The following is a 72,089-nucleotide window of genomic DNA, read 5'->3' on the forward strand; positions in this document are numbered from 1 at the left end:
CACAATGCATGATCCCGTGACTAACGCCTTAGTCACATTGAGCTCATTATGATGATGCATTACCGAGTGGGCCCAGAGATACCTCTCCGTCACACGGAGTGACAAATCCCAGTCTCGATCCGTGCCAACCCAACAGACACTTTCGGAGATACCCGTAGTGCACCTTTATAGTCACCCAGTTACGTTGTGACGTTTGGCACACCCAAAGCACTCCTACGGTATCCGGGAGTTGCACGATCTCATGGTCTAAGGAAAAGATACTTGACATTGGAAAAGCTCTAGCAAACGAAACTACACGATCTTTTATGCTATGCTTAGGATTGGGTCTTGTCCATCACATCATTCTCCTAATGATGTGATCCCGTTATCAATGACATCCAATGTCCATAGTCAGGAAATCATGACTATCTGTTGATCAACGAGCTAGTCAACTAGAGGCTTACTAGGGACACTTTGTGGTCTATGTATTCACACATGTATTACGATTTCCGGATAATACAATTATAGAATGAATAATAGACAATTACCATGAACAAAGAAATATAATAATAACCATTTATTATTGCCTCTAGGGCATATTTCCAACAGTCTCCCACTTGCACTAGAGTCAATAATCTAGTTACATTGTGATGAATCGAACACCCATTGCGTCCTGGTGTTGATCATGTTTTGCCCTAGGGAGAGGTTTAGTCAACGGATCTGCTACATTCAGGTCCGTGTGTACTTTACAAATATCTATGTCTCCATTTTGAACACTTTCACGAATGGAGTTGAAGCGACGCTTGATATGCCTGGTCTTCCTGTGAAACCTGGGCTCCTTCGCAAGGGCAATAGCTCCAGTGTTGTCACAGAAGAGAGTCATTGGGCCCGACGCATTGGGAATCACCCCTAGGTCGGTAATGAACTCCTTCATCCAGACTGCTTCCTGTGCTACCTCCGAGGCTGCCATGTACTCCGCTTCACATGTAGATCCCGCCACGACGCTTTGCTTGCAACTGCACCAGCTTACTGCTCCTCCATTCAAAATATACACGTATCCGGTCTGTGACTTCGAGTCATCCATATCTGTGTCGAAGCTAGCGTCGACGTAACCCTTTACGACGAGCTCTTCGTCACCTCCATAAACGAGAAACATATCCTTAGTCCTCTTCAGGTACTTCAGGATATTCTTGACCGCTGTCCCGTGTTCCTTGCCGGGATTACTTTGGTACCTTCCTACCAAACTTACGGCAAGGTTTACATCAGGTCTGGTACACAGCATGGCATACATAATAGACCCTATGGCCGAGGCATAGGGGATGACACTCATCTCTTCTATATCTTCTGCCGTGGTCGGGCATTGAGCCGTGCTCAATTGCACACCTTGCAATACAGGCAAGAACCCCTTCTTGGACTGATCCATACTGAACTTCTTCAATATCTTGTCAGGGTATGTACTCTGTGAAAGACCAATGAGGCGTCTTGATCTATCTCTATAGATCTTGATGCCTAATATATAAGCAGCTTCTCCAAGGTCCTTCATTGAAAAACACTTATTCAAATAGTCCTTTATACTTTCCAAGAATTCTATATCATTTCCCATCAGTAGTATGTCATCCACATATAATATGAGAAATGCTACAGAGCTCCCACTCACTTTCTTGTAAACACAGGCTTCTCCATAAGTCTGTGTAAACCCAAACGGTTTGATCATCTCATCAAAGCGAATGTTCCAACTCCGAGATGCTTGCACCAGCCCATAGATTGAGCGCTGGAGCTTGCACACTTTGTTAGCATTCTTAGGATCGACAAAACCTTCCGACTGCATCATATACAACTCTTCCTTAAGGAAGCCATTAAGGAATGCCGCTTTGACGTCCATCTGCCATATCTCATAATCATAGTATGCGGCAATTGCTAACATGATTCGGACGGACTTCAGCTTCGCTACGGGTGAGAAAGTCTCATCGTAGTCAACCCCTTGAACTTGTCGATAACCCTTAGCGACAAGTCGAGCTTTGTAGATGGTCACATTACCATCCGCATCCGTCTTCTTCTTAAAGATCCATTTGTTTTCTATGGCTCGCCGCTCATCGGGCAAGTCAGTCAAAGTCCATACTTTGTTTTCATACATGGATTCTATCTCAGATTTCATGGCTTCTAGCCATTTGTCGGAATCCGGGCCCGCCATCGCTTCTTCATAGTTCGAAGGTTCACCGTTGTCTAACAACATGATTTCCAGGACAGGGTTGCCGTACCACTCTGGTGCGGAACGTGTCCTTGTGGACCTACGAAGTTCAGTAACTTGATCCGAAGCTTCATGATCATCATCATTAACTTCCTCCCCAGTCGGTGTAGGCACCACAGGAACATTTTCCCGCGCTGCGCTACTTTCTGGTTCGGAAGGGGTGACTATCACCTCATCAAGTTCCACTTTCCTCCCACTCAATTCTTTCGAGAGAAACTCGTTCTCTAGAAAGGACCCGTTCTTGGCAACGAAGATCTTGCCCTGGGATCTGAGGTAGAAGGTATACCCAATAGTTTCCTTAGGGTATCCTATGAAGACGCATTTTTCTGACTTGGGTTCGAGCTTTTCAGGTTGAAGTTTCTTGACATAAGCATCGCATCCCCAAACTTTTAGAAACGACAGCTTAGGTTTCTTCCCAAACCATAATTCATACGGTGTCGTCTCAACGGATTTAGACGGAGCCCTATTTAAAGTGAATGCGGCAGTCTCTAAAGCATAACCCCAAAATGAGAGCGGTAAATCGGTAAGAGACATCATAGATCGCACCATATCCAATAGAGTGCGATTACGACGTTCGGACACACCATTCCTCTGAGGTGTTCCAGGCGGCGTGAGTTGTGAAACTATTCCATATTTCCTTAAGTGTGCACCAAACTCGTGACTTAAATATTCTCCTCCACGATCTGATCGTAAGAACTTTATTTTCCTGTCACGTTGATTCTCAACTTCACTCTGAAATTCCTTGAACTTTTCAAAGGTTTCAGGCTTGTGTTTCATCAGGTAGACATACCCATATCTACTTAAATCATCAGTGAGAGTGAGAACATAACGATATCCTCCGCGAGCCTCAACACTCATTGGACCACATACATCGGTATGTATGATTTCCAATAGGTTGGTTGCTCGCTCCATTGTCCTGGAGAACGGAGTCTTGGTCATCTTACCCATGAGGCATGGTTCGGACGTGTCAAATGATTCGTAATCAAGAGACTCCAAAAGTCCATCTGCATGGAGCTTCTTCATGCGCTTGACACCAATGTGACCAAGGCGGCAGTGCCACAAGTATGTGGGACTATCGTTATCAACTTTGCATCTTTTGGTATTCACACTATGAACATGTGTAACATCACGTTCGAGATTCATCAAAAATAAACCATTGACCAGCGGGGCATGACCATAAAACATATCTCTCAAATAAATAGAACAACCATTATTCTCGGATTTAAATGAGTAGCCATCTCGAATTAAACGAGATCCAGATACAATGTTCATGCTCAAAGCTGGCACTAAATAACAATTATTGAGGTTTAAAACTAATCCCGTGGGTAGATGCAGAGGTAGCGTGCCGACGGCGATCACATCGACCTTGGAACCATTCCCGACGCGCATCGTCACCTCGTCCTTTGCCAGTCTCCGTTTATTCCGTAGTTCCTGCTTTGAGTTACAAATATGAGCAACCGCACCGGTATCAAATACCCAGGAGCTACTACGAGTACTGGTAAGGTACACATCAATTACTTGTATATCACATATACCTTGGGTGTTGCCGGCCTTCTTCTTGTCCGCTAAATATTTGGGGCAGTTCCGCTTCCAGTGACCACTTCCCTTGCAATAAAAGCACTCAGTCCCGGGTTTGGGTCCATTCTTTGACTTCTTCCCAGTAACTGGTTTACCGGGCGCGGCAACTCCCTTGCCGTCCTTCTTGAAGTTCTTCTTACCCTTGCCCTTCTTGAACTTGGTGGTTTTATTCACCATCAACACTTGATGTTCTTTTCTGATCTCCCCTTCCGCTGATTTCAGCATTGAATATACCTCGGGAATGGTCTTTTCCATCCCCTGCATATTGTAGTTCATCACAAAGCTCTTGTAGCTTGGTGGAAGCGACTGGAGGATTCTGTCAATGACCGCGTCATCCGGGAGATTAACTCCCAGCTGAGACAAGCGGTTGTGCAACCCAGACATTCTGAGTATGTGCTCACTAACAGAACTGTTCTCCTCCATTTTACAACTGAAGAACTTGTCGGAGACATCATATCTCTCGACCCGGGCATGAGCTTGAAAAACTAATTTCAGCTCCTCGAACATCTCATATGCTCCATGTTTCTCAAAACGCTTTTGGAGACCCGGTTCTAGGCTGTAAAGCATGCCGCACTGAACGAGGGAGTAATCATCAGCACGTGATTGCCAAGCGTTCATAACGTCTTGGTTCTGTGGGATTGGTGCATCACCTAGCGGTGCTTCTAAGACATAATCTTTCTTGGCTACTATGAGGATGAGCCTCAGGTTCCGGACCCAGTCCGTATAGTTGCTACCATCATCTTTCAGCTTGGTTTTCTCTAGGAACGCGTTGAAATTGAGGACAACGTTGGCCATTTGATCTACAAGACATAGTGTAAAGATTTTAGACTAAGTTCATGATAATTGAGTTCATCTAATCAAATTATTTAATGAACTCCCACTCAGATAGACACCTCTCTAGTCATCTAAGTGAAACATGATCCGAGTTTAACTAGGCCGTGTCCGATCATCACGTGAGACGGACTAGTCAAGATCGGTGAACATCTCCATGTTGATCGTATCTTCTATACGACTCATGCTCGACCTTTCGGTCCTCCGTGTTCCGAGGCCATGTCTGTACATGCTAGGCTCGTCAAGTCAACCTAAGTGTATTGCGTGTGTTCCGAGGCCATGTCTGTACATGCTAGGCTCGTCAACACCCGTTGTATTCGAACGTTAGAATCTATCACACCCGATCATCACGTGGTGCTTCGAAACAACGAACCTTCGCAACGGTGCACAGTTAGGGTGAACACTTTCTTGAAATTATTATAAGGGATCATCCTACTTGCTACCGTCGTTCTAAGCAAATAAGATGCAAAAACATGATAAACATCACATGCAATCAAATAGTGACATGATATGGCCAATATCATCATGCTCCTTTGATCTCCATCTTCGGGGCACCATGATCATCTTTGTCACCGGCATGACACCATGATCTCCATCATCATGATCTCCATCATTGTGTCTTCATGAAGTCGTCACGCCAACGATTACTTCTACTTCTATGGCTAACCCGTTTAGCAACAAAATAAAGTAATTTACATGGCGTTATTCAATGACACGCAGGTCATGCAAAATAATAAAGACAACTCCTATGGCTCCTGCCGGTTGTCATACTCATCGACATGCAAGTCGTGATTCCTATTACAAGAATATGATCAATCTCATACATCACATATATCATTCATCACATCTTCTGGCCATATCACATCACATAGCACTTGCTGCAAAAACAAGTTAGACGTCCTCTAATTGTTGTTGCAAGTTTTTTACGTGGTTTGTAGGTTTCTAGCAAGAACGTTTTCTTACCTACGTATGACCACAACGAGATTTGCCAATTTCTATTTACCCTTCATAAGGACCCTTTTCATCGAATCTGTTCCGACTAAAGTAGGAGAGACAGACACCCGCTAGCCACCTTATGCATCTAGTGCATGTCAGTCGGTGGAACCTGTCTCACGTAAGTGTACGTGTAAGGTCGGTCCGGGCCGCTTCATCCTACAATGCCGCCGAAACAAGAAAAGACTAGTAGCGGCAAGAAGAATTGGCAAACTCAACGCCCACAACTTCTTTGTGTTCTACTCGTGCATAGTAACTACGCATAGACCTGGCTCATGATGCCACTGTTGGGAATCGTAGCATAATTTTAAAATTTTCCTACGCTCACCAAGATGCATCTATGGAGTATACTAGCAACGAGGGGAAAGGAGTGCATCTACATACCCTTGTAGATCGCGAGCGGAAGCGTTCCAATGAACGTGGATGACGGAGTCGTACTCGCCGTGATCCAAATCACCGATGACCGAGTGCCGAACGGACGGCACCTCCGCGTTCAACACACGTACGGTGCAGCGACGTCTCCTCCTTCTTGATCCAGCAAGGGGGGAGGAGAGGTTGATGGAGATCCAACAGCACGACGGCGTGGTGGTGGATGTAGCGGGTCTCCGGCAGGGCTTCGCCGAGCTTCTGCGAGAGAGAGAGAGAGAGGTGTTGCAGGGGAGGAGGGAGGCGCCCAAGGCTGTGTGTTGCTGCCCTCCCTCCCCCCACTATTTATAGGATCCCTGGGGGGGCGCCAGCCCTTGGGAGATCAGATCTCCAAGGGGGGCGGCGGCCAAGTGGGGGGGAAGGGGTGCCTTGCCCCCCAAGGCAAGGGGGAAGCCCCCCTAGGGTTCCCAACCCTAGGCGCATGGGGGGAGGCCCAAGGGGGGCGCCCCAGCCCACTAAGGGCTGGTTCCCTTCCACTTTCAGCCCACGGGGCCCTCCGGGATAGGTGGTCCCACCCGGTGGACCCCCGGGACCCTTCCGGTGGTCCCGGTACAATACCGGTAACCCCCGAAACTTTCCCGGTGGCCGAAACTTGACTTCCTATATATAATTCTTCACCTCCGGACCATTCCGGAACCTCTCGTGACGTCCGGGATCTCATCCGGGACTCCTAACAACTTTCGGGTTTCCGCATACATATATCTCTACAACCCTAGCGTCACCGGACCTTAAGTGTGTAGACCCTACGGGTTCGGGAGACATGCAGACATGACCGAGACGCCTCTCCGGTCAATAACCAACAGCGGGATCTGGATACCCATGTTGGCTCCCACATGTTCCACGATGATCTCATCGGATGAACCACGGTGTCGAGGATTCAATCAATCCGTATGCAATTCCCTTTGTCAATCGGTATGTTACTTGCCCGAGATTCGATCGTCGGTATCCCAATACCTTGTTCAATCTCGTTACCGGCAAGTCTCTTTACTCGTACCGCAATGCATGATCCCATGACTAACGCCTTAGTCACATTGAGCTCATTATGATGATGCATTACCGAGTGGGCCCAGAGATACCTCTCCGTCACACGGAGTGACAAATCCCAGTCTCGATCCGTGCCAACCCAACAGACACTTTCGGAGATACCCGTAGTGCACCTTTATAGTCACCCAGTTACGTTGTGACGTTTGGCACACCCAAAGCACTCCTACGGTATCCGGGAGTTGCACGATCTCATGGTCTAAGGAAAAGATACTTGACATTGGAAAAGCTCTAGCAAACGAAACTACACGATCTTTTATGCTATGCTTAGGATTGGGTCTTGTCCATCACATCATTCTCCTAATGATGTGATCCCGTTATCAATGACATCCAATGTCCATAGTCAGGAAACCATGACTATCTGTTGATCAACGAGCTAGTCAACTAGAGGCTTACTAGGGACACTTTGTGGTCTATGTATTCACACATGTATTACGATTTCCGGATAATACAATTATAGCATGAATAATAGACAATTACCATGAACAAAGAAATATAATAATAACCATTTATTATTGCCTCTAGGGCATATTTCCAACAGTATTACGTTATGAGTAAAGAGACTTGCCGGTAACGAGATTGAACTAGGTATTGAGATACCGACGATCGAATCTCGGGCAAGTAACATACCGATGACAAAGGGAACAACGTATGTTGTTATGCGGTTTGACCGATAAAGATCTTCGTAGTATATGTGGGAGCCAATATGAGCATCCAGGTTCCGCTATTGGTTATTGACCGGAGACGTGTCTCGGTCATGTCTACATAGTTCTCGAACCCGTAGGGTCCGCACGCTTAAAGTTTGATGACGGTTATATTATGAGTTTATGTGTTTTGATGTACCGAAGGTAGTTCGGAGTCCCGGATGTGATCACGGACATGACGAGGAGTCTCGAAATGGTCGAGACATGAAGATTGATATATTGGACGACTATATTCAGACACCGGAATGGTTCCGGGGGTTATCGGATATATACCGGAGTACTGGGGGGTTACCGGAACCCCCCGGAGGTTATTGGGCCTCATGGGACCAAGTGGTGGAAGAGGAGAGGTGGCCAAGGGGCAGCCGCGCACCCCTCCCCCCAAGTCCGAATTGGACAAGGAGGGGGGGCGGCGACCCCCCTTTCCTTCCCCCCTCTCTCTCCTTCCCTCTCCTCTCCTACTCCAACATGGAAGGGGGGAGTCCTACTCCCGGTGGGAGTAGGACTCCTCATGGGGCACGCCAAGGGTGGCCGGACCCCTCCCCCTCCTCCACTCCTTTATATACGGGGAGGGAGGCACCCCCTAGAGACACAACAATTGTCCCTTGGATCTCTTAGCCGTGTGCGGTGCCCCCTCCACCATAATCCACCTCGGTCATATCGTAACGGTGCTTAGGCGAAGCCCTGCGTCGGTAGAACATCATCATCGTCACCACGCCGTCGTGCTGACGGAACTCTCCCTCAAAGCACGGCTGGATCAGAGTTCGAGGGACGTCATCGAGTTGAACGTGTGCTGAACTCGGAGGTGCCGTGCATTCGGTACTTGATCGGTCAGATCATGAAGACATACGACTACATCAACCGCGTTGTGCTAACGCTTCCGCTTTCGGTCTACGAGGGTACGTGGACACACTCTCCCCTCTCGTTGCTATGCATCACCATGATCTTGCGTGTGCGTAGGAATTTTTTTGAAATTACTACGTTCCACAACAGTGACGCCCGTCTTGGGTCTCCTGGGTGTTGCCCCCCTCCACGGACGGCAGTGCCGCCGTCACTTAGATCATCGGTCAACTGAGCTTCGTGGTGGCCTTCCCGGTGTAGCAATGCCACCGAAACACCGTACCGGGTCCTCATGCATGTGTGAAAGTGATGTTGCATGCGTAGACGCCCGTCTTGGGGCTCCGGGGCTTAGCCCCCCTCCGCGGGGCTAGATCATCGCGTCAACGGGGCTAGGATATAGTCCGGTCGGGTGGCGTGCAGGTACGACTGAATATATTTTTAAATTTTTCCTACTGTACTTTACATTGTTGCCGAACTTGTCACGTGGATAGCTAGTTTATGTAAAAATAATAATTAATTTAGTAAGGACATTCCTAAAATAAATTAAATTTAATGTAAAACAGGTATGCCGACGGTTAGGTCGGCACAACCTATGCCGACGGTTATACCGTCGGCGTACCTCCCATCTTATCCAACCGGCATTTGCCCCTAAAGAAAACCTTATCCAGTGCACGCCCTGACCATTCATTGCAGCCTCGATCCAGCCCCGCCGCCGCGCGCTCGATCCAGCCCCGCCGCCGCTCGATCCCCGCCCTCCGCCCCTCGATCCCGCCGCCGCCAGCCATCCCCGCCCCGCACCGCCGCCGCCGCCCCTGCCCTGGCCGCATCGCGCCGTCCCCACCCCGCACCGCTCGGCCCCCGTTCGTCCCCGCCCTGCACCGCGCGTCCCCGCTCTCCTCCGCCGCCGGCCGTCCCCGCCCGCCCCGCATCACCCTCGTCCGTCCCGGCCCGCCCCCGTCCCCGCACCGGCCCCGTCGTCCTCGTCCCCTCCTGTTGCTGGTGAGCTGGGCGCGCTCGTGGCCGCGGCCGCGGCTCCGGCGGTCCGGCGCCCCCTCCCCGGCCCTCCTCTGCTGCTGGTCCGGCGCCCCCTCCCCAACTTGAGCACCAGCTCGCTCCGCCCCACCCCGACCAGCCGGCCCTCTCTAAAAGTGAGGATTTTTTTTCCTTTTTTTTAGTTTTGTACCTCCCTATGATTGTTGCTGTTTTCCTGTTCAATTTGTGATCGAGTTAGTGACGACCTCTTGTTGAAAGAAGTTAGTGGCAAGCTGCAAATGCAATATTATTGACTGTCCTAAGAGGAAATGATGCAAATGTGATTATGTCTGGTATATTATGTGTCTTAGTAGAGCTTGCAAACAGAGAAATTAGCATTCAAATTTTGTCCCACATGGAGGTGGATAGTTTGCAAAATATTGTTTGCAGGTGGATAGTTTGCAAAATACTGATCAATGGATGTCATTAGCACTATGATTTTTTTTCCAACTTTAAAGTGTCAAAGTTGTATGTGATGTGATGATATATATAATTTTCGCACGGTGGAATTAGCATTCTTTGTTGTGTCGCATCTCCATGATAAGTGGTTTTTTGTTCATGATGGTCTTGCAAAATAATGATGAAATATTTTTTGACACTTCATGGTCTTGGTGAAAAATAGTAATTTGTGAAAAATTGGTAACTTGTTCATCAAGATTTAACATTTCTAATACTTTGAATGTGAAACTTTAAGTGGATGAATTTATTTTGTATTGCTCATCTAGTAAATAAAGCGATGAAGGTATTGGTCCGTGATCTAAGTTTTTGACACTTGATGATCTAAGTTTATTTGTCGGTAAAATTTACAGGCTTTGGTGGTGTTGCATATCTTTGGAGTCATCATCGTCTAAGGCATTGATCCGTGATCTCGTCGCTGTTTGACTGCTTCCTCTACAGTCGAGGGTGAGCTACGAATCCATCTTAATAATCATGTCCTAGATTTTCTTTTCTCGCCAAGTCGCGTAACCTAGGCGTCTCCCGTCCGAAATGGTTGCATCGATAAATATGCATTCAATTGCATATTTATCACCGCAACTCTTTCGGATTGTCCAACGTTTTCGACGGATAGCCCGAGGATGTGTAGATTGGGTACGTTGTCCATGCTCTACCTTGTTCCGAGACAGGCCTAACCGTCGGCGTCCGCCAGGCCACGGTCGCCCAGAGACTGCCACGTGTCAGCGTGTAATTGGCAAACCTTTAACGGCGGCGCCGTCAACGTCCGTCAGGTGGAAAACGTTGCCGACGGGGTATGTATGCCGACGGTGGTACAGCCCCCGTCGGCTTAGCTCACTATGCCGACGGTTTTCATATGCCGACGGCCGCCCTGAGGTACGCCGACGTACGAGTTGCCGACGGGGGCCGTCGGTGTAACCCTTTGCCGACGGCTTTTGGGCCTATGCCGACGGTCTTGGGCCGTCGGCAACGTATCAAATTCTGGTAGTGCACGTGTGGCACAAACACATGGCAACTTTGAACTTTTTAATGGCAAGTTTAGTGACGTGAGGATGTCAATTTTAGTTGTCAAGCATGACAACTTTATCGGATGGAAAGTTCTAATTATTTATGTGTTTTTTCTTTTCGGGCGGCAACTTTAGTTGAAAAAAATATAGGGCCGGAGTGCTTCGTGCCACAAGTGTGTCCCTCATCATTTGCGTTAAACTGTGTATATTATGTTTGTACTATATTTGAATTGTGGAATTATTCAATGATCTTGTAGTATTCAAGTGTGTCCCTATGTCTCCCGTCCCGAGCCGGCGACCTCCCTCCCCTCCAGAGCCGGCGACCCCCCTCCCCTCCCAGGCCGGCGACCCTCCCCCTGAGCCGGCGACTCTCCCCAATCCCCTCCCAGGCCGGCGACCCTTTCCCCCGAGCCGGAGCTCCTGGTGGTGACGAGCCAGCCTCGTCCGTGAGTCATGGCGTGGCGGTGGATGCCGTACTGGAGCGCGTAGGAGGCGAGGCCGAGCGCGGCGGACAGGAACAGCACCGCCGGCAGCGGCATGTAGAGCAGCGCCAGCCCCGACGACCAGCCGAACGCCTTGCCGAGGTCGGAGGCGGTGGCCAGGTAGTTGAGCGACTGCTGGGAGACACCCATGGAGGCCTTGAGCGCCGACGAGTAGGCCGAGAAGTCGAAGTTTGTCCCCGTCAGCGCCTGCACCCACACCGTCGCCACTCGCCGTCATGGCTGCTGCTCCGGTGGCCGAAGCTGCTGTCCATCGAATCGGCCTGCCCTCTCTCCCCTCGACCTCGACGGATAGGGATAGGGCAGGAGGATGCTTCTTCCTCCGTCCTTGGTCCTTCCGCTACTCTCCCGACGACGGTGTGGCGGTGGATTCCGCCGCTGTGGGCGCGGCTCGCCGGCCGGAGGAGGCAGCGCTGCCCTGCCGAGCGGGATCGAGCTCCCGGCGCGGGGACCCGATTGCTTTTTCAGAAAACTCACAGGGACCTGATTGCTTTTTCAGAAAACTTATAAGGACCTGATTGCTTTTTACAAAACTTACATGTGGGACCCACATGTAAGTAAACGGTCAAACAAACGATTATCTTACATGTGGGCCCCAACTGTCATAATCACGATCAACTGAAAACGACTCGATGATTTGGGTTTTCTGAAACAGCCAACCACCCGTTTGGTAGTTATCTGAGAAAAATTAAAAACCGGTAGTTTTTTTGAAACCCTAGCCTGTAAAGTAGTAGTTTTATGCTATTTACTCATGGTACACAGTAATAGGTCGCTATGAATCTTCAACTTATGCAGCTAGTGCTTGTAAGATCAAGTAGGAGAGACAGTGAAGCCAATGAGTAAACTAAAACTGTACAGACGTTTTTCAACTCCTCCTGCCTTCAAATCTTGTTATGGAGCTTGGACGGCGCGACGAGAGGGTTCTGCTGCGCGATCTGCTCCCGTCCGACCTTCTTGTAGTCGAAGCCACACGCGTGCCCGTCCACGTAGCGGTGCAGCGAGCAGAAGGTAACCGCAGCGGCACGCGAACCCCAGCAGCCCCACCTTCTTCTTGCACGCCATGCACCTGGTTGGCGCCGACTTCTTGGCTGCCGCCTCCGCCGCCGGTGCCGCGGTAGAGTCCTGCAGGCTCATCGACTTCTTGAAAGCGAGGATGAGGTCGTCGAACGTGAGCTTCCCCTCGACGGCGGGGGCAGCCACATCTCCGGCCTTGAGGTGGTCGCGGTAGCACTTTGAGCACATGTTCTTGCTCGCCTCGCTCCCGTAGAACCCGCAGCCGTTCGTGCACAGCGGCGCGCCCCCGCCGGCGGCGGCCTCCGTCGAAGACTCCTGCCCGTGCGCCATGTATAAACCTATTGAGGATCGATCGTCTCGCGTTCGCGTATTATGGGAGTGTCTGAATCTCGCGTTGGTTGCTTGCGTCGTGCGTGGGTGATTTGTCGACGAGGCCCCGAGGGCATCCTTCTGTGGCTTATAAAGGTCGGCCAGGAGTGCCCAGAAGAACTCCGAGTCGTGCTCTAGAACGTTCCAGTCGATTTTGAAGGCACGCAGTGGCCTTTTCGGTTTCCATAACCGTATCCCTATCGGAAGGGAAGCAGTTGCCAGACCTCCCAAGAGTAGTGTCCGACGTAAGGTGCTTTACGTTGCATGATAAAGGATACGTACATCTATGTTTCATCAAAAGAAAAAGAGAGAAGAAGATACGTGTCATCCAACTCAACACGGCAATGGCGACGACGACGAATGGCAGGCGACGGCGACAAGGCTTATTTATTACTTCATCCGTCCCAAAATTCTTGTCTTAAATTTGTCTAGATACAGATGTATCAAACTTGAGGGAGTATAAAATACTCTCTCTGTAAAGATATTAGTGATCTAAAAGATTATATATACATTTTTATAGAGGGAGTATTTTTTTGGAAGATTTAAGGTAGGACGGCCGCCCCCCATGCCCTACGGGGTCCTTTGCCCATGATGACACTCATGAGCTTGCTATGGTGGTCTTTCGGAACACAAGTTGCCAATGAGTTGTTAGGGTACTGGTAGATACTCTCTCGATCTATTACATGCACAGGGGAATTCGATATACAAGTGCGAATTACAAGCTCTGGCTAGAGTACAGGAATGGAGAGCGAGAGAAAGAAGAAGGAAAGGAAGCCGCCGCCGCCGTTCGTGACCCACTGGATACCCTCCTTAGTTGCTTCCTCTCGCGTACTTGTAGTCTGAGGGGTTCTCAACCAGGCCAGGCCCATGAGCTAGACGGGGCAAGCCCATACAGGTAAGGTGGGCTGCTAACATCCCCCCCTCCTTGAGATTCGGCTTGACCCCAAGCCGATGCCACCGAGAACCACCCGGATCCCATTGCACTCGATGTTGCTTGGCTTGGTCGTAGTCACGGTGGTAGTCGTAGTTGATGAAGACTTCAACACCGCAGAGGTAGTAGTCGTGCTCAACGGAGGCTTGCCGATGGAAGGTGTCGGGGTAGTTGTTATGGCCACCAGGGTCTTGATCAGAGTAGCAAGTGTAGTAGATGCAGCAAACGTACCCAACATCAGCTCTGTCACCCCTCCTTCCTTGATTAATTTCCTGTTTTCCAGTTGATTTTGCACATGTCGTGCTTGGTGGACGGAATGGTTGGCCAGAGTTGTTGCCACCAGAAGAGAACTCCAAATGAAGTGTCCAAGCAATTTCCCACTGAAGCAGCACCAGACCATAAAGAAAAGAATATCCATGGAAACAAGAGTTCATACTGACTTGATAGCAATTAGGATTCAGCAGTCCCCACGCATAACAACCCAAGGGAACAAAATCCGCCTTGTTCTGGCCATTTCCAACCTCCTCTAGCCATTTGTTTAAAAAGCATTGCGGGTGCCACTCACGCTTGCACTGATCACTGTCGGTCTGTATAATTGCACAGATAGGAACCACGCAGTGATGCTTTGAAACAACTTGAGATATAATGGGGATACCCATTCTGGCTGAACTGGAATCCACCATTCCAAAATCGGCAAGGGGTGTTCGCTGATTTGAATAGAATAGTGACTCCCAGTCATGAAAAATGCTCTGCTCAAACATATAATCCAATAATATATGATGAGACCATAATGATATAAGTGACCTCGTTTCAGACGCTGACATCATCTTACAAAGCACCCGCACAAACTGAAGAAGGAAGATCCCATGCTGCTGACTGTATGCCGTGTGTCCATGATTCAGTACTGTAAGCTGAATTCTAGCTCTTGAACCATTAGTTATTTGGTCAGAATTGCATTGCTTATCAAGCTGGCCACTGCCCTTAAGTTCAGTTTGATTCAAAAATGGCCAATGAACTGTCATGCTCATGATCTGTATGCCCCCCTTGATATCTCATGCCGGGGGATAGCACATACAACATCATGCTTGTCATAGTCAAGTTGCCATTGATCATTGATGCTAGCTTTATCAAACGACAGTAATTGCTCGAACTGTATTAAGTGAAGACCGATACCCATTTCCCGCATTCTCCGACACAGAGGTGCAGCCATAGTAGCAAGCCAAGAATGTTGTAGTACAGGAGCAGAAGTAATAGAGCATGAACAGAGTTCTGAAAACCAATGCTTACCTTCATGCAAAAGATGCTTACTGAAACATGAATTGTCAGTGTCCAGTGTCAGAGACCACCAGTGCCAGAGCTCTACAGAAAGTATCTTTATGCAGTATCCGCGGAGGTTCCACACAAGATCTCCAATATGACATAATTCCTCGTTTTGGTCAGCAAGATCCCGTGCTCGATGCTCAGAAAGTTTCCAATGCATTTGGATTTCACATACCAGATTACTAGTGCTCAAAAATTTGTCAAGACCAAAAGTGCCAGCCAACTCACTGACTTGTTCAGGAATAGCCAGAAATTGATGCTCAGTAGATTCCAATGAACAAACAACATAAAAAGAGGGAGTCACCAGTGAAGAAAAAGGAGTAACACTAGAATAGCAGTCATCAGGGGGCTCACCATTAGGTATTTTTGACCACCATTTCAGCCGGACATCAATTAATCGCCTGATCACAGAGATAGCTCTTGCCACCGAATAGATCCAGCAAACAACCTTCTTCCCGGAACATGGTGTCAGGTGCACACTTAATAGATACGTCCAGGATGCTCTCAGATCTGCAATGCTCAAAAATTTCCAACGCATTGACATGCTCAAGACCCGCACTGCTCGGCAATCGCATGAAAATGATGGCCAAGGTGGCTTCAGCTGGATAGTCTCTTGACTGAACTTGAACACAGGCCGTGGCTCAAATTGCACAGTGTATCCTCCACTGCATTTTGTTGCCCTTCCCATGATTGTACATCTACCGAATTCCCACGGAAGAAGTGAATCAATAGTATATGCAAAGAATACAGTCTGAACAACAACACTAGCAAACAAACTGGAAATCGGACCCTGAAGCTTGTAGCAGACTAGTTCATAGGGCCCAAATTGCATGAACTGAAGAATTTTTTTGCTTGAACGTTCGGTGCTTAGAGCAACCATTTTCTGCATGCTCAGAAGTAGATGTGCAGTTGTGATAGCTAGATTCGAATGCTGCACTGGAGGAGCCATAGTAATAGAGCAATCACATAGTTCTGAAAGCCACTTTTTACCTTCATGAAATAACTTCTCACTAAAACATGAATCATCCTTGTCCTCTGATGGCACGCCGATTTGAAATGATGGCCATGGAGTTGGTCGATTCTCATTCCCCTCAGCCATATGATCTGCCAGAAACGACGGCCATGGTGTCGGCCGCATCAAAAGTCCTTGGTGCCTTGTGGGCAACGAGATGTCCAGGTCATGGCCCCGGAACGACGATGTGGCAACGACTTGGTTTGAACAATCCGTCGAATAACTCACGAGTGTCTTGGTGATGCTGTCCTGGGGCACATCATAAGCAACCTCGAAGACCTCCTTGGCCTTTGTGGTGGATGAGGAAATGCTGGTAGGTACTGCAGGTGTGGTGAGGACATCGGGAGGGGCCTCCACCGCTGCGTACTTGCCCGGGTTGGAAGACACCACCGTGGCGGTCACCACTGCGAGGGACTCGGCACTCACGGTAGAGTCAGTGAACTGCTCCACCCTCTTGTCGCTGAGGTCGATGACGGGCTCGGGGTAGATGGTGGTGACCTTGTTGACGCTGTTGGTGGCGACAACTTGGTTCGAGCCATTCGTCGAACAGTTGATGTGCGCCATCGCGATGCAAGCAGGGGGCGCGTCTTGGATTACCTCAAGCACTTCCTGGACCTTGGTGGTGGAGCCGGAGACGTCGGGGACGGGAGTAGGTGAGGCGTGCGTCGTGGTTGAGGCCGCCGGATCGACAAGCGAGGTGACCACGGGAGGGTCACCCACTCGTGCAATACCCAACACTGAGCTCATCTCGTCTGCCTGAGCGCATAACCTCTCGAGATACCACAACAATTGCTCCTTGGCAGACATGGCATCCCACTCTGGTGGTTTGACGGCGGGCATGGTGTCGTCGCCGGTGGAATTGTAGGATTTGGGAGAAAAAATTTGAAAGGGAAGGGTGGTGCCTGGCTCTGTATACCAGATGTTAGGGTACTGGTAGATACTCTCTCGATCTATTACATGCACAGGGGAATTCGAGATACAAGTGCGAATTACAAGCTCTGGCTAGAGTACATGAATGGAGAGCGAGAGAAAGAAGAAGGAAAGGAAGCCGCCGCCGCCGTTCGTGACCCACTGAATACCCTCCTTAGTTGCTTCCTCTCGCGTACTTGTAGTCTAAGGGGTTCTCAACCAGGCCAGGCCCATGAGCTAGACGGGGCAAGCCCATACAGGTAAGGTGGGCTGCTAACATGAGTAGTCTTCGCCACTACTGAATCGATGAAGCAAATCACGTTCAATAGTATTTAGATCACGTTCAACAGCAAATCCATGAAGCTAATATCAACCCGACGCACCACTTTAGTATGGCGTAAATTTTTCATTAAGTATACCAAATAAAAGTGTGCTTCTTTACCTTTAGCACAGATTGTCAAACACACAAACTGAGCTTAGATGGTTAGCTTTCTTGTGGTGGAACCAACCCACTAGGGTTCAAGTCTTAAACTTGGGATTGATGGTCGTATTTATTTGGATTTATTTCGGGCCTTCCGGCGATGTGGGTTCCGTGGAAGAAGACGTACCCGTCGACTATAAACGTGTCTGTGGTGACTTCGTCAATCTCAAGATGTTGTGCCGCCTCAGTATCTCGAAGGTACCCATATGGATAAGGTGAGTGTACTTGCATTCATAGGGTTGCATCTTGCATGTATGTGAGCATCTGTGTTTGTGTTGTGTTAAAAAAAGTGCATAGATTGTCGGAGATAGTAGAAGATGATGTATAAATTAAAAAAAATGCTTATTATAATGTTAAAACAAATGACAAATCTAAAAATCTTGTCAAAAAATGACAAATATAAAATTATGTCTTGCCTTTGCAAATCCCAAAATATACCATCAGACACCAAGGTACACGAAATATGTTGTACACCAAATACCAAAAATACTCGGCGAAGGCTGAAAAGTACTTGGCAAAGATTGCTCGGCTGCCATCAAAGTGGGGTTTGCCGAGTGTTTTTTTTCTCAGACACTTGGTGAATAGTTTGCCAAGTTTTCCTCTGCAACCGAGCGATCAGTTGGATGAACTCATCAGCAAAGTCCAGCCGAAAGTTACTGCTAATATGCAAGCAATTTTGAACGCTGAATTCACTGCAGAGGAAATCAAAACAGCCCTGGATCACATAGGCGATCTCAAGGCACCGGGGCCGGATGGAATGCCCTCGGTGGTTTATAAACGGCACTGGGAATTTATGGGGGACCAAGTGGTCAAGGAAGTGCTTGCGATACTTAATGGTGGCCCGATATCGGAGGGGTGGAATGATACAATGGTGGTGTTAATCCCGTAAGTTAAGAACCCAACGAGGATAAAGGATCTGCCAATCAGCCTCTGCAACGTTCTATACAAACTGGTGTCGAAGGTCCTGGCCAACCGAATCAAGCTAATCCTCCCAGATATCATCTCCGAAAATCTGAGTGCATTTGTCCCAGGGCGACTCATTACTGACAATGTGTTGATTGCATATGAACTCTCCAACTATCTTCTTAACAAAAGGAAGGGCAAGGAGGGCGTTGCGGCAGTGAAGGCGGACATGAGCAAAGCACACGATCGTGTCGAATGGAGGTTCCTGGAGGCGATGTTAACTAAACTTGGTTTTCCACAAGCTTGGGTACAGCTAGTGATGAAATGTGTCTCGACGGTTAGATACCAAATTAAAGTGAATGGGCCCCTCTCGGAACAGTTTTGCCCAACAAATGGTCTCTGGCAAGGTGACCCGATCTCGCCCTACCTATTCGTAATCTGCGCTGAGGGCCTTTCAGCGTTGCTACATGATGCGGAGAGGAATGGCATGATCTCAGGAGCCAAAATATGTCATGCAGCGCCTGTGGTCTCGCACCTCTTTTTTGCGGATGATTCCGTTCTGCTGTTGAAAGCATGCCCGCATGAAGCTCAGGAATTGAAGGAGGTGCTGGACCTGTATGAAAGCTGCTCAGGCCAATGCATTAATGTGGAAAAATCTGCCATAATGTTTAGCCCAAATTCTCAGGAAGTGAATAGGGAGGAGGTGAATCTGCTTTGAAAATTCACAATGAGTCATGGCAGGACAAGTACCTAGGGCTACCAGTCCATGTTGGGAAATCAAAGCGTAAGGTGTTTGCCTATGTAAAAGGAGCTATTGCTGGGCGGGTTTATGGGTGGGAGGAGAAGCTGATACCGAAAGTTGGAAAGGAAACATTGGTTAAGGTGGTTACGCAGGCCATTCCTTCCTATGCCATGTCTTGCTTCTACCTGACAAAAACTTTCTGTGAAGAGATTAGTTCCCTAATCGGGCAGTACTGGTGGAGCCAGCAAGACAAAGACAGATCCATTGGGTCAGCTGGAAGAAAATGACTCGCCCGAAGGCGCATGGAGGGCTGGGCTTCAGGGACATGTATAGTTTAAATCTTGCCATGCTGTCGCCACATATTTGGAGGCTCATTCAGTATCCAGAAAGCCTATGTGCACGGCTCTTGAAGGCCCGTTATTTCCCCCATGATCATATCCAATGCACAGCCAAGAGAAGGAATTTTGTACTCATGGCGCAGGTTACTGTATGGGCTCGACCTCGTGAAACAGGGCTACATTTGGCGCATTGGCGACGGGTCCCAGGTGAAAATCTGGTCCGAACCATGGATCCCTAGGCCCTGGGCGAGAAGGATTATTACTCCGAGGAGGGGAAACTTGCTTGAGCATGTGTCTGACCTAATCTGCTGATTACTGGAGGGTGGGATGAACGGCTTATCAGGGATACCTTCTGGGTGGACGATGCGCGCCACATATTGTAGATCCCTTTACAGGACAGGGTGGAAGATTTCATCGCCTGGCAGTTTGACAGCAAGGGCATACACTCGGTCAAATCGGCGTACAAGCTCCATGTCAAGACAGAGAAGCAGAGAATGAACGGGGGCGCAGGGGGTAGCTCTGGAGGCAGTCACAACCTGGACAAATGTGATGATGACTCATGGAAGAGGATATGGAAAATGCCGTGTCCGAAGAATTTGCAATTGTTTTTGTGGCGCCTGAAGCATGAGTCCCTGGCCCTTCGTACAAACTTGGTGAGACGGGGCATCTGGATCCAGGACACAAAATGCCTCTTCTGTGGACGCGTGGATGAGGATGGTGCACACTTGTTCGTCAAATGCAAGTCGGTCAAGGAGGCATGGAGAGATTTAGCGATGGAACCGGAGCGCATGAGTTTGGAGAAAGCTACGTCTGTGCATGCAATGACGGATCTTTTGTGGGGGTTGCATGAAAACAAGCACGTGATGATCACCATCCTCTGGTGGCACTGGTGGAACAATCGCAACAAGCTCAGGGAGGGTGAGCTTCCTGTCTCGGCGTCCGTGGTAGCTAGGAGAGTGCGCTGTGAAGCAATGGAGTATGCTGAGGCTTTTCAACCAGTGGCCAAGGATAAATGCTTGCAGCATTGGCAGCCTCCACCTGATACTATGATCAAGATAAACACTGATGGGGCGTTTCGCGCGGGAGAATCTCATGCTGGATGGGGGGTCATTGCTAGAGATACGGAAGGAAACATCGTCACAGCCCGAGCCTGACGCCAGGACAATGTCTACGATGCTTTCGGGGCCGAAGCACACACGATGTCACAAGCTATAGCTCTTGCTGCTGATCTAGGCATGCTACGAGTGATCTTTGAGACCGATTCCCACCTTCTGGCTGATGCCTTGGATCTACAGAAGGTCGACTCCTCACCCTATGCTGCAGCTATTGAGGACTCGAAGTTCCAGCTAAAGATGTGGTTCTCCAAACATGTAATCTTTGCATGTCGGCGTAGTGCAAACCATGTAGCTCATGAACTAGTAGCCATTGGGCGCATGTATGAACCAAACCACTATATAGAGTGGGAGTCCGATGTACCAGCCCATGTGGCTGTCTGTGCTCAAGGCGATTTGCCTAAGCACCGTTAAGTTTCAATAAAGTTTGCTTTATCTAAAAAAATGTTTTTCTTGAGCTACTCGGCAAAGATTCAAACTCATTGGAAAATAAATATCAGATGCCGCAAACAGTTTGTTGAGTGTAACACTCGAGAAAGTCGAAAGCCTTGTTGAGTGCTATACTCGGCAAAACAATTTAATGGAGTTTTTGCGGGGTAAACGACCGGATGTGCAAAGACGGTCGCAGACACTAGCACAATGGCGGGACGCGCCACTACGTGTTGATGCTTTTTTTCTCGAATACGCAAAAAGCGTATCATTTCATTGATAGGAGGGGAAGAATTACATGTGCTATGCGAAGCCACACACTGAGGTGGCTAGGCTAGCAATAACAGGAATAGAAAAGGTTCGATCAAGGCGGCTCGAAAATGAAAACACGTAGCCCTTTGGCTCCTGCCGTAGCCCAAAATCTAGCCTCGGCAAGGGCGGCCTAGGTGGCCTCGGTAGTGGACGGTCATGCATTGTCGAAGACGCAAGCATTTCTATGCTTCCAGAGGGTCCAGGCCACGATGATCCCGAGAGAGCCAGTGCCTTTACGAAGGGAGGCCGGAGTAGACGCAGTAGCTTCCTGCCACCAGTCGAAGAATGACTCATGCCCTACGGGCATGGTGGCGGTGAGCCTAAGCTTGGAGAAGATGTCGTGCCAGACCGTGTGGGAGAAAGTGCAGCCGATCAGGAGATGTTGCGTGGACTCGGAAGCTTGGTCGCATAATACACATGCGGTGTGCTATCGCTTGCTGCTATGTGTTGCTGCTGCCTGCTAGCTATTGCTTGTTAGGGGAAAGGAGAAGGGGCAGCTCAGTTGGGGAAGAGGAGGAGAAGTGGCAGCTCGGTTGGGGACGAGGATGAGGAGGAGATGGGGGCGTAGAGTCCAGCCAAAGGAGCGGTGATAGAGTGAAGGTGTCTCACCCCAAGCCGTCTAATCTAAGCGAATCCAATGACCACAACATGTGATCCGTGGGAGGGCTATGCTGACCAATCAGAACGCAAGGTCTTTGGCTACTCTTCATCCCTTTTTCAAGGTACTCGGCAAACATTTTTTCCTTTCTTTTCCTTTCTTTTATTTTCTCACTTCTCTTATCTTCTTTGATAAGGTACAAACATAGAGTAAAGAATTTCCCCTACGAACTTTTTACGCACTTGCAGTTATTTTTTAAATAGATTCACTAAACACCTAGAAATGCACTAAATAACTTAAATATAGAAAAGGACCCAAAAATGCCATATGTTGACATCTGCCATGCAATGCTCTATCATGAGTGTATAATTTTTTTCAAGGACAACCGATGAAGCAATGGTCGCTTCAGTTCAGACCTAGCCCGTACCATCTCGAAACCACGATTCTTCCTCCAAGATGATGCGATTTCTAAGCAGTTTATGTCAAAATTTTAGCAAAACCTTCTCAAATTTTACCACAACCTATAGGTGTCATATCATGGCACAATACCAAGTTTCACATTTTTCAGACTTCGTTTGCATTTTTCAAAATTTAAAAACAAATAGGTTCCATATTCGGGGTCGAGTCCTAACACCTTGATGTTTGAAATACCTCTTTTTTTTCTTTGATAAGGCCTGAACATAGACTCAATAACACAAATAAGTTTTTTCAACCCAATCTTTCCAACTTTGTCATGTACTTGCAGTTCAATTTTTAATTATATCCATTAATAACTAGAAATGTATTCAATGTCTTAAATATAGTGGTGTATGTTGAGTTTAATTTTTTTCAAGGCTAACCGATAAAGCAATAATCATTTCTCCTTGAAACCTGACATTTTCCATCTCGAAAATTAGTTTTTTTTTCCTTGGAGATGGTTTAGTTTTTAAGCAATGCACGTTGCAATTTTTGCAAAAACTTCTCAAAATTTTACCACAACATCTAGGTATCATATAGACACCATTCTAGGTGCGTATTTTCCAGACTTCATTTGTATTTTCTAGAACTGGAAAACATATAAGCTTCATGTTCAGGGTCAAGTCATGTCACCCTCATGTTGGGACTTCCACTATTTTTCTTGGATATGAGCAAAACATATACTGAAGAATACAATTATTGAAGGAAATATGCCCTAGAGGCAATAATAAAGTTATTATTTATTTCCTTATTTAATGATAAATGTTTATTGTTCATGCTAGAATTGTATTAACTGGAAACTTAGTACATGTGTAAATACATAGACAAAACAAAGTGTCCCTAGTATGCCTCTACTTGACTAGCTCGTTTATCAAAGATGGTTATGTTTCCTAACCATAGACATGTGTTGTCATTTGATGAACGAGATCAGATCATTAGGAGAATGATGTGATGGACAAGACCCATTCATTAGCTTAGCATTATGATCGTTACAGTTTCATTGCTACTTCTTTCTTCATGACTTATACATGTTCCTCAGACTATGGGATTATGCAACTCCCGAATACCGGAGGAACACCTTGTGTGCTATCAAACGTCACAACGTAACTGGGTGATTATAAAGATGCTCTACAGGTGTCTCCGATGGTGTTTGTTGAGTTGGCATAGATCGAGATTAGGATTTTTCACTCCGTGTATCGGAGAGGTATCTCTGGGCCCACTCGGTAATGCACATCACTATAAGCCTTGCAAGCATTGTGACTAATGAGTTAGTTACGTGATGATGCATTACGGAACGAGTAAAGAGACTTGCCGGTAACGAGATTGAACTAGGTATGAGGATACCGCCGATCGAATCTCGGGCAAGTAACATACCGATGACAAAGGGAACAACGTATGTTGTTATGCGGTTTGACCGATAAAGATCTTCGTAGATATGTAGGAGCCAATATGAGCATCCAAGTTCCTCTATTGGTTATTGACCAGAGATGTGTCTCGGTCATGTGTACATAGTTCTCGAACCCGTAGGGTCCGCACGCTTAATGTTCGATGACGTTTTGTATTATGAGTTATGTGATTTGATGACCGAAGTTTGTTCGGAGTCCCGGATGAGATCGGGGACATGACGAGGAGTCTCGAAATGGTCGAGAGGTAAAGATCGATATATTGGAAGGCTATATTCGGACATCGAAAAGGTTCCGAATGATTCGGGTATTTTTCGGAGTACCGGAGAGTTACGGGAATTCGCCGGGAGAAGTATTGGGCCTTATTTGGCCATACGGGAATAGAGGAGGCAGGCCAAAGGGAAGGAGGCGCGCGCCCCCCCATGGGTCCGAATTGGACTAGGGGAAAGGGGGCGCCCCCCTGCCCTTTCCTACTCCCTCTCTCTTTCCCTCTTTCTTCTCTCCTACTCCGAAAAGGAAAAGGGGAATCCTACTAGGACTTGGGAGTCCTAGTAGGACTCCCCAGACTTGGCGCGCCCCCTCTAGGGCCGGCCTCCTCCTCCTCCCTCCTTTATATACATGGCAGGGGACACCCCAAAGGCATGACAGACAATCTCTTAGCTGTGTGCGGTGCCCCCTCCACAGTTACACACCCCGGTCATATCGTTGTAGTGCTTAGGCGAAGCCCTGCGCCGGTAACTTCATCATCATCGTCAATACGCCGTAGTGCTGACGAAGCTCTCCCTCGACACTCAGCTGGATCTAGAGTTCGTGGGACGTCACCGAGCTGAACGTGTGTAGATCGCGGAGGTGCCGTACTTTCGGTACTAGGATCGGTCGGATCGTGAAGACGCACGACTACATCAAAAGCGTTGTCATAACGCTTCCGCTTTCGGTCTACGAGGGTACGTAGACAACACTCTCCCCTCTTGTTGCTATGCATCACCTAGATGGATCTTGCGTGTGCGTAGGTTTTTTTTTGAAATTACTGCGTTCCCCAACAATTATTATTTTCAACCTAATTTGTCATAAAAAATCATGCAATTGTGATTCGAATTTTAATTGTAGTCACTAAATGTCTAGAAATGTGTCAAACAACAAATGAACAACAAAAGTTGCTGAATTTGGATATAGAACATGCGATGGTGTATCTTAAGTGTAGAAAAAACTAAAGGCCAATGGATGAAGTAGTGATCGCTTCACCTTCAAACCTGACATGTTCCTTATTGAAACCATGATTCTTCCTTAGAGATGTTTCAGTTTCAAGCAGTATACGTCACAACTTTTGCAAAAACTGATCAAATCTTTACCACAACATATGGGTATCATATTATGACACCATTTGTAGGTTTCATGTTTTTCAGACTTCGTTTGCCTTGTCTTTTATAGAATTAGAATGCCAAACCTCTATGTCCGTGGTCGAGTCTTAGCAACCCAATGTTTCAAATTCCTTTAATTTTCATGAATAAGGGCTAAACATAGACTCAAGAACAAAATTAGGATTTTTAACCAAAATTTGTCAACCTTCTAATGCACTTGTAGTTCAAATTTGAACTATATCTACTTAATGCCTGAAGTGCACTTAATGACTTAAATATAGCAAACGAACCCAAAAAATGCCAAATTTGCACGCGAAACATGGGATGGTGTAAAAAAATTCAAGGTCAAACATGAAGAAACTCACACTTTGCCTTCAAATAATGCATGAAGTGCATTTAATAACCCGTTTCCTCTCGAAACATCCCTAATTTCCGTACATGCAATTCAAGGTCAAAGATGCTTTAGTTTTCAAGCAGTGTACGTCACAACTTTTGTGAAACCTTCTTATTAAGATTTCATCACAACCTCTAGGGATCATATCATGACGCCATGCCATGTTTCATGGTTTTTAGACATCATTTGCATTTTTAGGTTTAAAAACCTACATGCTCCAATGCAGGCTATTGCTGCTCATGGACAAGATGGGGAAGATGTTTTCAAAGGCAAAAAGTAATATATGAAATTATATATTTTCTGCATCTTCATGTTCTGAATTTGTCCAACTCAACCAACTCAACACAATTTTCCCCCAATCTTCAGTCTAGATTCCATCAAACTTTTGTATGCTTTAGAGTCCGCCTCACCTCAAATTATTTTCGTCCTCCGCCACTGCTCATGGTCGGGTTGGGTCTTGGCACCCTAAACACTGACTCAAGAACACAAATAGTTTTTAACCTGTTTTTGCTAACTTTTTTCATACACTTGCGGTTAAAATTAAAATCAAATCCGTTAAATGCTATTAATTGCTTCTACATAGCAAAATAATTATCTAAACATCCCTAATTTCCGGACATGGAACACATTACATTGTGTTATTAATGCCAAATGTTGGCTTTTTTTTGGAACCGGCTGCTAATTTTAAGATATGAATTGCATTTCTTGCTATTTATTGAATAATATTTAAAGATTTTGTTCTTCAAAATCCAAATCCAAATGTAAATTCAAATAAACATATGCACTCTATTGATTCCTAATTGTTTGCCGGGTGTCTAATAAATAAAAATGCTTTGTTGAGTGTTTCCTATTTGACACTCGGCAACATACATGTTTGATGAGTGTCATTTTTTGACCGGGTTTTACACTTGGCAAAGGTCTTGTTTGCGAGCGTTCAGTGAAGTACACTTAGCAAACAACCTTGCACTCGGCATAAAAGATTTTTTCTGTAATACTGCATGGATATTATTAATCTTTTTTTTGAAAACATGGATATTATTAATCTGAGTAACATGATGGTGCCCAGTTACATCAATTTTTACGAATACGTCGTTATGAACAAGAAAGATCAGGATTGACCCGCTTCAACTTATGGAGCCGGTGCTTGAAAGATCGAATTAAGTATGAGAGATAGTAAAGCCAACGAGTAAACTAAAACTGTACATATGTTTTCCAACTCCTCCTGCCTTCAAATCTTGTTGTGGAGCTTGGACGGCGCGACGAGAGGGTTCTGCTGCGCGATCTGCTCCCGGCCGACCTTCTTGTAGTCGAAGCCGCATGCATGCCCGTCGACGTAGCGGTGCAGCGAGCAGAAGGTGCCACCGCAACGGCACGCGAACCCCAGCAGCCCCACCTTCTTGTTGCACGCCATGCACCTGGTCGGCGCCGCCTTCTTCGCCGCCGGTCCCGCCTCAGCAGTAATTGCAGCGGCAGAGTCCTGCAGGCTCACCGAAGTCTTGAAGGCGAGGACTAGGTCGTCGGCATTGATCTTCCCCTCGACGACGGGGGCAGCCACATCGGTGGACTTGAGGTGGTCGCGGTAGCACTTGGAGCACATGCCCTTGGTCGCCTCGCTCCCGTAGAAGCCGCAGCCGTTCGCGCACAGCGGCGCGCCCCCACCGGCGGCGGCCTCCATCGAAGACTCCTGCCCGTGCGCCATGTATTGCCGCTGATCGGATCTAAAATAAACCAACCGAGGATCGATCGTCTCGCGTTCGCGTATTACGGGAGTCCGTGAATCTGGCGTTGGTTGGTCGCCGTCGTGCGTGGGTGCTTTGTTGACGAGGCCCCTAGGGCATCCCTTATAAAGGTCGGCCACGCGTGACCAGAAGAACTCCGAGGCGTGCTCTAGAACGTTCCAGTTGATCTTTGAAGCCACGCAGTGGCCTTTTCGGTTTCCTTAACCGTCTCCCTATCGAAGCGCAGTGGCCTTTTCGGTTTCCCTAACCGTGTCCGTATCGAAGGGAAGCAGTTGGAAGAGTAGTTCCAACGTAAGGTGCTTTACGTTGCATGATCAAGGATACGTGCATCTCCGTTTCATCAAAAAGTAAAAGAAAAGATACGTACATCTCGTTAGCTCAATTTCGGTCATCCAACTCAACAGTGAGTGAAACGGCTCAGCCCACAACTCCTTCTACCTTTTCCCGTTGAGACTGGACAAATCTCAGTCGAGTAGGAGTACATAGCAAGCACCTGTTATTCATATGCGCAAACCTATATAGGTATTGCGGTTACTGCGTTTGGACTTTGCTATTGATAAAACATGCGCTATGGATCATGCAGGAGTTGCGCTAGAATATTTATTGCTACAAGTCTTCGGTCTGGGAAATTCAACAGAAGCAATTGCTATTGGTTTCTGGTATTTATGGTCGGAGAGGAGAAAATTAATGCATAATGAAAAGGTCCAGAACCTAAGTTCATAGCAATAGCAATCAGAACTTTGGTTGCTAACTATACTATAGCGAGTGATGCAAAGGCGACGATCGAGCGACATGATCGGGAAAGACCAAAGAGTAACTATGTGAAGCTAAACGTGGATGAGGCTTTTGATCCAGACTTACTCAAGGGCTCGTATGACACTGTCATCAAGGACTCGATTGGCAGATTCGTCGCGGCAAGAAACGAGGAAATCGATTGGTGCGGAGATGCGCTTATGGACGAGGCACTGGTTTTATGGTTTGGTCTCAATTTGACACATACAGTAGGGTGTAATGGCACAGAGGTGAACTCCAACAACATCGAGGTGTCTCTTTTGATATATCGGCGACAATTTTTGATAATAGCATCGATTGAGACATAACAAAATCTTAGTCGACTGAGATTTAGCAAGACTGTTTCTGTTTCTTCTTCTTCCTGTATAAAAATGTGTTTCTTTACCTTCATCGTAGACTGTCGGACATGCAAACCGAGCTCAGATGGTTAGGTTTTTTCTGGTGGAACCAACCCACTAGGTTCAAGTCCTAAACTTGGCACTGATGGTTGTATTTTCTTGGATTTATTTCTGGCATTTCAATAATGTGCGTTCAATGGCAGAGTACGTTCTTGTCGACTATGAATATGTATGTGGCGACTTCGTCAATCTCAAAATGTTATGTCGGTTCAGTGTCTCGAAGGTGTCCATATGAATAAGGAGTGTGTGCTTGCGTTCATAGGGTTGCATGTATGTGAGTATATGTGTTTGTGCTGTGTTAAAAAATGCATAGATTGCCGGAGATAATAGAAGATGATGTATAAATTCAAAACTGCTTATTATAATGTTGAAACAAATGACAAATATGAAAATCTTGTCAAAAATGACAAATCTGAAAATATGTCTTGCATTTGCAATCCGAAAATATATCATCAAACACCAAGGTACAGGAAATATGTTGTACACCGAGTACCAAAAATACTCGGCGAAGACTGAAAAGTACTCGATGAAGACTGATCGGCATACACCCTGTCATCAAAGTGGGGTTTGCCGAGTGTTTTTTCTCGAACACTTGGTGAAAAAATTGCCAAGTGTTTCTTAAGGTACTTGGGAACACTAGTAGAAAACTGGGCTTTGGTCACAGGGCAATATTCACATTAGTCCCGGTTCAGTCACGAACCGGGACTAATGTGAGCATTGGTCCCGGTTCGTGCGGTCAGGGGCCTGCCGGGCCTCGTGGGGGCATTGGTCCCGGTTCGTCCGGCCCCTTTGGTCCCGGTTGGTGGGACAAACCGGGACCAATGGGCCTCGCTCCTGACCCACCACCATTGGTCCCGGTTGGTGGCTTGAACCGGGACCAGAGGCTCACCCTTTAGTCCCGGCTCATACCACAAACCGGGACTAAAGGGTTGGTCCTAGTTGCGGTCAGAGTTTAGTCCCACCTCGCCAACCGAAGGACGCTCACACCGGTTTATAAGCCCGTCCCTCTCTGCCTTGTTGAGCTTCTCTCAAAGTGAAAATAGATGCCCTTATACAGGGAATTTGACCTAAATTCAGAGTAAATTTCTTTGAATTTCATAGAAATTTATTATGAATTTAGGTTGAATTTTCTCTATAGGCGCATCTATGTTCCTTTTTTATAGTAAATAAAATAAATAAACCTTAATAAAATAAATAAAAATAAATAAACCTTAATAAAATAAAATAAACTATAGTAAATAAAATAAATAAACCTTAATACAATAAATAAAAATAGCAGCAGTAAAATAAATAAAAATAGCAGCAGTAAAATAAATAAAAATAAAATAAATAAAGTAAAATACATAAGTAATTAGAAACAAAATGGAATAAAATAAATAAGTTTTTTGTTGTAAGTAGAAACAAAACAAAATAAATAAAGCAAAAGAGAAAACAAAAAACAGGGAAAAAAATTATGCCACCTACTGGGCCACCACGGCCTGAATACGACTTGAAACCCATCCATGGGCCAGGATTCAGGCCCGCAGAAGGCCCAGTAGGCCCCACAGGCAAAGAGAACGGTTAGGCCCGAAAGCCTGTAGTTGAGAGGAGCTTGAGAGGGTGGGCGCAGCAGCGCTTATAAACCACTCTCAAGTTCTCTCAACTAGCGAGGTGGGACTAAACTTTTGACGCGGGGCAGCACAAGGCCTTTGGTCCCGGTTGGTGCCACCAACCGGGACTAAAGGGGGGCATGCGTACCGGTTCGTGGCACCAACCGGGACCAATGCCCCCCCTTTAGTCCCGGTTGGTGCCACGAACCGGGACCAATGCGCCCCCTTTACTCCCGGTTCATGCCACGAACCGGGACCAATGAGGTGCCTATATATACCCCTCGCCCGCGAGCAGAGCACTCCAGTGCTCTGTTTTTCTCTGGCCGACGAGGGGAGGGCTTTGTGGTGCTCTAGCTCACCTCCTATGCACATGAGGTGTTCGATGAAATGCCCGAGCCACAGTAGTTAAGCTTTGTCCTCTCGAAGCTCGACCTCAAAGCTCTATTTTCCTTGAGATTTGTACGGTTTAGCGGAATGCACGCAGATGAACCGGCAATGGATGTACGGTGACAGACACACCTCCGAGTACATTAAGGGCGTGCATGATTTTTTTGAAGTGGCTGAGGCAAACAAGCAGAATGGTTTTATGTGTTGTCCATGCCCTACATGTGGGAATACGAAGTCTTACTCTGACCGGAAAATCCTTCACACCCACCTGCTTTACCAGGGTTTCATGCCACACTATAATGTTTGGACGAGGCACGGAGAAATAGGGGTTATGATGGAAGACGGCGAAGAAGAAGAGGACGATGACAACTATGTGCCCCCTGAATACGGTGATGCTGCATCCGGGGAAGCTGCTGAAGATCAAGAGGAACCAGACGATGTGCCCAATGATGCTGCAATGGGGGAAGCTGCTGAAGATCAAGAGGAACCAGTGCCCGATGATGATGATCTCCGCCGGGTCATTGTCGATGCAAGGACGCAATGCGAAAGTCAAAAGGAGAAGCTGAAGTTCGATCGCATGTTAGAGGATCACAAAAAAGGGTTGTACCCCAATTGCGAAGATGGCAACACAAAGCTCGGTACCGTACTGGAATTGCTACAGTGGAAGGCAGAGAATGCTGTGCCTGACAAAGGATTTGAGAAGCTATTGAAAATATTGAAGAAGAAGCTTCCAAAGGATAACGAAATGCCCGACAGTACATACGCAACAAAGAAGGTCGTATGCCCTCTAGGATTGGAGGTGCAGAAGATACATGCATGCCCTAATGACTGCATACTCTACCGCGGTGCGTACAAGGATCTGAACGCATGCCCGGTATGCGGTGCACTGCGGTATAAGATCAGACGAGATGACCCTGGTGATGTTGACGGCGAGCCCCCCAGGAAGAGGGTTCTTGCGAAGGTGATGTGGTATGCTCCTATAATACCATGGTTGAAACGTCTGTTCAGAAACGAAGAGCATGCCAAGTTGATGCGATGGCACAGTGAGGACCGTAAGAAAGACGGGAAGTTGAGAGCACCCGCTGACGGGTCGCAGTGGAGAAAAATTGAGAGAAAGTACTGGGCTGAGTTTGCAGCTGACCCAAGGAACGTATGGTTTGGTTTAAGCGCGGATGGCATTAATCCTTTCGAGGATCAGAGCAGCAATCACAACACCTGGCCCGTGACTCTATGTATGTATAACCTTCCTCCTTGGATGTGCATGAAGCGGAAGTTCATTATGATGCCAGTTCTCATCCAAGGCCCTAAGCAACCCGGCAACGACATTGATGTGTACCTAAGGCCATTAGTTGAAGAACTTTTACAGCTGTGGAATGGAAACGGTGTACGTACGTGGGATGAGCACAAACAGGAGGAATTTAACCTGCACGCATTGCTGTTTGTAACCATCAACGATTGGCCCGCTCTTAGTAACCTTTCAGGACAGACAAACAAGGGATACCACGCATGCACGCACTATTTAGATGACACTGAAAGTATATACCTGGACAAATGCAGGAAGAATGTGTACCTGAGCCATCGTTGATTTCTTCCGACCAACCATCAATGTCGAAAGAAAGGCAAGCATTTCAAAGGCGAGGCAAATCACCGGAAGAAGCCCGCCATGCGTACCGGTGATCACGTACTTGCTATGGTCAATGATTTACACGTAATCTTTGGAAAGGGTCCCGGCGGACTAGCTGTTCCGAATGACGCTGAGGGACACGCACCCATGTGGAAGAAGAAATCTATATTTTGGGACCTACCCTACTGGAAAGAGCTAGAGGTCCGCTCTTCAATCGACGTGATGCACGTGACGAAGAACCTTTGCGTGAACCTGCTAGGCTTCTTGGGCGTGTATGGGAAGACAAAAGACACACCTGAGGCACGGGAGGACCTGCAACGTTTGCACGAAAAAGATGGCATGCCTCCGAAGCAGTATGAAGGTCCTGCCAGCTACGCTCTTACGAAAGAAGAAAAATAAATCTTCTTTGAATGCCTGCTCAGTATGAAGGTCCCGACTGGCTTCTCGTCGAATATAAAGGGAATAATAAATATGCCAGAGAAAAAGTTTCAGAACCTAAAGTCTCATGACTGCCACGTGATTATGACGCAACTACTTCCGGTTGCATTGAGGGGGCTTCTACCGGAAAACGTCCGATTAGCCATTGTGAAGCTATGTGCATTCCTCAATGCAATCTCTCAGAAGGTGATCGATCCATAAATCATACCAAGGCTAAGGAGTGATGTGGCGCAATGTCTTGTCAGTTTCGAGCTGGTGTTCCCACCATCCTTCTTCAATATCATGACGCACGTCCTAGTTCATCTAGTCGACGAGATTGTCATTCTGGGGCCCGTATTTCTACACAATATGTTCCCCTTTGAGAGGTTCGTGGGAGTCCTAAAGAAATATGTCCGTAGACACGCTAGGCCAGAAGGAAGCATCTCCATGGGCCATCAAACAGAGGATGTCATTGGGTTTTGTGTTGACTTTATTCCTGGCCTTAAGAAGATAGGTCTCCCTAAATCACGGTATGAGGGGAGACTGACTAGAAAAGGCACGCTTGGAGGGGACTCAATAATATGCAGGGACAGATATTCTTGGTCTCAAGCACACTACACAGTTCTACAGAACTCTACCTTGGTGACCCCGTATGTCGATGAACACAAGAACAGTCTGCGCTCCAAACACCCGGAGCAGTGCGACGACTGGATTACATGTGAACATATCAGGACTTTCAGTAGTTGGTTGGAAACACGTCTTAGAGGTGACAACACTGTTTGTGATGAGCTGTACTCGTTGTCCAGGGGACCATCTTTGACTGTATTGACTTACAAAGGATACGAGATAAATGGGAACACATTTTACACGATCGCCCAAGATCAAAAGAGCACCAACCAAAACAGTGGTGTCCGCTTTGATGCAGCAACCGAGAGGGGAAAGGACACATATTATGGTTACATAGTGGACATATGGGAACTTGACTACGGACATGATTTTAAGGTCCCTTTGTTTAAGTGCAAATGGGTCAATCTGTCAGGAGGCGGGGTACAGGTAGACCCACAGTACGGAATGACAACAGTGGATCTGAACAATCTTGGGTACACTGACGAACCGTTCGTCCTAGCCAATGATGTGGCACAGGTTATCTATGTGAAGGACATGTCTACTAGACCGAGAAAAAGAAAAGATAAGGAAGCGAATACATCATACGATGAGCCAAAGCGCCACATAGTTCTTTCAGGAAAAATGGACATCGTGGGAGTGGAGGGCAAGACAGACATGTCTGAAGATTATGAAAAGTTTCATGAAATTCCTCCCTTCAAAGTCAAGGCTGATCCAAGCATCCTGATAAACGATGAAGATTATCCATGGTTACGGCGCAATAAGCAAAGGACACAAGCGAAGAAAAAGTGAAGACTTTCTCTCCACAACTATTATGATGATACCATGCCAACTTTCAACCTTTTTGTAGTTCATTTGAAATGCCTGTTGTAACAGATGAGTTTTCGTCTGAAATCCTGATACTTCGAAAGAGATTGTCCATTTTGTACACGAAGTGCATCCAGTTTTTGCCGTAACCCTCTCAACTTTTTAGCACATGCTATGTGGGTGAAATGATGACACCATGTCAACTTTCAACCTTTTCAGAGTTTATTTGTAGTGCTTTTCAATTTCACGGTCATATAGCTCATGAAAATCAGTAAATGCATGAAAAATAACAAATGAAGTCAGAAAGGGTTGAAAATTGATGATGTGGCTTTGAATGGTGCATTTTGAACACACAAAAAGTCTGGAGTTCAAATAAGTTCAAAAAAATGAAATCCCTTTGTAACTGATGAGTTTTCGTTCGAAACCCTGATACTTCCGAAGAGATTGTCCATTTTGTACACGAAGTGCATCTAGTTTTTGCCGTAACCCTCTCAACTTTTTAGCACATGCTATGTGGGTGAAATAATGACACCATGCCAACTTTCAACCTTTTCAGAGTTTATTTGTAGTGCTTTTCAATTTCACGGTCATATAGCTCATGAAAATCAGTAAATGCATGAAAAATAACAAATGAAGTCAGAAAGGGTTGAAAATTGATGATGTGGCTTTGAATGGTGCATTTTGAACACACAAAAAGTCTGGAGTTCAAATAAGTTCAAAAAAATGAAATCCCTTTGTAACTGATGAGTTTTCGTTCGAAACCCTGATACTTCGGAAAAGATTGTCCATTTTGTACACGAAGTGCATCCAGTTTTTGCCGTAACCCTCTCAACTTTTTAGCACATGCTATGTGGGTGAAATGATGACACCATGCCAACTTTCAACCTTTTCATAGTTCATTTGTAGTGCTTTTCAATTTTAGGGTCATTTATAGCTCATGAACTAATAGCAAAAAGAATGAACTAAAAATAATCAATTAAAATATGCTGTTATGATCAACTAAAACAAAACTATAATATTCTTCAATAGCCAAAAGAATCAACTAAAAAGCTTTTATAAAACTCCAATAGCAAAAGGAATTTTCATAAAGAATGTTTTTGTTAGAAACTTTAATAGCAAAAAGCATTATCATAAAGATTTTTTTGTTAGAAACTAAAATAACAAAATCTGTTTTTGAGTAGAATCATAAAACACAGTAATATTAAATAGCAGGAAAAAGAATCACTCCAAAATCTATTTTTATAGTAAAGTTAATCACAAACTAGTGATTCACACAAATTGCAAAGAATTCAAATTTAAACTATTCAAATTTGAAAACTAATGGCACTAACAGAAAGTCTATAATTTTTGTGACCTAAAAGCAAAAAGAATTAAAAAAATAAACTTTAATGAAATAAATAAAAATAGCAACAGTAAGTATTTTGTTGTAAGTAGAAACAAAATAAAATAAATAAAGCAACAAAGAAAAAAAAAGTGCCATCTACTGGGCCACCACGGCCTGAATACGACTAGAAACCCAACCATGGGCCAGGATTCAGGCCCGCACATGGCCCAGTAGGCCCCACAGGCACATAGTGTATGGTTAGGCCCGAAAGCCTGCAGTTGAGAGGAGTTCGAGAGGGTGGGCGCAGCAGCGCTTATAAACCACTCTCGAGCTCTCTCAACTAGCGAGGTGGGACTAAACTTTGGCCGCGACGCGGGCAACACATGTCCTGTGGTCCCGGTTGGTGGCACCAACCGGGACTAAAGGGGGGGCATTGGTCCCGGTTGGTGGCACCAACCGGGACCAATGCCCCCCCTTTAGTCCCGGTTGGTGCCACCAACCGGGACCAAAGGCCGCCGCTTCCCGCCCTTTGGGCTGCTGAAAAGAGGCCTTTGGTCCCGGTTGGTGGCACCAACCGGGACTAAAGGGGGCATTGGTCCCGGTTGGTGTCATGAACCGGGACCAATGACTTTGCTATATAAGCAAACACTTAGTAAATTTTTCAGAGTTCATCTGCAGTTTGCCCCGACGACGCCGAGCACATCGACGCCGCCAGGCTGCCCCGACGCCGTCGCCGCCCTGCCCCTGAGCCCGCGCCCCTGCCCCGCCCCCTCCGTCGCCATCGCTGAGCCCGCGCCCGTGCCCCGGCCCCTCCGCCGCGCCGTCGCCGAGCCCGCGCCCTACCCCGGCCCAGCCGTCGCTGTCGACGTCACCGCCCCCGAGCCCGCGCCCCTGCCCCGCCACCGCCGTCGTCGTCGCCGTCACCGAGCCCGCGCCCTGCCCCGCCCCCGTCGTCATCATCGCCGTCACCGCCCCCGAGCCCGCGCCCTGCCCCGCCCCCACCGTCGTCGTCGCCGCTCCCGAGCCCGCGCCCCTGCCCCGCCACCGCCGTCGTCGTCACCGTACGTCACCGCCCCAGAGCCCGCGCCCTGCCCCGCCCCCGCTGTCGCCGTTGCCACCCACGCTGTGAGCTGCCGCCGCCCCGGCCCGCTATCTTTTTTTATTAGTAAAGTTTATGTATTTTTTTGTTCATATATAATGTAGATGTATATATATGTATGTATGTATATATGGATGGATGAAAATATTGATGTGATGTTTTTTTGTTCATAGACCTTTTTATGTTCATAGAATTAGTATTTTTTTGTTCATATATATATAATTAATGTAGATGTATATGTATGTGTATGTATGTATGTATGGATGTATGTATATAGAAAATATTGATATTGTGATATATAGATTATTTTTTCTTTAGAATTTTTCTGTAAATGATATGATGATGATGATGATATATAGAGTTCTTTGATTGTGATGATAGATGATGATGATATATATAGAGTTCTTTGATTGTATGAAAACTTTGTAAAATTTACCCCCTCCCCGATAACTTTGACATGAGGGGGGACGTCGGACATGCATGAGAGAGAGGCGGTCCGCTTGCCCGGCCAACTATCGAGGCCACCCAAACCCTAGAAAAAGAGCGTCGTCGTTGTCGATCTACCCAGGCCCTCCCCGATAACTTCGACATGAGGGGGGGACGTCGGACTATATAACAAACACTTGTGAAAAGTTTCAGTTTTCATCGCCAGTTGCCTCCCCCTCCCGGATAAACCCCTCCCGGATAACTTCGACCGTGATAACTTATACCACGGGAGCACCCCCGGGCCCTCTCGCTTGACCAAAACTCTCAAGGACACCCAAACCCTAGAAAAAAATGATGTCGGTCTCCTACCCCCTCCCGCTGCGCCCCTACCCTTGAAGCGTTGCCGAGGCCACCCCAAACCCGGAATAAGCTAGGTCTACGTTTGCACTAATATATCCACCTGTGTCATGTTTGTGTAATAATTGCCATGTTGTAATATTTGCAGAAACAATGCAGCACGGACGAGACGAGCAAGCAGAAGAGGTGTTGGGGGACATAATCTTAGCCGGAGGTGATATCTTGTCGTATCTTAACGACAATGATGGTCTGGAAGAACAGGGTGAAGAAGCAGGCTACGGTGATCAAAGAGTGGAGGAGGAAAGACATGATTATGATGGCTCCGGTGACCCAATGCTGGTGCAAGAAGGAGCCCGTGGTGACGGCTCCGGTGACCGAACAGAGTCCGGCCAGGTAAATATATTAGTTAAGCCTGTGCTGACTAGCTAATTGATGCATTCATTGTTTTGGTATGTACACATATTAATTAACTCTCGTCTTTCTTCTTTTTTCTAGCCCTCCGGATCAAGCACAACTTCGGTAAAGAGACGAGGCCCGAAGAGAAAGTTGCGCTCGGATGAAAGGTTTGAGATCACAGCAATCACGCGCGACGGCCAACCGATTGAACCCATCCGGACAAAGGAAGCATTTGCTGCTCAGTGCGGGGTTCTTGTTAGGGACAAGATCCCGATCAGCATCCACCAATGGTATAAGCCTAAGAAGGAAGACCCTGAGGTGTCTTATGTCAATGATATGCAGAAAGGTGATCTTTGGACTGAGCTGAAGGCAAATTTCACCCTACCGCCAGAGGAGGATCCGGAGAAGCTAGTTAAAGAGCAATTAATCAAGTCTCATGCTCTTAAGAAGATGGCAGACCTATTCAGGAGGTGGAAGAATGAGCTGAAAACGTTTGTCGACAAAGAAGAGACACCAGAATTCATCGGTCGGTATGAGAAGATCAGAGATCACTGGCCCGCATTTGTGGCCCACAAGACATCAGAAAAGAGTAAGAAGATGTCAGCGACAAACAAGAAGAATGCTGCGAAGAAGAAGCTTCACCATCGCACGGGGTCAGGTGGCTACCTCAAAGCCCGGCCTAAGTGGGCCAAGGCTGAGAATGATCTGCTTGTAAAAGGGATCGAACCACAGACAATGAACTGGCCAGACCGTTGCCGGACTTGGTTCTTCGGGGCTGGCGGAAAATTGGACCCTGTATCAGGGAGGTGCGTTTGGACGAACGAGCTTTTGAGAATACCAGTCAAGAAGATTCAGCAATATATCGATGCAGCGCAGGAAGGGACGTTCGTTCTAGACAGAGAGAATGACGAGCTCACAATGGCCCTCGGGAATCCTGAGCACCCTGGACGGACACGAGGCACGCCAGTCTCCGTTCCGTGGAAGGCTGGTTTTCCGGACGCAGGCGGTTACAAAAGCCAGGAGAGGAGGAAAAAAAATGGAGCAGACCCAAATTCAGAAGCTGCATGAAAGGGTTCAAGCGCTAGAGGAACGAGACGGCAATCGACATGCCGAAACTACCCCCGAAGCTACCCCGCCATCTCAGCGGAGAAGCAGCGTGGCTTCCACCGAGCTGCTTCAGCCGGAGCATGTCTTGACGGCTCCTGCTAGCTACCCCGTGGATGCTATCACGGAGTCTCAACATTGCCACCTTATGGCGCAATGGCAGAACTTCAAAGTCAAGGCGGCTGTTGGCTCTGTTTTACCTCCTGAACCCGGCGCAACCTACCACTGCCGGCCGATTCCAGAAGGATATGCTAGGGTGATGGTGGATGAAATAACGGAGGGATTTGAGGACCTCCAGCTTGACCACCCTACCGGTGAAGGGGAGACTCGGCTGGGTTTAGCTCTGAAGACTCCGTGCCTATGGCGGAAGGAGCTCATTAACCTTCCGAACTGGACGCCTCCGGCGAGTAAGGGCACTCCGCCGCCTCCTCCTCCGGCGAGTGATCAGGGCACTCAGCCTCCTTCTCCGGTGCGTGGCGGCACTCTGCCTCCTCCTCCGGCGAGTGATTAGGGCACTCAGCCTCCTTCTCCGGCGCGTGGCGGCACTCCGCCTCCTTCTCCGCCTGCGCCGGCGTGCCAGAGCAGCCAGCCTCCTCCTTCTCCGCCTCGTCAGCAAGGGCGGAAGAGACCCGCCGCCGCTCCGGCTGCTCCGGCGCGTCGTAGTCCTTCTCCTCTGCCTCGTAAGCAAGGAAAGAAGACAACCGCAGCCGCTCCGCCTGCTCTGTCGGCGTCTAGCAGTACAGCTGCCAGAGGCGGGAGGCAATACAGATTCGGTCCTTCTCTGAAGACTCCAGAGAAGTTACCATACGAGAGGACCGAGGAGGAAACCACGAAGATCGTGCGAGCCGAAGTGACGAACTTCTTTGAAGGGGTGAAAGCAAAGAGACATCCACCTCCGGAGGAGAAGGTAGATCCGCTAAGAGCAAAGCGCACTCTGGCTGCCCTGACAAAACCACCAAAGTCTCCGCCGAGAGGCAACTATGAGCGCATTCTTGCAAAGACATTTGTCGAAGCGGAGCGGTCGGGAAGTACTATCAGTGATGAAAGGTTAAAAGAACGACGAGCTGGGAAAAAAATTGCCCAGCTCGGCGAACAAGCGAACCAACCGTGCCCCCCGCTCAAGGTGTCTAGCGACATCGTCGCTAATGATCCGAGGATTGTGCCCGGTTATAGTAATATTGGAGATTACCTGCCCGATGATGTACATTACGAAATCATGGAGGTGGACGAACACAAATACCATTACGGGAAGCCTCTCGTCAAAGATGAAAGATCTCTAACAACGATGATGCGAGATTACATGATTGGTACATGAAAACCTGCAGAGAGTCTGATGGGATGAATACTTTGACGCTGAGAGTTAAACCGGAGCATGACCTCGTTGGAATTGAACTGCTGAATGTTCCATTTGAGGAGTTCTTCCAGTTTTTCAATCAAAAGGCCCTCGATAAATCAACGATCACTTGCTACTATTTGTAAGTAGTAGTACTTCTGTCATTAAGTCTCTCTATATAGGTCAGCTCTTTCATTGCATGTATTTATAATTATCCTCACTATATTATGCAGATTGAAGATCGCCGAATTGAAGAAAAGACAAATCGGTGATATTGGGTTCATTAACACAAATCTCATAGATGCATATACGGTTGAAAAACATGCCAAAGAAGCCGAGGCCAACTTGCTACGATCGTTGGTATTAAATCAAAACAACGATATAATACTCTTTCCTTACAACTTCAAGTGAGTGTTACTGTTTTGTGCATATTCGGTTTCCCTTATTAGTCCAGGTTATGGTAATGTAGTTGATGACTTATGCATGCATGCGCAACTTCCACTATATTCTCCTAGAGATTAAGCTTGAGCAGGGAGTAGTAACCGTCTTAGACTCGAGACGAAAAGATCCCCAGGACTATGCGGACATGACTCAAATGCTCGAGAAGTAAGTTAAATCGATCATTATCCACCATATCAGCAACTTTGTTCATTTCCTGATATCAAGTAATTGTTTTCTTTGTCTGGCAGGGTTTGGAGAAAATTCACCACAAAAGCTCCGGGACTGCCGAAGAAGCTGCAATTTAGACACCCGAAAGTAAGTACTATAGTAGCATGTTCCGCACATCTCCTAGTGATTCAAGCGCTAGTTTCATCAATACCATTTAGCATGCTTGCTTATCAGTTAGATTGACCTCTATTTCTTGTAAAGTGGTTGTGGCAGGAACAAGGGAATGATTTCTGTGGATACTACGTTTGCAGGTCTATCCGCCACACGACATGTGAGCGGGGCTACTCTGACGAACAATATGAAGTGCGTAAGCAATAATATTCACAATTTTATTTTATTACCATCATTTGTGTCGAGTTTCATTTATTCATATATATATGTATTGACCCCCTTCTTCAAATTAGATCTTTCGGATGCGGGATGAACTCCTAGCACCAGATCGTATGCGAGCAATTCAAGAGGAATTGGCGGCATTCTTCCTTGACCACGTGATCGCTGAAAACGGAGAATACTATGTGGACCCTGTGTTCTTACAATTTAATTAGGAGATTCTATTGTAAGAGATAATTATTGTATATATGTAGCCGGTAGTGTCAGATAGATATACGAGAACTTGTTGTTCGACCAATCTCTCGGAGAAGGAGAGGTGGTCGATATCACTTCTCTCTGTATGCATATGTTCATGACGATCTTTTGTTTCCTTCATTTGCTTACTAGCTAGCGTGTCTAGTCCTCTCCATACGTATATAGTACGTAGCGTCGACCAAGCACGGAGATAAGAGAGGACACTTCTCTCTATTAATTAGCTAGCTAACACAATATATGAAACACCTAAATTAACCCCCCAAAACCCCCCAACCCCCCCCCCCCCTTTCAAAAAAAAACAAAAACCCCAGCCCCTGAAATGCTGACGCGTGGATGCCTATTGGTCCCGGTTGGTGACACCAACTGGGACAAAAGGCCCTGCCTATTGGTCCCGGTTGGTGTCACCAACCGGGACCAAAGGCCCCCCTGCCTGGGCTGGCAGCAGCGGCCACGTGGAGGACCTTCTGTCCCGGTTCGTGTAAGAACCGGGACTAAAGGGTTAAGGATTTAGTAACGACCCTTTAGTCCCGGTTTGAAAACCGGGACAAAAGGCCCTTACCAACCGGGGTAAAAGCCCCTTTTTCTACTAGTGGAAAGATTAAAACTCAGTGAAAAAATAATGTTTAATGTTTGCGGCGACTGGTCGGTTTTCCGAGTGTAACACTTGACAAAGTCGAAGGCTTGAGTGCTACACTCAGAAAAATAATTTAATGGAGTTGCGGGGTAAGCGACCGGATGTGCAACGAGGGTCGCGGATAGTAGGACAATGGCGGGACGCGCCACTACGTCATGATGCTTGTTGTTGTGTGCTATCGCTTGTCGTTGTGTGTTGTTGCTGACTGCTAGCTATTGCTTGTTGGGTGTGGGGGGGGGGGGAGAAGGGGCAGACCAAGTTAGGGGAAGAGGAGGAGAAGTGGTGGCTCGGTTGGGGAGGAAGATGAGGAGGATATGGGGGCGGCGTAGTCCAGCCAGAGGAGCAGCGAAAGAGAGAGAGAGAGAGAGAGAGAGAGAGAGAGAGGTGTCACCCCAGCTGTTCGGCAAATTCCATCACCACAACATGTGATCCGTGGGAGGGCTATACTGACCAATCGAATGCAAGGTCTTTGCCTAGTCTTTATCCATTTTTCAGGGGGCACACCTTTTATCCTTTTTTTTTTATTTTCTCACTTCTCTTCTCTTTTTGATAAGGTATAAACATAGACTAAAGAATTTTAGCCCAATTTTACGAACTTTTTACCCACTTGCAATTAATTTTTTAATTAGATTCACTAAATACCTAGAAATGCGCTAAATAATTGAATATAGCAAATGACCCGAAAAATACCAAATCTAGACATATGTCATGCAATGCTCTATCTTGAGTGTACAATTCTTTTCAAGGCCAACCGATGAAGCAGCGGTCGCTTCAATTCAGACCTAGCCCATTCCATCTCAAAACCACGATTCATCCTCCAAGATGGTGCAATTAAGAAGTGTATGTCAGAATTTTAGCAAAACCTTCTCAAATTTTATCACAACTCATAGGTGTAAGAGCATCTCCAGCCGTTTGCCCCCCAGAACGCCGAAAAAGCGCCGTCTGGGGCCGAACCGGCGTTTAATTTCGGCGTGGGGGTGATTGTGTTCTCAGTCGCCGCCCCCGGGCGCCCCCAAATCGGCACAAACACGGCACAAACTCAGAGATTTTCATTCAAATTTGTACAAAAAACAAAAAACAACTATGCCTAGCCCTACTACGCCGCTGCCGCCGCCCGCCTTCTACATGCCGAGGAGCCTGTAGAACCGGGTGTAGTCGTCGCCGCCGCCGTCGTCGTCGTCCTCGCGACGTCCCTGCTGCACCCCTTGAAGGAAATATGCCCTAGAGGAAATAATAAAGTTATTATTTATTTCCTTATATCATGACAAATGTTTACTATTCATGCTAGAATTGTATTAACCGGAAACATAATACTTGTGTGAATACATAGACAAACAGAGTGTCACTAGTATGCCTCTACTTGACTAGCTCGTTGATCAAAGATGGTTATGTTTCCTAGCCATTGACATGAGTTGTCATTTGATTAACGGGATCACATCATTAGGAGAATGATGTGACTGACTTGACCCATTCCGTTAGCTTAGCACTCGATCGTTTAGTATTCTGCTATTGCTTTCTTCATGACTTATACATGTTCCTATGACTATGAGATTATGCAACTCCCGTTTACCGGAGGAACACTTTGTGTGCTACCAAACGTCACAACATAACTAGGTGATTATAAAGGTGCTCTACAGGTGTCTCCGAAGGTACTTGTTGGGTTGGCGTATTTCGAGATTAGGATTTGTCACTCTGATTGTCGGAGAAATATCTCTAGGGCCACTCGGTAATGCACATCACTATAAGCCTTGCAAGCATTCCAACTAATGAGTTAGTTGCGGGATGATGTATTACAGAACGAGTAAAGAGACTTTCCGGTAACGAGATTGAACTAGGTATTAAGATACCGACGATCGAATCTCGGACAAGTAACATACTGATGACAAAGGGGACAACGTATGTTGTGCGGTTTGACCGATAAAGATCTTCGTAGAATATGTAGGAGCCAATATGAGCATCCAGGTTCCGCTATTAGTTATTGACCGGAGATGTGTCTCGGTCATGTCTACATAGTTCTCGAACCCGTAGGGTCCGCACGCTTAAAGTTCGATGACGGTTATATTATGAGTTTATGTGTTTTGATGTACCGAAGATAGTTCGGAGTCCCGGATGTGATCACGGACATGACGAGGAGTCTCGAAATGGTCGAGACATAAGGATTCATATATTGGAAGCATATATTTGGATATCGGAAGTGTTCCGGGTGAAATCAGGATTTTACCGGAGTACCGAGGGTTACCGGACCCCACCGGGGGTTTAATGGGACAATATGGGCCTTAGTGGAGAAGAGGAGGGGCGGCCAGGGCAGGCCGCGCCCCCTCCCCCTCTAGTCCGAATTGGACAACGAGCGGGGGCGGCGCCCCCCTTTCCTTCCTCTCTCCCTCCTCCTTCCCCTTCTCCTAATCCAACTAGGAAAGGAGGGAGTCCTACTCCCGGTGGGAGTAGGACTCCTCCCTGGCACGCCTCCTCCTGGCCGGCCGCCTCTCCCCCCTTGCTCCTTTATATATGGGGGCAGGGGGCACCTCTAGACACAACAATTAATCTCTTGATCTCTTAGCTGTGTGCGGTGGCCCCCTCCACCATAATCCACCTCGATAATATGGTAGCGGTGCTTAGGCGAAGCCCTGCATCGGTAGAACATCATCATCGTCACCACGCCGTCGTGCTGACGGAACTCTCCCTCAAAGCTCGGCTGGATCGGAGTTCGAGGAACGTCATCGAGCTGAACGCTTGCTGAACTCGGAGGTGCCGTGCGTTCGGTACTTGATCGGTTGGATCGTGAAGACGTACGACTACATCAACCGCGTTGTGCTAATGCTTCCGCTTTCGGTCTACGAGGGTATGTGGACAACACTCTCCTCTCTCGTTGCTATGCAACACCTTGATCCTATGTGTGCGTTTGAAATTACTATGTTCCCCAACAGTGGCATCCGAGCCAGGTTTTATGCGTAGATGTTATATGCACGAGTAGAACACAAGTGAGTTGTGGACGATATAAGTTATACTGCTTACCAGCATGTCATACTTTGGTTCGGCGGTATTGTTGGATGAAGTAGCCCGGACCGACATTACGCGTACGCTTACGCGAGACTGGTTCTACTGACGTGCTTTGCACACAGGTGGCTGGCGGGTGTCAGTTTCTCCAACTTTAGTTGAACCGAGTGTGGCTACGCCCGGTCCTTGAGAAGGTTAAAACAACACTAACTTGACAAACTATCGTTGTGGTTTTGATGCGTAGGTAAGAACGGTTTTTGCTCAGCCCGTAGCAGCCACGTAAAACTTGCAACAACAAAGTAGAGGACGTCTAACTTGTTTTTGCAGGGCATGTTGTGATGTGATATGGTCAAGGTATGATGCTATATTTTATTGTATGAGATGATCATGTTTTGTAACCGAGTTATCGACAACTGGCACGAGCCATATGGTTGTCGCTTTATTGTATGCAATGCAAACGCCCTGTAATGCTTTACTTTATCACTAAGCGGTAGCGATAGTCGTAGAAGCATAAGTTGGCGAGACGACAACGATGCTACGATGGAGATCAAGGTGTCGCGCCGGTGACGATGGTGATCATGACGGTGCTTCGGAGATGGAGATCACAAGCACAAGATGATGATGGCCATATCATATCACTTATATTGATTGCATGTGATGTTTATCTTTTATGCATCTTATCTTGCTTTGATTGACGGTAGCATTATAAGATGATCTCTCACTAAATTATGAAGGTATAAGTGTTCACCCTGAGTATGCACCGTTGCGAAAGTTCTTTGTGCTGAGACACCACGTGATGATCGGGTGTGATAGGCTCTACGTTCAAATATAATAGGTGCAAAACAGTTGCACACGCGGAATACTCAGGTTAAACTTGACGAGCCTAGCATACACAGATATGGCCTCGGAACACTGAGACCGAAAGGTCGAGCGTGAATCATATAGTAGATATGATCAACATAGTGATGTTCACCATTGAAACTACTTCATCTCACGTGATGATCGGACATGGTTTAGTTGATTTGGATCACGTGATCACTTAGAGGATTAGAGGGATGTCTGTCTAAGTGGGAGTTCTTAAGTAATATGATTAATTGAACTTAAAATTATCATGAACTTAGTACATGATAGTATTTTGCTTGTCTATGTTGATTGTAGATAGATGGTCCGTGCTGTTGTTCCGTTGAATTTTAATGCGTTCCTTGAGAAAGCAAAGTTGAAAGATGATGGTAGAAATTACACGGACTGGGTCCATAACTTGAGGAATATCCTCATTGCTACACAGAAGAATTACGTCCTGGAAGCACTGCTAGGTGCCAGACCTGCTGCAGGAGCAACACCAAATGTTATGAACGTCTGGCAGAGCAAAGCTGATGACTACTCGATAGTTCAGTGTGCCATGCTTTACGGCTTAGAACCGGGACTTCAACGACGTTTTGAACGTCATGGAGCATATGAGATGTTCCAGGAGTTGAAGTTAATATTTCAAGCAAATGCCCGGATTGAGAGATATGAAGTCTCCAATAAGTTCTACAGCTGTAAGATGGAGGAGAATAGTTCTGTCAGTGAGCATATACTCAGAATCTCTGGGTATCACAATCACTTGATTCAACTGGGAGTTAATCTTCCGGATGATAGCGTCATTGACAGATTTCTTCAATCACTGCCACCAAGCTACAAGAGCTTCGTGATGAACTATAATATGCAAGGGATGGATAAGACGATTCCCGAGCTCTTCGCAATGCTAAAGGCTGCGGAGGTAGAAATCAAGAAGGAGCATCAAGTGTTGATGGTCAACAAGACCACCAGTTTCAAGAAAAAGGGCAAAGGGAAGAAGAAGGGTAACTTCAAGAAGAACAGCAAACAAGTTGCTGCTTAGGAGAAGAAACCCAGGTCTGAACCTAAGCCTGAGACTGAGTGCTTCTACTGCAAACAGACTGGTCACTGGAAGCGGAACTGCCCCAAGTATTTGGCGGATAAGAAGGATGGCAAGGTGAACAAAGGTATATGTGATATACATGTTATTGATGTGTACCTTACCAATGCTCGCAGTAGCACCTGGGTATTTGATAGTGGTTCTGTTGCTAATATTTGCAACTCGAAACAGGGACTACGGATTAAGCGAAGATTGGCTAAGGACGAGGTGACGATGCGCGTGGGAAATGGTTCCAAAGTCGATGTGATCGCGGTCGGCACGCTACCTCTACATCTACCTTCGGGATTAGTTTTAGACCTAAATAATTGTTATTTGGTGCCAGTGTTGAGCATCAGCATTATATCTGGATCTTGTTTGATGCGAGAAGGTTATTTATTTAAATCAGAGAATAATGGTTGTTCTATTTATATGAGTAATATCTTTTATGGTCATGCACCCTTGAAGAGTGGTCTATTTTTATTGAATCTCGATAGTAGTGATACACATATTCATAATATTGAAGCCAAAAGATGCAGAGTTGATAATTATAGTGCAACTTATTTGTGGCACTGCCGTTTAGGTCATATTGGTGTAAAGCGCATGAAGAAACTCCATACTGATGGACTTTTGGAACCACTTGATTATGAATCACTTGGTACTTGCGAACCATGCCTCATGGGAAGATGACTAAAACGCCGTTCTCCGGAACTATGGAGCAAGCAACAGATTTGTTGGAAATCATACATACAGATGTATGTGGTCCGATGAATGTTGAGGCTCGCGGCGGGTATCGTTATTTTCTCACCTTCACAGATGATTTAAGCAGATATGTGAAGAAAATATGCCCTAGAGGCAATAATAAAGTTATTATTTATTTCCTTATATCATGATAAATGTTTATTATTCATGCTAGAATTGTATTAACCGGAAACTTAGTACATGTGTGAATACATAGACAAACAGAGTGTCACTAGTATGCCTCTACTTGACTAGCTCGTTGAATCGAAGATGGTTAAGTTTCCTAGCCATAGACATGAGTTGTCATTTGATTAACGGGATCACATCATTAGGAGAATGATGTGATTGACTTGACCCATTCCGTTAGCTTAGCACACGATCTTTTAGTATTCTGCTATTGCTTTCTTCATGACTTATACATGTTCCTATGACTATGAGATTATGCAACTCCCGTTTACCGGAGGAACACTTTGTGTGCTACCAAACGTCACAACGTAACTGGGTGATTATAAAGGTGCTCTACAGGTGTCTCCGAAGGTACTTGTTGGGTTGGCGTATTTCGATATTAGGATTTGTCACTCCGATTGTCGGAGAGGTATCTCTGGGCCCACTCGGTAATGCACATCACTATAAGCCTAGCCAGCATTGCAACTAATGAGTTAGTTGCGGGATGATGTATTACGGAACGAGTAAAGAGACTTGCGGTAACGAGATTGAACTAGGTATTGAGATACCGACGATCGAATCTCGGGCAAGTAACATACCGATGACAAAGGGAACAATGTATGTTGTTATGCGGTTTGACCGATAAAGATCTTCGTAGAATATGTGGGTGCCAATATGAGCATCCAGGTTCCGCTATTGGTTATGGACCGGAAACGTGTCTCGGTCATGTCTACATTGTTCTCGAACCCGTAGGGTCCGCACTATTAAAGTTCGATGACGGTTATATTATGAGTTTATGTGTTTGATGTACCGAAGGTAGTTCGGAGTCCCGGATGAGATCGGGGACATGACGAGGAGTCTCGAAATGGTCGAGATGTAAAGATCGATATATTGGACGACTATATTCGGACATCGGAAAGGTTCCAAGTGATTCGGGTATTTTTTGGAGTACCAAGGGAATTCGCCGGGTAGTATATGGGCCTTATTGGGCTTTAGGGGAAAGAGAGACGAGAGGCTGCGCGCCCCCCAAGGCCTAGTCCGAATTGGACTAGGGGGAGGGGCTGCGCCCCCTCCTTCCTTCTCTTCTCTCTCCCCTTTCCTTGACTCCTACTCCTACTACTTGGAAGGGGGGAATCCTACTCCCGGTGGGAGTATGACTCCTCCTAGGGCGCGCCATAGAGAGGGCCGGCCCTCCCCCTCCTCCACTCCTTTATATACGGCGAGGGGGGCACCCCTTGGAGACACAACAATTGATCTCTTGATCTCTTAGCCGTGTGCGGTGCCCCCCTCCACCATAATCCACCTCGATAATATTGTAGCGGTGCTTAGGCGAAGTCCTGCGTCGGTAGAACATCATCATCGTCACCACGCCGTCGTGCTGACGAAACTCTCCCTCAACACTCGGCTGGATCGGAGTTCGAGGGACGTCATCGAGTTGAACGTGTGCAGAATTCGGAGGTGCCGTGCGTTCGGTACTTGATCGGTCAGATCGTGAAGACGTACGACTACATCAACCGCGTTGTGCTAATGCTTCCGCTTTCGGTCTATGAGGGTACGTGGACACACTCTCCCCTCTCGTTGCTATGCATCACCATGATCTTGCGTGTGCGTAGGAATTTTTTTGAAATTACTACGTTCCCCAACAGTGGCATTTGAGCCTGGTTTTATGCGTAGATGTCATATGCACGAGTAGAACACAAGTGAGTTGTGGGCGATATAAGTCATACTGCTTACCAGCATGTCATACTTTGGTTCGGCGGTATTGTTGGATGAAGCGTCCTGGCCGACATTACGCGTACGCGTACGCTTACGTGAGACTGATTCTACCGACGTGCTTTGCACACAGGTGGCTGGCGGGTGTCAGTTTCTCCATTTTAGTTGAACCGAGTGTGGCTACGCCCGGTCCTTGCGAAGGTTAAAACAGCACCAACTTGACAAACTATCGTTGTGGTTTTGATGCGTAGGTAAAAACGGTTCTTGCTCAGCCCGTAGCAGCCACGTAAAACTTGCAACAACAAAGTAGAGGACGTCTAACTTGTTTTTGCAGGGCATGTTGTGATGTGATATGGTCAAGGCATGATACTATATTTTATTGTATGAGATGATCATGTTTTGTAACCGAGTAATCGGCAACTAGCAGGAGCCATATGGTTGTCGCTTATTGTATGCAATGCAATCGCCCTGTAATGCTTTACTTTATCACTAAGCGGTAGCGATAGTCGTAGAAGCATAAGTTGGCGAGACGACAACGATGCTACGATGGAGATCAAGGTGTCGCGCAGGTGACGATGGTGATCATGACGGTGCTTCAGAGATGGAGATCACAAGCACAAGATGATGATGGCCATATCGTATCACTTATATTGATTGCATGTGATGTTTATCTTTTATGCATCTTATTCTTCTTAGATCGACGGTAGCATTATAAGATGATCTCTCACTAAATTATCAAGGTATAAGTGTTCTCCCTGAGTATGCACCGTTGCGAAAGTTCTTCGTGCTGAGACACCACGTGGTGATCGGGTGTGATAGGCTCTACGTTCAAATACAACGGGTGCCAAACAGTTGCACACGCGGAATACTCAGGTTAAACTTGACGAGCCTAGCATATAACAGATATGGCCTCGGAACACTAAGACAGAAAGGTCGAGCGTGAATCATATAGTAGATATGATCAAGATAGTGATGTTCACCAATGAAACTACTCCATCTCACGTGATGATCGGACATGGTTTAGTTGATTTGGATCACGTGAACACTTAGATGATTAGAGGGATGTCTATCTAAGTGGGAGTTCTTAAGTAATATGATTAATTGAACTTAAATTTATCATGAACTTAGTCCTGGTAGTATTAGCATATCTATGTTGTAGATCAATAGCTCGCGTTTAGCTCCCCTGTTTTATTTTGATATGTTCCTAGAGAAAACCAAGTTGAAAAATGTTATTAGCAATGATGTGGATTGGATCCGTGATCTGAGGTTTATCCTCATTGCTGCACAGAAGAATTATGTCCTTGATGCACCGCTAGGTGACAGACCTATTGCAGGAGCAGATGCAGACGTTATGAACGTTTTGACAAAAGCTCGGTATGATGACTACTTGATAGTTAAGTGCACAATGCTTTACGGCTTAGAACCGGTACTTCAAAAATGTTTTGAACGCCACGGAGCATATAAGATGTTCCAAGAGTTGAAATTGGTATTTCATACTCATGCCCGTGTCGAGAGGTATGAGACCTCTGACAATACTTTGCCTACAAGATGGAGGAGAATAGCTCAACCAGTGAGCATGTGCTCAGATTGTCTGGGTACTACAATTGCTTGAATCAAGTGGGAGTTAATCTTCCAGATAAGATAGTAATTGACAGAATTCTCTAGTCACTATCACCAAGTTATTAGAACTTCGTGAAGAACTATAATATGCAAGGGATGACGAAAGTAATTCCCGAGCTCTTCGCGATGCTGAAATCGATGAAGGTAGAAATCAAGAAAGAGCATCAAGTGTTGATGGTTAACAAGACCACTAGTTTCAAGAAAAGGGAAAAGGGAAGAAGGGGAACTTCAAGAAGAACGGCAAGCAAGTTGCTGCTCAAGTGAAGAAACCCAAGTCTGGACCTAAGACTGAGACTAAGTGCTTCTACTGCAAAGGGACTGGTCACTGGAAGCGGAAATGCCCCAAGTATTTGGCGGATAAGAAGGATGGCAAAGTGAACAAAGGGATATTGGGTATACATATTATTGATGTGTACTTTACTAGTGTTTATAGCAACCCCTCGGTATTTGATACTGGTTCAGTTGCTAAAGAGTAGTAACTCGAAATGGGAGTTGCAGAATGAACAGAAACTAGTTAAGGGCGAGGTGACGATGTGTGTTGGAAGTAGTTCCAAGATTGATATGATCATCATCGCACACTCCCTGTACTTTCGAGATTAGTGTTGAACCTAAATAAGTGTTATTTGGTGTTTACGTTGTGCATGAATATGATTTGCAATACGGTTATTCATTTAAGTTAGAGAATAATTGTTATTCTGTTTACATGAATAAAACCTTCTATGGTCATACACCCAACGAAAATGGTTTGTTGGATCTCGATCGTAGTGATACACATATTCATAATATTGAAACCAAAAGATGCAAAATTAATAATGATAGTGCAACTTATTTGTGGCACTGCCGTTTAGGTCATATTGGTGTAAAGCGCATGAAGAAACTCCATGCTAATGGGCTTTTGGAATCACTTGATTATGAATCACTTGATGCTTGCGAACCATGCCTCATGGGCAAGATGACTAAGACTCCGTTCTCCGGAACAATGGAGGGAGCAACTGACTTATTGGAAATAATACATACTGATGTATGCGGTCCGATGAGTGTTAAGGCTCGAGGCAAATATCGTTATTTTCTGACCTTCACAGATGATTTGAGCAGATATGAGTATATCTACTTGATGAAACACAAGTCTGAAACATTTGAAAAATTCAAAGAATTTTAGAGTGAAGTGGAGAATCATCGTAACAAGAAAATAAAAGTTTCTATGATATGATCGCAGAGGTAAAATATTTGAGTTACGAGTTTGTCCTTCAGTTAAAACAATGTGAAATAGTTTCACTACTCACGCCACCTGGAACACCACAGCGTAATAGTATGTCCGAACGTCGTAACCGTACTTTATTAGATAATGTGCGATCTATGATGTCTCTTACCGATCTACCACTATCATTTTGGGGTTATGCATTAGAGACAGCTACATTCACGTTAAAAAGGGCACCATCTAAATCCGTTGAGACGACACTGTATGTACTATGGTTTGGCAAGAAACCTAAGCTGTCGTTTCTTAAAGTTTGGGGCTGCGATGCTTATGTGAAAAAGCTTCAACCTGATAAGCTCGAACCCAAATTGGAGAAATGTGTCTTCATAGGATACCCAAAGGAAACTGTTGGGTACACCTTCTATCACAGATCCGAAGGCAAGACATTCGTTGCCAAGAATGGATCCTTTCTAGAGAAGGAGTTTCTCTCGAAAGAAGTGAGTGGGAGGAAAGTAGAACTTGATGAGGTAACTGTACCTGCTCCCTTATTGGAAAGTAGTCCATCACAGAAATCTGTTCCCGTGACTCCTACACCAATTAGTGAGGAAGCTAATGATGATGATCATGTAACTTCAGATCAAGTTACTACCGAACCTCATAGGTAAACCAGAGTGAGATCCGCACCAGAGTGGTACGGTAATCCTGTTCTGGAGGTCATGTTACTTGACCATGACGAACCTACGAACTATGAGGAAGCGATGGTGAGCCCAGATTCCGCAAAATGGCTTGAGGCCATGAAATCTGAGATGGGATCCATGTATGAGAACAAAGTGTGGACTTTGGTTGACTTGCCCGATGATCGGCAGGCCATCGAGAATAAATGGATCTTCAAGAGGAAGACGGACGGTGATAGTAGTGTTACTATCTACAAAGCTAGAATTGTCGCAAAAGGTTTTTCGACAAGTTCAAGGTGTTGACTACGATGAGAGTTTCTCACTCGTATCTCTGCTTAAGTCTGTCCGAATCATGTTAGCAATTGCCGCATTTTATGAAATCTGGAAAATGGATAAAACAAAACTGCATTTCTTAATGGATTTATTAAAGAAGAGTTGTATATGATGCAACCAGAAGGTTTTGTCAATCCTAAAGGTGCTAACAAAAGATGCAAGCTCCAGCGATCCATCTATGGACTGGTGCAAGCATCTCGGAGTTGGAATATACGCTTTGATAAGTTGATCAAAGGATATAGTTTTATACAAACTTGCGGTGAAGCCTGTATTTACAAGAAAGTGAGTGGGAGCACTACAGCATTTCTGATAAGTATATGTGAATGGCATATTGTTCATCGGAAATAATGTAGAATTATTCTGGAAAGCATAAAGGAGTATTTGAAAGGAGTTCTTCAAAGAAAGACCTCGGTGAAGCTGCTTATATATTGAGCATCAAGATCTATAGAGATAGATCAAGACGCTTGATAAGGTTTTTCAATGAGTACATACCTTGACAAGATTTTGAAGTAGTTCAAAATGGAACAGTCAAAGAAAGAGTTTTTGCCTGTGTTACAAGGTGTGAAATTGAGTAAGACTCAAAGCCCGACCACGACAGAAGATAGAAAGAGAATGAAAGTCATTCCCTATGCCTCAGCCATAGGTTCTATAAAGTATGCCATGCTGTGTACCAGATCTATTCTATACCCTACACTGATTTTGGCAAGGGAGTACAATAGTGATCTAGGAGTAGATCACTGGACAGCGGTCAAAATTATCCTTAGTGGAATAAGGATATGTTTCTCGATTATGGAGGTGACAAAAAGGTTCGTCGTAAAGGGTTACGTCGATGCAGGTTTTGATACTGATCCAGATGACTCTAAGTCTCAATCTGGATACATATTGAAAGTGGGAGCAATTAGCTAGAGTAGCTCCGTGCAGAGCATTGTTGACATAGGAATTTGCAAAATATATACGGATCTGAATGTGGCAGACCCGTTGACTAAATTTCTCTCACAAGCAAAACATGATCACACCTTCGTACTCTTTGGGTGTTAATCACATAGCGATGTGAACTAGATTATTGACTCTAGTAAACCCTTTGGGTGTTGGTCACATGACGATGTGAACTACGGGTGTTAATCACATGGTGATGTGAACTATTGGTGTTAAATCACATGGTGATGTGAACTAGATTATTGACTCTAGTGCAACTGGGAGACTGAAGGAAATATGCCCTAGAGGCAATAATAAAGTTATTATTTATTTCCTTATATCATGATAAATGTTTATTATTCATGCTAGAATTTCATTAACCGGAAACTTAGTACATGTGTGAATACATAGACAAACAGAGTGTCACTAGTATGCCTCTACTTGACTAGCTCGTTGAATCGAAGATGGTTAAGTTTCCTAGCCATAGACATGAGTTGTGATTTGATTAACAGGATCACATCATTAGGAGAATGATGTGATTGACTTGACCCATTCCGTTAGCTTAGCACACGATCATTTAGTATTCTGCTATTGCTTTCTTCATGACTTATACATGTTCCTATGACTATGAGATTATGCAACTCCCGTTTACCGGAGGAACACTTTGTGTGCTACCAAACGTCACAACATAACTCGGTGATTATAAAGGTGCTCTACAGGTGTCTCCAAAGCCAATATGAGCATCCAGGTTCCGCTATTGGTTATTGACCGGAGACGTGTCTCGGTCATGTCTACATAGTTCTCGAACCCATAGGGTCCGCACGCTTAAAGTTCGATGACGGTTATATTATGAGTTTATGTGTTTTGATGTACCGGAGATAGTTCGGAGTCCCGAATGTGATCACGGACATGACGAGGAGTCTCGAAATGGTCGAGACATAAAGATTCATATATTGGAATCCTATATTTGGATACCGGAAGTGTTCCGGGTGAAATCGGGATTTTACCGGAGTACCGGGGGTTACCGGAACCCCCCGGGGGTTTAATGGGCCAAGATGGGCCTTAGTGGAGAAGAGGAGGGGCGGCCAGGGCAGGCCGCGCGCCCCTCCCCCTCTAGTCCGAATTGGACAAGGAGGGGGGGGGCGGCGCCCCCCCTTTCCTTCCTCTCTCCCTCCTCCTTCCCCCATCTCCTAATCCAACTACGAAAGGACGGAGTCCTACTCCCGGTGGGAGTAGGACTCCTTCCTGGCGCGCCTCCTCCTGGCCGGCCGCCTCTCCCCCCTTGCTTCTTTATATACGGGGGCAGGGGCACCTCTAGACACAACAATTGATCTCTTGATCTCTTAGTCGTGTGCGGTGCCCCCCTCCACCATAATCCACCTCGATAATATTGTAGCGGTGCTTAGGCGAAGCCCTGCGTCGGTAAAACATCATCATCGTCACCACGCCGTCGTGCTGACGGAACTCTCCCTCAAAGTTCGGCTGGATCGGAGTTCGAGGGACGTCATCGAGATGAACGCGTGCTGAACTCGGAGGTGCCGTGCGTTCGGTACTTGATCGATCGGATCGTGAAGACGTACGACTACATCAACCGCGTTGTGCTAACGCTTCCGCTTTCGGTCTACGAGGGTACGTGGACAACACTCTCCCCTCTTGTTGCTATGCATCACCATGATCTTGTGTGTGCGTAGGAAATTTTTTGAAATTACTACGTTCCCCAACACCCCTGACCAGGGTCGCCGACGCGCGGGGGTTTGGACGGCCCGGGCGCGTCCTTGTCGTCGCTGCCAAGGACGACGACGCCGCCCTCGTCGCGTCCGCGAGACCGAGCTTTGATCTCCTCGTAGGCCCGGCACTGGCGTTCCACCTGCTCGCGGACGTAGTCCGCCTTCGCCCACTTGAGGGCGGTCTCGTCGGCGGCGGCCATCTCCGCTTGGTCCTTCTTCATAGGGAGCAACCCCGGCTCAGTCTTCGGCCGGACTAGGCAGAGGGCACGAGGGGAGGGGCGGCCGCCCTTGTTGATGACGAGGGCGCCGCGGCTCCGGCTTGACGGGGCGGAGCACCGGTGACCCGGAGGAAAGCGAACCGGAACCCGACGAGGAGGAGGTCGCCGTCTCCATTCGCCGCAGCGTCCAGGAACTACCGCAGCGACGAGAGAAGGATGGGGGCGTCGGGTACTCGAGGCGCGGTGTGTTGCCGGTCTCGATGTGGTCGAGGACGGCTTCGAGGCGGCCGGGCACGCCCCACCATTCACACCGCCCTTCGGAGTTAAGGCGACCACAGGGGATGACACCGTTTGCGGAGGCGACCTGGTCGGCGTGGCGGCAGTCGAAGTACATCATCCATAGCGTGTGGCTGTCGGCGGCGTACCTCGGCTCATTTCACTGCGCCTCTGACAGCGACGAACAGATGTGCGCTATCTCGACGCACCATTCAGCCCCGGTGGGCACCAGGGGCACCGGGACGCCGCCGGCGCTCAGCCTCCACGAGCCCGGCACCCGCATGTCCGGGGGCGCTGGGTAGTCGACCTCGTAGAGGAGGCGCGCCCCGTCCTCGCTTAGGTGGCATCGGCCATAGCCGTTTGCCGCCGCGGCGTCGCCTGGGTAACTCCCGGCCATTGCTCGTCGGCGAGGGAAGAGTGGGAGAGAAGGGCTACGGTGGCGAGAGGGGGCGAGAGTGGCGAGTTGTGGCGTTCACCGGCGGGGAGGTCGACTTTCATAGCTGAAGAAGGGCAGTGAGAAGCTGCCCGCCGGGTGCCGCGTGGCAGGAGCGGGCGAGACGCGCATCGCGGCGCCTTCACTGCGCCGCCCGTAAGGCATCAATGGAAGGCTGACCGGCGCGGCAGCCTTGGCATTGATTCCCGCGGGAACCGAGGCGATGAGGACGACGAAGGCGACGAGTCGCTGACTCGGCGGACCCTGTCATTTTCGGGCCAAAATCGTTCCCCCTGGCGCCCCCAGCGCGTCGGGTTCGGCCTGGGTCCGCCGGCGCCAAAATCGACCCGAGCCGGCGAAAATTGGGCTTCTGAGGGCGCCGGCGCCAAAAAAGGGGCTTGGGGGCCTGTTGGGGGCGCGGCTGGAGATGCTCTTATATCATGGCACAATACCAAGTTTCATATTTTTTAGACTTTCGTTTGCAGTTTTCAAAATTAAAAAACCAACAGGCTCCATGTTCCGGGTCGAGTCCTCCCACCTTGATGTTTGAAATACCTCTTTTTTCTTTTCTTTGATAAGGCCTAAACATGGCTCAAGAACACAAATAGGTTTTTTCAACCCAATCTTTCTAAAAAAATCATGCACTTGCAGTTTAAATTTTAATTATATCCACTAATAGCTGGAATTGCATTAAATGGCTTAAATATACTAGTGTATGTTGAGTTTATTTTTTCCAAGGCCAACCAATGAAGCAATAGTCTTTTCTCTTTGAAACCTGAGATTTTCCATCTTGAAAAATATTTTTTCCTTGGAGATGGTCCAGTTTTTAAGCAATGTACATCACAATTTTTGCCAAAACTTCTCAAAAATTTACCACAAAATCTAGGTATCATATAAAGGCATCCACAGTGTATGCCAAATATCAATGCCAAATAGGTTTTTGGCTTTTGGCGGCCCTTCTACACATTGTAGAGACCAGTGCCAAAGCCAAAATATGTGGAACCGGTGCTTCTTGGAGCTTGTTACGCAATCCCGGGTCCGCTAACACCAGCGTTTCCGACCTATCTGCGTCACCAGGCCCAACCGGAGAGCAACACCGACTTATGACAGGCTTTGGGCCCTCTCCCCCCAAAAGACTAGCCTATTAGGAGGGGACACCCCCGCCCTTATAAATCGTGTTATGTCTCCTCCCACAACTGATGTGGGACTAAACCCAACAATCTCCCCCTCACACATCGGTCACCCATGGGCCCGCTAACACCAGCGTTTCCAGCCCACCAACCATGACCGATCACCCGTGAGTTCACCAAGATTTATTCTGGGCACCTGGGCTCTGATACCAATTGTTACGCAATCCCGGGTCCACTAACACCAGCGTTTCCGACCCACCTGCGTCACCAGGCCCAACCGGAGAGCAACACCGACTTATGACAGGCTTTGGGCCCTCTCCCCCCAAAAGACTAGCCTATTAGGAGGGGACACCCCCGCCCTTATAAATCATGTTATGTCTCCTCCCACAACCGATGTGGGACTAAACTCGATGCCAAATTTAGGCAGCTAATAAAATATCATATGTGGACATGGGAATGGGACGAGTGAGAACCTATAGAGCCAAGGCTGAGAAGAAAATGAATACTTTACATGTATTTTTACTTTCAGGTGGGTCCATCTTTAGTTTGTTTGGCATCGGTTACATTGCAGAAGATGTAAATTTAGCGCCATTGCTATATCGCAGTGATGTGTCAGATTTGGCATTGGTCACGCTATGGATGCCCTAATGAAACCATTCTAGGTGTGCATTTTTCAGACTTCATTTGTATTTACTAGAATTAAAAAACCAATAATTAGCTTCATGTTCAGGGCCGAGTCCTGTCAGCCTTACGTTGGGAACTCCCCTATTTTTCATACTTCGTTTGCCTTGTCTTTTATAGAATTAGAAAACCAATAACCTCTATGTTCATGGTCGAGTCTTAGCACCCTAATGTTTAAAACTCCTTTAATTTTCTTGAATAAGGGATAGACATAGACTCAAGAACAAAATTAGGAATTTTTTTAACCAAATTTTTTTAGCCTTCTAATGCAGTTGCAGTTCAAATCTGAACTATAACCGTTTAATGCCTGAGGTGCACTTAATGACATAAATATAACAAACGAACCCCAAAAAATGCCAAATTTGTTCGGAAACATGTGATGGTGTATGTTGAGTGTAAAAAAAATCCAAGGTCAAACCATGAAGAAACTGACACCCTGCCTTCAAACCTACCCGTTTCCCTTCGAAACATCGATTCTTCCTCGGAGATGCTTCGGTTTTCATGCAGTGTACGTCACAACTTTTGCGGAACTTTCTTCTTAAGATTTCATCACGACCTCTAGGGATCATATCATAGCGCCCTACCATGTTTCATACTCCCTTCATTCCATAATGTAGTGCATATAGATTTTTTCTAAAGTCAAACATTACAAACTTTGACCATGTCTACAGACAAAAAATATGTAGATTTAACATACCAAATGCACATCATTCGATACATCATTAGTTATATTTTCATATTGTATATGTTTGGAATTGTATTCTCTGTAAACTCGGTCAACGTTTACTTTGTTTGACTTCAAAAAAAAAATTATACGCACTACATTAGGAACAGAGAGAGTTTTGAGACATCATTTGCAATTTTCAGATTTAAAAACCTATAAGCTCCAATGCAGGTTGTTGCTGGTCAGGGAGAAGAAGGGGAAGATGTTTTCAGATGCAAAACGTGATATATGAATTTTTATATTTTCTGCATCTTCATGTTCTAAATTTGTCCAACTCAACCAACTCATCACAAATTTTCCCCAATCTTCAGTCTAGATTCCATCAAACTTTTGTATGCTTTAGAGTCTGCCCCACCTCGAATTATTTCGTCCTCCACGACTGAGCTCCTTGGTAGGGTTGAGTCTTGGCACCCTCATGTTCACAATTCCTCTTCTTTTCTTGTATATAGGGCCTAAACATTGACTCAAGAACACAAATAGGTTTGAAACCGTCTTTGCTAACTTTTTTTATACACATGCGGTTAGAATTTAAATTACTCACTCCGTTCCTAAATATAAGTTTTTTTAAAGATTTCAATATGAACTACATACGGAGCAAAATTAGAGAATCTACATTCTAAACTACCACCACACCACAACATGGATGTAATGGCATGTAATCTGCCGGGAAAATGCATTTAAGAGGGAATACATTAATTCCTGGCAGATGATTTAATTTGCCCTTGTTCTACCGTTTCTCCCGGCAGTTAATTGCCCCCAATCAAGTGTTGTGGTGTAGTGTACGTCTATATACATCCATATGTAGTCTATATTGAAATTGAAACCTTTATAAAGACTTCTATTTAGGAATGGAGGGAGTATATCTGTTAAATGATATAAATGCTATTAATTGCTTATACATAGCGAAATAATAATATCTAAAACAACCCTAATTTTCCCGACATGGAACACATTACATTGTGTTACTAATAATGCCAAATTTTGGCATTTTTTGGAACCAGTTACTAATTTTAAGACACGAATTGCATTTTGAATAATATTTAAAGAGTTTGTTCTTCAAAATCCAAATCCAATCTAAATTCAAATAAACATATGCACTTTATTGATTTATAATTGTTTGTCGAGTATCTGAGAAAAAAAACCCTACTTTGTTGAGTGTTTTTTGTTTGGCACTCGGCAGCATACCTGTTTGCTGAGTGTCATTCTTTCACCGAGTTTTTTCATCGGTACACTTGTTAAAGGTCTTGTTTGCGAGTGTCCAATGAAGTACACTCAACAAACAACCTTGCACTTGGCATAAAAGAATTTTTCTGTAATGCTACGTGGATATTATTAACCTTTTTTTAAACATGGATATTATTAATCTGAGTAACATGATGGTGCCCAGTTACATCAATTTGTACGAATACGTCGCTATGAACAACACAAAGATAAGATTGACCTTCTTCAACTTATCGAGCTAGTGCCTGAAAGATCTAATTAAGTACGAGAGTGGAGGGACAGTAATTAAAGCCAATGAGTAAACTAAAACTGTACAGATCTTTATCAACTCCTCCTGCCTTCATATCTTGTTGTGGAGCTTGGACGGCGCGACGAGAGGGTTCTGCTGCGCGATGTGCTCACGGCCGACCTTCTTGAAGTCAAAGCCGCATGCGTGCCCGTCCACGTAGCGGTGCAGCGAGCAGAAGGTGCCACCGCAGCGGCACGCGAACCCCAGCAGCCCCACCTTCTTCTTGCACGCCATGCACCTGGTTGGCGCCGCCTTCTTCGCCGGCGCATCGGCCGCCGGTGCCGCCACAGTAGCAGCGGCAGCGGTAGAGTCCTGCAGGCTCACCGACGTCTTGAAGGCGAGGACGAGGTCGTCGGCATTGATCTTCCCCTCGACGGCGGGGGCAGCCACATCTCCGGCCTTGAGGTGGTCGCGGTAGCACTTTGAGCACATGCCCTTGGTCGCCGCGCTCCCGTAGAACCCGCAGCCGTTGGGGCACAGCGGCGGGCCACCACCGGCGGCGGCCTCCGTCGAAGACTCCTGCCCGTGCGCCATGTATCTCCGCTGATCTTCTGATCCAAAAGGAAGTTTCGCGTTCGCGTATTACGGGAGTCTGAATCTCGCGTTTGTTGGTTGCCGTCGTGCGTGCACTGGGTGCTTCGTTGACGAGGGCCCTTGTGTGGCTTATAAAAAAGGCCCGCCACGCGTGACTGGGACAAATCCGAGTCGTGCTCAGGAACCTTCCAGTTGATCTTTGAAGCCACGCAGTGGCATTTCCGGCTTCCTTCCTGATCCGAAGGCAAGTAGTTGCCAGATTTAGCGCCGTAACGAGTGTAGTGTCGAACGTAAGACGGAGTTAGCGACGTTGCATGATCGGATACGTGCATACCGTTAGCTCAATTTTTTTTTGAAACGAGGCAAAAGATTTGCCATTTTCATTGATTAAGAAGAAGAAAGTTGCCCGGTTAATTAGAGGAAAACTGGGAGAAAATCAAGATTACAAACCCCACATGGGGCACTCGTGGACGACTTGGCCACAAACACCAAACAGTCGACCAAAGCATCGATGACAGGACAACTCCGATTTTGCTGACGAGTTTCACAGGAGAAAGTTGCAAGCCTCGCATCGACCTAGTCCAACGCAACATCCTGAGAGCACCGTCCACTGAAAACCGCCCTCATGGAGTCATCGTTGCCGCAGTGGCCCTGCCGCCCGCAGCTCCGACTTCTCTGTCACAGCCAGAAATCAGCATAGGCACATCCATTGGCGCACCGGACCTTCGACATCAGAAGGACAAGCCGCGGCCCGGCTCTGCTCGCCACCATCGTCGTCGCCACACACATCACAACGCCACACCCACCTCGCATCACCGGTTGGCCACCTTGTTGGGAATCGTAGCATAATTTTAAAATATTCCTACGTTCATCAAGATGCATCTATGGAGTATACTAGCAACGAGGGGAAGGGAGTGCATCTACATACCCTTGTAGATCACGAGCGGAAGCGTTCCAATGAACGTGGATGACGGAGTCGTACTCGCCGTGATCCAAATCACCGATGACCGAGTGCCGAACGGACGGCACCTCCGCGTTCAACACACGTACGGTGCAGCGACGTCTCCTCCTTCTTGATCCAGCAAGGGGGGAGGAGAGGTTGATGGAGATCCAACAGCACGACGGCGTGGTGGTGGATGTAGCGGGTCTCGGCAGGGCTTTGCTAAGCTTCTGCGAGAGAGAGAGAGAGAGAGGTGTTGCAGGGGAGGAGGGAGGCGCCCAAGGCTGTTGTGTGCTGCCCTCCCTCCCCCCCTTTATATAGGCCCCCTGGGGGGCGCCGGCCCCAAGAGATGGGATCTCAAGGGGGGGCGGCGGCCACAAGGGGGGAAGGGGTTGCCTTGCCCCCCAAGGCAAGGGGGAACTCCCCCTAGGGTTCCCAACCCTAGGCGCATGGGGGGAGGCCCAAGGGGGGCGCCCCAGCCCACTAAGGGCTGGTTCCCTTCCACTTTCAGACCACGGGGCCCTCCGGGATAGGTGGCCCCACCCGGTGGACCCCCGGGACCCTTCCGGTGGTCCCGGTACAATACCGGTAACCCCCGAAACTTTCCCGGTGGCCGAAACTGGACTTCCTATATATCATTCTTCACCTCCGGACCATTCCGGAACCTCTCGTGACGTTCGGGATGTCATCCGGGACTCCGAACAACTTTCGGGTTTCCGCATACATATATCTCTACAACCCTAGCGTCACCGGACCTTAAGTGTGTAGACCCTACGGGTTCGGGAGACATGCAGACATGACCGAGACGCCTCTCCGGTCAATAACCAACAGCGGGATCTGGATACCCATGTTGGCTCCCACATGTTCCACGATGATCTCATCGGATGAACCACGGTGTCGAGGATTCAATCAATCCCGTATACAATTCCCTTTGTCAATCGGTATGTTACTTGCCCGAGATTCGATCGTCGGTATCCCAATACCTTGTTCAATCTCGTTACCGGCAAGTCTCTTTACTCGTACCGCAATGCATGATCCCGTGACTAACGCCTTAGTCACATTGAGCTCATTATGATGATGCATTACCGAGTGCGCCCAGAGATACCTCCCCGTCACACGGAGTGACAAATCCCAGTCTCGATCCGTGCCAACCCAACAGACACTTTCGAAGATACCCGTAGTGCACCTTTATAGTCACCCAGTTACGTTGTGACGTTTGGCACACCCAAAGCACTCTTACGGTATCCGGGAGTTGCACGATCTCATGGTCTAAGGAAAAGATACTTGACATTGGAAAAGCTCTAGCAAACGAAACTACACGATCTTTTATGCTATGCTTAGGATTGGGTCTTGTCCATCACATCATTCTCCTAATGATGTGATCCCGTTATCAATGACATCCAATGTCCATAGTCAGGAAACCATGACTATCTGTTGATCAACGAGCTAGTCAACTAGAGGCTTACTAGGGACACGTTGTGGTCTATGTATTCACACATGTATTACGATTTCCGGACAATACAATTATAGCATGAATAATAGACAATTATCATGAACAAAGAAATATAATAATAACCATTTATTATTGCCTCTAGGGCATATTTCCAACAGTCTCCCACTTGCACTAGAGTCAATAATCTAGTTACATTGTGATGAATCGAACACCCATTGCGTCCTGGTGTTGATCATGTTTTGCCCTAGGGAGAGGTTTAGTCAACGGATCTGCTACATTCAGGTCCGTATGTACTTTACAAATATCTTTGTCTCCATTTTGAACACTTTCATGAATGGAGTTGAAGCGACGCTTGATATGCCTGGTCTTCCTGTGAAACCTGGGCTCCTTCGCAAGGGCAATAGCTCCAGTGTTGTCACAGAAGAGAGTCATCGGGCCCGACGCATTGGGAATCACCCCTAGGTCGGTAATGAACTCCTTCATCCAGACTGCTTCCTGTGCTGCCTCCGAGGCTGCCATGTACTCCGCTTCACATGTAGATCCCGCCATGACGCTTTGCTTGCAACTGCACCAGCTTACTGCTCCTCCATTCAAAATATACACGTATCCGGTTTGTGACATCGAGTCATCCAGATCTGTGTCGAAGCTAGCGTCGACGTAACCCTTTACGACGAGCTCTTCGTCACCTCCATAAACGAGAAACATATCCTTAGTCCTCTTCAGGTACTTCAGGATATTCTTGACCGCTGTCCAGTGTTCCTTGCCGGGATTACTTTGGTACCTTCCTACCAAACTTACGGCAAGGTTTACATCAGGTCTGGTACACAGCATGGCATACATAATAGACCCTATGGCCGAGGCATAGGGGATGACACTCATCTCTTCTATATCTTCTGCCGTGGTCGGGCATTGAGCCGTGCTCAACTGCACACCTTGCAATACAGGCAAGAACCCCTTCTTGGACTGATCCATATTGAACTTCTTCAATATCTTGTCAAGGTATGTACTCTGTGAAAGACCAATGAGGCGTCTTGATCTATCTCTATAGATCTTGATGCCTAATATATAAGCAGCTTCTCCAAGGTCCTTCATTGAAAAACACTTATTCAAATAGGCCTTTATACTCTCCAAGAATTCTATATCATTTCCCATCAACAATATGTCATCCACATATAATATGAGAAATGCTACAGAGCTCCCACTCACTTTCTTGTAAACACAGGCTTCTCCATAAGTCTGTGTGAACCCAAACGCTTTGATCATCTCATCAAAGCGAATGTTCCAACTCCGAGATGCTTGCACCAGCCCATAGATTGAGCGTTGGAGCTTGCATACTTTGTTAGCATTCTTAGGATCGACAAAACCTTCCGGCTGCATCATATACAACTCTTCCTTAAGGAAGCCGTTAAGGAATGCCGTTTTGACGTCCATCTACCATATCTCATAATCATAGTATGCGGCAATTGCTAACATGATTCGGATGGACTTCAGCTTCGCTACGGGTGAGAAAGTCTCATCGTAGTCAACCCCTTGAACTTGTCGATAACCCTTAGCGACAAGTCGAGCTTTGTAGATGGTCACATTACCATCTGCGTCCGTCTTCTTCTTAAAGATCCATTTGTTTTCTATGGCTCGCCACTCATCGGGCAAGTCAGTCAAAGTCCATACTTTGTTTTCATACATGGATTCTATCTCGGATTTCATGGCTTCTAGCCATTTGTCGGAATCCGGGCCCGCCATCGCTTCTTCATAGTTCGAAGGTTCACCGTTGTCTAACAACATGATTTCCAGGACAGGGTTGCCGTACCACTCTGGTGCGGAACGTGTCCTTGTGGACCTACGAAGTTCAGTAACTTGATCTGAAGTTTCATGATCATCATCATTAACTTCCTCCCCAGTCGGTGTAGGCACCACAGGAACATTTTCCCGCGTTGCGCTACTTTCCGGTTCGGAAGGGGTGACTATCACCTCATCAAGTTCCACTTTCCTCCCACGCAATTCTTTCGAGAGAAACACCTTCTCTAGAAAGGACCCGTTCTTGGCAACGAAGATCTTGCCTTCGAATCTGAGATAGAAGGTATACCCAATAGTTTCCTTAGGGTATCCTATGAAGACGCATTTTTCCGATTTGGGTTCGAGCTTTTCAGGTTGAAGTTTCTTGACATAAGCATCGCATCCCCAAACTTTTAGAAACGACAGCTTAGGTTTCTTCCCAAACCATAATTCATACGGTGTCGTCTCAACGGATTTAGACGGTGCCCTATTTAAAGTGAATGCGGCAGTCTCTAAAGCATAACCCCAAAATGAGAGCGGTAAATCGGTAAGAGACATCATAGATCGCACCATATCCAATAGAGTGCGATTACGACGTTCGGACACACCATTTCTCTGAGGTGTTCCAGGTGGCGTGAGTTGTGAAACTATTCCACATTTCCTTAAGTGTGTACCAAATTCGTGACTTAAATATTCTCCACCACGATCTGATCGTAAGAATTTTATTTTCCTGTCACGTTGATTCTCGACTTCACTCTGAAATTCCTTGAACTTTTCAAAGGTTTCAGACTTGTGTTTCATTAGGTAGACATACCCATATCTACTTAAATCATCAGTGAGAGTGAGAACATAACGATATCCTCCGCGAGCCTCAACACTCATTGGACCGCACACATCGGTATGTATGATTTCCAATAAGTTGGTTGCTCGCTCCATTGTTCCGGAGAACGGAATCTTGGTCATCTTACCCATGAGGCATGGTTCGCACGTGTCAAATGATTCGTAATCAAGGGACTCCAAAAGTCCATCTGCATGGAGCTTCTTCATGCGCTTGACACCAATGTGACCAAGGCGGCAGTGCCACAAGTATGTGGGACTATCGTTATCAACTTTACATCTTTTGGTATTCACACTATGAACATGTGTAACATCACGTTCGAGATTCATCAAAAAATAAACCATTGACCAGCGGGGCATGACCATAAAACATATCTCTCAAATAAATAGAACAACCATTATTCTCAGATTTAAATGAGTAGCCATCTCGAATTAAACGAGATCCAGATACAATGTTCATGCTCAAAGCTGGCACTAAATAACAATTATTGAGGTTTAAAACTAATCCCGTGGGTAGATGCAGAGGTAGCGTGCCAACGGCGATCACATCGACCTTGGAACCATTCCCGACGCGCATCGTCACCTCGTCCTTTGCCAGTCTCCGTTTATTCCGTAGTTCCTCCTTTGTGTTACAAATATGAGCAACCGCACCGGTATCAAATACCCAGGAGCTACTACGAGTACTGGTAAGGTACACATCAATTACTTGTATATCACATATACCTTGGGTGTTGCCGGCCTTCTTCTTGTCCGCTAAATATTTGGGGCAGTTCCGCTTCCAGTGACCACTTCCCTTGCAATAAAAGCACTCAGTCTCGGGCTTGGGTCCATTCTTTGACTTCTTCCCGGTAACTGGTTTACCGGGCGCGGCAACTCCCTTGCCGTCCTTCTTGAAGTTCTTCTTACCCTTGCCCTTCTTGAACTTAGTGGTTTTATTTACCATCAACACTTGATGTTCTTTTCTGATCGCCCCTTCCGCTGATTTCAGCATTGAATATACCTCGGGAATGGTCTTTTCCATCCCCTGCATATTGTAGTTCATCACAAAGCTCTTGTAGCTTGGTGGAAGCGACTGGAGGATTCTGTCAATGACCGCGTCATCCGGGAGATTAACTCCCAGCTGAGACAAGCGGTTGTGCAACCCAGACATTCTGAGTATGTGCTCACTAACAGAACTGTTCTCCTCCATTTTACAGCTGAAGAACTTGTCGGAGACTTCATATCTGTCGACCCAGGCATGAGCTTGAAAAACCAGTTTCAGCTCCTCGAACATCTCATATGCTCCATGTTTCTCAAAACGCTTTTGGAGACCCGGTTCTAAGCTGTAAAGCATGCCGCACTGAACGAGGGAGTAATCATCAGCACGCTGCTGCCAAGCGTTCATAACGTCTTGGTTCTCAGGGATTGGTGCTTCACCTAGCGGTGCTTCTAAGACATAATCTTTCTTGGCTACTATGAGGATGAGCCTCAGGTTCCGGACCCAGTCCGTATAATTGCTGCCATCATCTTTCAGCTTGGTTTTCTCTAGGAACGCGTTGAAATTGAGGACAACGTTGGCCATTTGATCTACAATACATAGTGTAAAGATTTTTAGACTAAGTTCATGATAATTGAGTTCATCTAATCAAATTATTTAATGAACTCCCACTGAGATAGACACCCCTCTAGTCATCTAAGTGAAACATGATCCGAGTTTAACTAGGCCGTGTCCGATCATCACGTGAGACGGACTAGTCAAGATCGGTGAACATCTCCATGTTGATCGTATCTTCTATACGACTCATGCTCGACCTTTCGGTCCTCCGTGTTCCGAGGCCATGTCTGTACATGCTAGGCTCGTCAAGTCAACCTAAGTGTATTGCGTGTGTTCCGAGGCCATGTCTGTACATGCTAGGCTCGTCAACACCCGTTGTATTCGAACGTTAGAATCTATCACACCCGATCATCACGTGGTGCTTCGAAACAACGAACCTTCGCAACGGTGCACAGTTAGGGTGAACACTTTCTTGAAATTATTATAAGGGATCATCTTACTTACTACCGTCGTTCTAAGCAAATAAGATGCAAAATATGATAAACATCACATGCAATCAAATAGTGACATGATATGGCCAATATCATCATGCTCCTTTGATCTCCATCTTCGGGGCACCATGATTATCTTCGTCACCGGCATGACACCATGATCTCCATCATCATGATCTCCATCATTGTGTCTTCATGAAGTTGTCACGCCAACGATTACTTCTACTTCTATGGCTAACGCGTTTAGCAACAAAGTAAAGTAAATTACATGGCGTTATTCAATGACACGCAGGTCATGCAAAATAATAAAGACAACTCCTATGGCTCCTGCCGGTTGTTATACTCATCGACATGCAAGTCGTGATTCCTATTACAAGAATATGATCAATCTCATACATCACATATATCATTCATCACATCTTCTGGCCATATCACATCACATAGCACTTGCTGCAAAAACAAGTTAGACGTCCTCTAATTGTTGTTGCAAGTTTTTACGTGGTTTGTAGGTTTCTAGCAAGAACGTTTTCTTACCTACGTATGACCACAACGTGATTTGCCAATTTCTATTTACCCTTCATAAGGACCCTTTTCATCAAATCCGTTCCGACTAAAGTAGGAGAGACAGACACCCGCTAGCCACCTTATGCAACTAGTGCATGTCAGTCGGTGGAACCAGTCTCACGTAAGCGTACGTGTAAGGTCGGTCCGGGCCGCTTCATCCTACAATGCCACCGAAACAAGAAACGACTAGTAGCGGCAAGAAGAATTGGCAAACTCAACGCCCACAACTGCTTTGTGTTCTACTCGTGCATAGTAACTACGCATAGACCTGGCTCATGATGCCACTGTTGGGAATCGTAGCATAATTTTAAAATTTTCCTACGTTCACCAAGATGCATCTATGGAGTATACTAGCAACGAGGGGAAGGGAGTGCATCTACATACCCTTGTAGATCGCGAGCGGAAGCGTTCCAATGAACGTGGATGACGGAGTCGTACTCGCCGTGATCCAAATCACCGATGACCGAGTGCCGAACGGACGGCACCTCCGCGTTCAACACACGTACGGTGCAGCGACGTCTCCTCCTTCTTGATCCAGCAAGGGGGGAGGAGAGGTTGATGGAGATCCAACAGCACGACGGCGTGGTGGTGGATGTAGCGGGTCTCGGCAGGGCTTTGCTAAGCTTCTGCGAGAGAGAGAGAGAGAGAGGTGTTGCAGGGGAGGAGGGAGGCGCCCAAGGCTGTTGTGTGCTGCCCTCCCTCCCCCCCTTTATATAGGCCCCCTGGGGGGCGCCGGCCCCAAGAGATGGGATCTCAAGGGGGGGCGGCGGCCACAAGGGGGGAAGGGGTTGCCTTGCCCCCCAAGGCAAGGGGGAACTCCCCCTAGGGTTCCCAACCCTAGGCGCATGGGGGGAGGCCCAAGGGGGGCGCCCCAGCCCACTAAGGGCTGGTTCCCTTCCACTTTCAGACCACGGGGCCCTCCGGGATAGGTGGCCCCACCCGGTGGACCCCCGGGACCCTTCCGGTGGTCCCGGTACAATACCGGTAACCCCCGAAACTTTCCCGGTGGCCGAAACTGGACTTCCTATATATCATTCTTCACCTCCGGACCATTCCGGAACCTCTCGTGACGTTCGGGATGTCATCCGGGACTCCGAACAACTTTCGGGTTTCCGCATACATATATCTCTACAACCCTAGCGTCACCGGACCTTAAGTGTGTAGACCCTACAGGTTCGGGAGACATGCAGACATGACCGAGACGCCTCTCCGGTCAATAACCAACAGCGGGATCTGGATACCCATGTTGGCTCCCACATGTTCCACGATGATCTCATCGGATGAACCACGGTGTCGAGGATTCAATCAATCCCGTATACAATTCCCTTTGTCAATCGGTATGTTACTTGCCCGAGATTCGATCGTCGGTATCCCAATACCTTGTTCAATCTCGTTACCGGCAAGTCTCTTTACTCGTACCGCAATGCATGATCCCGTGACTAACGCCTTAGTCACATTGAGCTCATTATGATGATGCATTACCGAGTGGGCCCAGAGATACCTCCCCGTCACACGGAGTGACAAATCCCAGTCTCGATCCGTGCCAACCCAACAGACACTTTCGAAGATACCCGTAGTGCACCTTTATAGTCACCCAGTTACGTTGTGACGTTTGGCACACCCAAAGCACTCCTACGGTATCCGGGAGTTGCACGATCTTATGGTCTAAGGAAAAGATACTTGACATTGGAAAAGCTCTAGCAAACGAAACTACACGATCTTTTATGCTATGCTTAGGATTGGGTCTTGTCCATCACATCATTCTCCTAATGATGTGATCCCGTTATCAATGACATCCAATGTCCATAGTCAGGAAACCATGACTATCTGTTGATCAACGAGCTAGTCAACTAGAGGCTTACTAGGGACACGTTGTGGTCTATGTATTCACACATGTATTACGATTTCCGGACAATACAATTATAGCATGAATAATAGAGAATTATCATGAACAAAGAAATATAATAATAACCATTTATTATTGCCTCTAGGGCATATTTCCAACACACCTGCCAACGTGATGCCGTGTATGTCCAGCCCAAGGGAAGCACGGAGAAGGATAATCGGTCTTCAAAGCAACGCCCCAAAGGGGGAAATGCCGCGGGGGCGACGTCGTTGCCCAACCCAGATGGGTCTAGGCTTTCGCCCGAAGAACCAGATCCGAGAATGAAGCATGTCGTAGAAACTCCACGGCGGCGCCTTCAAGAAGGGAAACGACGCCCGTAGGTGCCGCCACCGCCGGCCGGCAAGAGCCGGGCAAACTTTCGCTCGGAGTAGACTTGACAGCACATCCCCACGCCACCGACGACAAAGCGCCGCCGGCCCGCATCGCCACTGGCCCACACACCTCCTGTGGGATGACGGCGTCACCACCACGCAGGAGCCACCAACCTCGCCGCCAACAAGCGCTAGCGAGCCAGACCCAGCCGCAGGCCAGATCAGGCAACCCGCCACAGCCACACTGTCGCAGAACAGACCAAAGACCAGAACGCCGAGCACCAGGACCAAGAAGGGTGGCTGCCACCCCGCCCAAACACGTCGGAGAGGACAAGCTGAGAGGGAGGACTGCCACCCCATCCCGAACTCGCCGGAATGAGCTGCCGGGCCAAACCCGCGCAACCCGTCGATCCGGCCACAGCCGCCCAGATCGGCGAGCCACCGCCACAGGACTGACGAGGAAGCCTCTAGAAGCCGGCCTGGTGCAGATCCGCGCGGAGACGAGCACCTACATGGCAGAAGGGGAGCTGCCACCCCACCCTGGCCGCCGAAGAGGAGCCGTCGGTCGAAGGTCAGATCCTCGAGCTAGCCGCTGCACCGCGGAGAAGAAAGAGGCGCCAACCCCTTCGAATCGCCGGAGATGAGCGCCGCTGTGAGCAGTCGCTGGAACTACCGCGCAGTGTAGCCGAGGTGGACCGAGCCTCCCCCACCGAGATCTGCCGCCGCCAGGCGAGAACAGGGCCCCGCCGCCACCGTCCGCCGCGCGAGCTT

General features: G+C 47.1%; 3 protein-coding genes across 3 annotated transcripts; 1 reads left to right on the forward strand and 2 right to left on the reverse strand.

Moving 5' to 3' along the window:
• The first annotated feature begins 17,871 nt into the window (after positions 1-17,871).
• On the forward strand, positions 17,872-20,802 carry LOC141040769 (uncharacterized). Its single transcript, XM_073506887.1, has 5 exons — positions 17,872-17,880; positions 18,627-18,875; positions 19,310-19,578; positions 19,792-19,855; positions 20,032-20,802. The coding sequence occupies exons 1-5, from the start codon at positions 17,872-17,874 to the stop codon at positions 20,800-20,802; spliced, it is 1,362 nt and encodes a 453-aa protein (XP_073362988.1).
• A 6,136-nt stretch (positions 20,803-26,938) lies between these two features.
• On the reverse strand, positions 26,939-27,409 carry LOC109733382 (zinc finger A20 and AN1 domain-containing stress-associated protein 7-like). Its single transcript, XM_020292596.1, has one exon. The coding sequence runs from the start codon at positions 27,407-27,409 to the stop codon at positions 26,939-26,941; it is 471 nt and encodes a 156-aa protein (XP_020148185.1).
• Positions 27,410-60,802: 33,393 nt separating this feature from the next.
• On the reverse strand, positions 60,803-61,587 carry LOC109733372 (zinc finger A20 and AN1 domain-containing stress-associated protein 9-like). The gene has a single exon (XM_020292583.2). The coding sequence runs from the start codon at positions 61,507-61,509 to the stop codon at positions 61,027-61,029; it is 483 nt and encodes a 160-aa protein (XP_020148172.1). The 5' UTR covers positions 61,510-61,587; the 3' UTR covers positions 60,803-61,026.
• Positions 61,588-72,089: the final 10,502 nt, after the last annotated feature.

This window comes from Aegilops tauschii, chromosome 2 (genome assembly GCF_002575655.3).
Source record: "Aegilops tauschii subsp. strangulata cultivar AL8/78 chromosome 2, Aet v6.0, whole genome shotgun sequence".
Classification (NCBI taxonomy): domain Eukaryota; kingdom Viridiplantae; phylum Streptophyta; class Magnoliopsida; order Poales; family Poaceae; genus Aegilops; species Aegilops tauschii.

Bases quoted from the DNA above. Each gene is read 5' to 3' on its own strand.
- LOC141040769 (XM_073506887.1), top strand. The intron at 19,579-19,791 runs GTCAGCTGGAAG...CTCATGGCGCAG, and splicing joins GACAAAGACAGATCCATTGG to GTTACTGTATGGGCTCGACC. The intron at 19,856-20,031 runs GTGAAAATCTGG...CACATATTGTAG, and splicing joins GCATTGGCGACGGGTCCCAG to ATCCCTTTACAGGACAGGGT.
- LOC109733382 (XM_020292596.1), bottom strand. From the start codon at position 27,409: ATGGCGCACGGGCAGGAGTCTTCGATGGAGGCCGCCGCCGGTGGGGGC.
- LOC109733372 (XM_020292583.2), bottom strand. From the start codon at position 61,509: ATGGCGCACGGGCAGGAGTCTTCGACGGAGGCCGCCGCCGGTGGTGGC.